At 43.2% G+C, this 72089-nt stretch overlaps 2 protein-coding genes across 2 annotated transcripts in view; both read left to right on the forward strand.

The window, feature by feature from the left end:
• Positions 1-930: 930 nt before the first annotated feature.
• LOC311235196 (DNA excision repair protein ERCC-6-like) lies at positions 931-45827 on the forward strand. The gene is made up of 3 exons (XM_084322568.1): positions 931-1012; positions 3408-3452; positions 41315-45827. Exons 1-3 carry the CDS (start codon positions 948-950, stop codon positions 45465-45467), a joined length of 4263 nt encoding a protein of 1420 aa, XP_084178694.1. The 5' UTR covers positions 931-947; the 3' UTR covers positions 45468-45827.
• Positions 45828-71903: 26076 nt separating this feature from the next.
• Positions 71904-72089, forward strand: part of LOC311236166 (disintegrin and metalloproteinase domain-containing protein 9-like) — a 350625-nt gene continuing 350439 nt past the window's right edge. The window contains exon 1 of the mRNA XM_084323795.1: positions 71904-72089. This exon is cut by the window's right edge and continues 256 nt beyond it. The gene's annotated coding sequence lies outside the window, so the exon portion shown is untranslated.

Here is a 72089-nt window from a genome sequence, read left to right on the forward strand (position 1 = left end):
CGGCCCGTCTGGCCCTGAACTGCTCAATGAGAAACAGTGTGGAGGGGATGCATACCAAGCTGTTGTGGTTGAAGGTGGAAGACAGACTGGATTGCAGCCTGATCTTGTTCATGAGGAATATATATATCTCAAGAGAACCTATCTGTTTGTATTCACAGCTAACATGTACACATGATCGACATAAGTATAATACTAGGCATGCCTGTAGGGAAACGTTCACACTGCTACTACCAAAAACCAATGCAGCAAAGAAAACTGTGTTATATAGAGCCATGTCATATTGGAATAAACTGCCAGTACATCTTACTCAGATAACCAGTAAGATAAGTTTTAAAAATAATTTGAAAAGAGCATTGAGAGAAAAAGAAATTAGTTTACATTAAAGAAAAACACAGATACTGTAGTTTACACTGTAAGGATATGACTGTCTGAGAGTTTAATCCCTTTTATTGTATTTTCTGTGATCTGATACTCTGTTTGTGTACTGTAATGCTATTTGGAAATATTTTTATATTTTTATATGTAGGAATATTGGAATATATTTTTAAATGTATGCTACTATAATGTTATGTATGTATGTACTGTTTTTGTTGTGTGTGGACCCCAGGAAGACTAGTTGTTGCTGCGGTGATGACTAATGGGGATCCGTAATAAAGATAAAGATAAAGATGGCTCTGACGTTCTGCAGCTGCATACTATTGGTTAATCCCGCCTTTTGCAAATATATATTCTTCCGATTGGACAACAGAAAATGACGTTTTACGCAGCGTGTTTCGTGATTGGGTGGAAGTATGTGGCGGGGGCAGACCGCTCAACCGAATAAAATGCACTTCGCTGAATGCGTCACGCTTCTAAATGGCAACACGAGTCTGTTGTTAAATTAATGGCGTTTAGTTATTAACGTAACGTTATATTATCCTACCAGGGACCCAGGTAAGAAACCGAAGATGGAGGTCTCACAGAATGATGTGCAGCATGGAATTATTACAGAGATCTCAGAGAAACTGGAAAAGTAAGTAACGGTAGCAGTAGAGGGTTAACACGACGCTCAGCTTGGCTGCGACCTTTAAGATACAGTATAACAAGTTAGTCACTACAGTGATGTTTTCATTCAGTCATACATTGCTTATTTTCGGAATATTAATGTCATGACTATAATCGTTTTCTCTTCAGATGTATCATTTGAATTGTTATAAGTGTTTTAAGTCACCCTCTGAGCACAGCCAGCTCTCAAGACGTCCTTCTTTGTTTTCTGTCGGGTTCACTATATACTTTTAGTTGGGTTTTCTTGGGTATTTGTAACACTATACATTTTTGGAAAGCATATTGTATAAGGAAGGATTCAGAAAATCCATGTTTCATGATGTTGTGTATGTCATGTTATGGGGGACCCTGATGTAAACAAGACTAAAGACAAGTCTTTCTCTGGTCTGCATCCCCTTAACAATTATTGAGCCGTACTGTACTGTACCCATTCTGCAATCTGTTAAATGAAGTTTTCATTAATTCATTTGCCCAGGTGAATTTTCAAAATGGCCGCCGTAAAATGTATAGGGTTTGTAATATCTCGGCTTCTAAATCAGCTAGATTAGAACATTGATTTGAACTGTTAAACCCACATTTTCAATTAATCCAATGGTGCCAACAAAAACGAGGTAGAACTCACCAAAGTGCATGTTAACATAACTTTTATTGAGGACTATTGAACAGATAAGGTACATACATTAACTGACATCAACTTCAGTATCATGACTACAGAAAAGAAGCAACCTTCTTCATTAGACATGTGAATGACACATCTATCATCATGTGTTAGCTATAATATAGGCTAATTTGATGACAATACACTACAAAACAATAGTCATGACAAACTATACAGTAATGTTATCTAGCTTATTTAGTTAACTTGCTAGTGTTGGCAAATGACTATTTTATTTTGATGATGCATGATGATAACATCATGACATGAATGACAATAGTAATGGTAGCTAGCTTACATTTAATGTTATAGACATAAAACCTGTTGAAATTGTCTGAGGTAAAAAATAAATGAACACAATACTTACTTTACATGTATCAAATGCTGTGTAGAATAATGTTGAGGGATGACACTTCACATATAGTAGGCAACAAATACTAGGAGAATATCACAAGTCTGAAGAACGAGGCCGTTGCTAGGGGACAAAGTGTGGCCTCGCACCTTTGAGGGCGGGCCTTGTAATTGTATTGGCCTTTTGCTGAATTTATTGATATTTTATATTTATCTATATACGATAATGATTTATTATAGACTATTTGATGAAGGATAATATATATTTTTTGTTTTTGTATACTTAAAAAGAAAATCACCCTTGTGTTTCTCCCAGATTAATTTTCGACCCACTCATGCATCGAAGGGTTAATGTAAAATGTAGGAGCTTTGTAACTACCACTATTGGATTCCTTGACCTGAAAATGTAGGTTTAGAAGTTCAAATCAATATTCTAGCTCATTTAGGAGCCGAGATATTACAAAACTTACATTTGACGGTGGCTATTTTGGAAACAAAATGGCCGCCGTAGAGACATCTGGCCAAATGGAAACATGGATTTTCTGATTCCTTATACAATGCCCTTTCCAAAAATGTATACCGTACTTTTCGCACTATAAGCCGCACCTGAATATAAGCCGCAGCAGCTAAATTGAATGATGTGTACATATATAAGCCGCACTGGACTATAAGCCGCAGGTGTTTTAATGTTTAATTACCATATGTAATTAGCATTGGGACACAATACTGTCGGACAAATAACAAGAATTAACTAATTTACAAGTTGTATTAAGTTTAGCAAATAAGGGAACAGATAAATAAAATGTCAATGCAGTCAAAAAAGCAATATTTCGATTTTAACATTTTCGGTTTGGTCACGTAGAGTCACATATAAGCCGCACCGTTATATAAGCCGCAGGGTCGAAAAATGGGGGAAAAAGGTGCGGCTTATAGTCCGAAAAGTACGGTAGTTGTGCAAATCCCCCAAAAAGTCAAATGAACGTTTAAATCACTTTATAATGAACCTGACTAATTGTACTAGGTCTTTATTGTGTATAGTATTGTACTAGGTCTTTATTGTGTATAGTATTGTACTAGGTCTTTATTGTGTATAGTATTGTACTACTAGGTCTTTATTGTGTATAGTATTGTACTAGGTCTTTATTGTGTATAGTATTGTACTAGGTCTTTATTGTGTATAGTATTGTACTACTAGGTCTTTATTGTGTATAGTATTGTACTAGGTCTTTATTGTGTATAGTATTGTACTACTAGGTCTTTATTGTGTATAGTATTGTACTAGGTCTTAGTTGTGATAGTGTATAGTATTGTACTAGGTCTTAGTTGTGATAATCTTACTGGTGCTTTGTTTTTGCAGGTCGTTGTCCCTTGATACTGATGTGAAGATGGACGCGTATCAAAGGTAAGTTGGCTCTAAGAAAAAACTTGCCTTGATGACTGAGAACCATAGGCGTGTTCGAGATTGGCTAGGCGGACGCAGATCTGCGCAGGTTTTACTACGGCCTCGCCAAGCGCGTTGCATGACGGTTAGAATGTTGTCCGACTTGCTCTGAAAATCTGACGAGACGAGGCGCGGAACTCTCGCGGGAGCGAGCCACGCACAGCCTTCAGAGCGAGGCTCCACAGTACCTCTCACCCGGCTGCTCCCGGCTGGGAAGCGACTTGCTATGGTCGCGCAAAGCGCCTATTGGCTCAGAAAAGTTGTCAGTCACCAGCCACGTGACAGCCAGGGAGTTATGAGATGTTTGATTGATTGAAAACTTTATTACAGTACGGGTCCCGCGTACCCGTCTATCAGATATTTTTATTATTATTGGATACAGGAGTTTGGGTACCAAGAGCTTCCTCAAATAACGTTATGCGTTATCATCATGATAAACTTAAAGCTGTCAGACACACACACATACACACATGCGTCGTCTGTTTTGCCTCAATACTGTATATATAATTCTGTTTTGCCTCAATATACACAGTACATAATATATTGATGCAAAACAGAATTATTCAGTTGTGTGTGCGTGCGGCCAGGAGCGCGCAACAAGATGGTATACATTATGGTATATGAATAGTATATTCCACTAATATAGCAGTATATGGTGTGCTGTACATTTGAATCTGATCTAAGTTTGCACACGGCCATCGCATTATAATGAGCTGGACAGGTGTGTAATGTGTGTGTGGTGACGTGAAAGCGTATCTGCCATGCGATACTAGGCGAGAGGCTCTCGTGAAATCGGAAATGTCCGACGTTCTGACTCCTCCCCCGGCTGCACTTGGCTACTCTCGTCTATTTTCGAGGCGAGCCAAAATCAATCTCGAACACGCCTCTTACTGAGCAGTAGCCTGGCTGTTCACACCCAACAGTAGAGCAGTACGCCTGGCCGTTCACACCAGAAGTAGAGCAGTAGCCTGGCTGTTCACACCAGCAATATAGCAGACGCAGTATGTCTGGTTGTTCACACCAGCAGTAGAGCAGTAGCCTGGCTGTTCACACCAGCAGTAAAGCAGTACGTCTTGAAGGTCAAGTTATATTTGCTGGTACTCTTGAAGAAATGGGTTTAAAATCATCAAATGAAAGGGGAATCAAACTTCTGCTTTCTAGCATGGATACTATAGAGTGGACGCAAGGGTTCCTTGTTGCCTCTTTCATGTGAGGTAAAGGAACAGATTCATGTCAAATCTTTTAATTTAATGTTTTCTCACAGCATTGATTTGGTTGCATTGCTAACCAGGCAAGGTGGTAAATAACATCAGCCATGAGCCACATCCTGCTCAGTTCTGGATGTGGCTAGAACGTTTGTTTACTCAAGTCACATTAGCAGGCAACTAAACATTATAGGCCGTAAGGTGAAGGCTGTATCGTTTCATCCCGTTCCCACCTCGGCGGACTACACAATTTTCACTCTGGGTGAAATAGGGCTGTCTTAAATACTTCGAAGCTTCGTTTGATGGGCATGGGATTCAAATATGAAAATGAAATTCGATTATGAGAAAAGAAAAAAAAATGGTGTGCAAAATCAACTCTGCCTCTCTTTGTTAACTACAACAAGCAATGCTGTTTGTTATTTAAGATGAGGTTGGACTAGGCACTGTCAAGTGTTTTGTTTGTCTAAGATTTAAACTTTACATCACTGACAAAGTTGAACAAAGTGCTGTACAAGTCCCACAACATAAAAAAATATAAATAAAATAGCTTTTCCGAAGCTTCGAATTCAAATAGAATCTCGGCCCCGAAGCTTCGAATTCCAAAAAAAGGTCAGCCCTAGGGTGAAAGATATATTGGTGTAGATTTAGGAACAAAAAGTTCTCCATTGACAAACCTGCCCGTTTTGCGCAATCATCATTTTAAAGTCGGACTAGATCTTTCCTCGCGAACTTGGTCACCACAGACTTTTATTTGACGTAATTGTTGCGAGTTTGGTCACGTATCTTGCGCTCGACCAATAGCAGCTCTCTTTTTTTGCCAAGTTACAGACCACAAGACATTGTGTAAACAGTAACGTGATGTTATTATGATGTGTATCCATGGAGTACATCTCGACGAAAATGGACAAATAACACAATCTAACATTCGCAAAATAGGCTTCTAAACAATGTTATATACATATATGCTACTTGCTATAGGCAAGAGATTGAATACAGCTGTGAAACGGGCCATAGCATACGTGTTAACCATACTGTACATTTAAATCATATCGCCTTCTATCTACACCCAAGATTCAAGATTGTTTATTGTCATATGCACAGTTAAAACGACAGTTTGCCATACAATGAAAATCTTACTTTGCTAGTCCACCCTTCAAAAACAAAAATCACACAGTACTTAACTTAAACATTTAAATACAAGCGAGTGCTAGTAAATAAGATAAAATAGATAAAAATATATATACAATACAACAAGGCACAGTGAGTTACATTGCACGTTCCATGGAGGTGACAGTGGGCAGTTAAAAGTGTCTTTAGTGATTCATAGTTCATAGTAGAAGGTGTGTGTGGGGTGCTCCAGTAGCACACGCTAGTAAATAAGATAAAATAGATAAAAATATATATACAATACAACAAGGCACAGTGAGTTACATTGCACGTTCCATGGAGGTGACAGTGGGCAGTTAAAAGTGTCTTTAGTGATTCATAGTTCATAGTAGAAGGTGTGTGTGGGGTGCTCCAGTAGCACACCATGTTACCGCGCTCGCGCGGGACTCCGTGCTGCGTCACGGATCTGGTTGACTCCGAGTTCGATTCCCGGACTCGCCGTCATTTGCCGAATGTCTCCCCCTGCTCTCTCTCCCGTTTCACCCTGCAACTGTCGGTCATGCTTGACCAGAAAAGCGATAAACGCTAAAAAATAAAGTTTAAAAAAAAGAAGGTGTGTGTGGAGCGGGGGGGGGGGGCTAGGCATTCAAGAGCCTGATGGCCTGTGGGTAGAAACTGTTTGTCAGTCTCGTAGTTCTGGCTTTCAGACTCCTATATCGCCTGCCTGATGGCAGGAGGTTGAAGAGTCTGTGTTGGGGGTGTGCACTGTCCTTAATGATGTTGTGTGCTCTCCTGGTGGCCCTGGTAGAGTAAATGTCCTGTAGTGAGGGGAAGGCTGCTCCAGAGATGTACTGAGCAGTTTTAATCACGCGCTGGAGTAGGGCTGGGCGATATGGCCAAAAACGTTATCGTGATAAAATTATAAAATTATTTTCATATAACTTGATATCGATAATTATCGTCGATATAATGTCTGTCAAGTTTAATTAACTTCTTATGCCCGGCGCCGATGGACGGGCTATTAATAGACTTGTTTTGCTGCTGCGAATGTCTCGAGAGTCGAGTTGATGTCGTCATCAGTCCGCGCACGTTAGCAGTTAGCCAGAGCAAGCGCAGTATCTCATGACAATGTACTAAATATGACCCTAAAATACTCTGTTCCGCCCCAATACATTGCAACGACGTCCACCGTATACCCCACACTACTATAACAGTTACCCTCAGAATTCAAAACACACACCAACTCGGCAGGTAAACTGTAAAATAGCGCCGTGCAAGCTAATTATCCTAGCCAGCCTCGTTTCCAAGCGGTGTATTCCATGACAATGTACTAAATATGACCATAAAATACTCTGTTCCGCCCCAATACATTGCAACGACGTCCACCGTATACCCCACACTACTATAACAGTTACCCTCAGAATTCAAAACACACACCAACTCGGCAGGTAAACTATAAAATAGCGCCGTGCAAGCTAATTATCCTAGCCAGCCTCACTTGAGTCATACCTCTCTACGTCTCCTTCCGCTGTCGGCCACCTCCTTCACTGATTGGTTGTTAGTGAGTGTGCTCATATCCAAGCTTGGAAAATCGATATATCGAAACTTTGCGACCACGTTTCATGTTTATTTCGAGGAAATAATTTATCGCGATAGTTATCGTTATCCTTTTATCGCCCAGCCCTACGCTGGAGTGCCTTCCTGTCCTTAGCAATGCAGTTTCCATACCAGACTGTGATTGAGCTGGTAATGACACTCTCAACCATACTTCTATAGAAGTTGCTGAGAATCTTAGGTGGCATGCCAAATTCTCAGCCTTCTTAGGAAGTACAGTCGTTGGTGGGTTTTCTTTATTATCTGTTGGGTGTTGTCGTGAGCCCAGGTGAGGTCCTCGCTGATGTGGATACCGAGGAATTTAAAGGTTTTAACCCTATCCACCTCCGTCTCACCTATGTACAGAGGTGTGTGCTGTACACTCCTCCTCCGTGGGTCAATAATCATCTCCTTGGTCTTGTCTGCGTTCAAGGAGAGATTATTGTCCTGACACCAGGCCACCAGTTCCGCCACCTCCCTTCCTCCCAACAACACAGCATTGCACACACCGATGCATGACGTCCTGTCTGGGAAATTATTCGATAAACCTCCATAAACCCACAAGAATCAAGAGGTTTATTTGTCACATACATACCAGGGCATACAGTGAAATGCGGGTGGTCATGCCCGCATTGATTGTGCAAAATACAATAATAAAATAGGCATAGCAAAAATATAATGGATAAGACACAAAGATATGCATGGTAAAAAAAAAAAGACATGCTAGGTTCCTGAGAACTGGTTCCTTCCTATACACTACTATTCAATATACACTTTACAATGTTAAGGCATAAAAGAAAATATTGTTTGTTTCCTGTTGGTTGTCAGTTAAGGCCATGGGTAGGTAGGGAATTTATTTAAAGGGGAACTATTTTACTATTTCTTTCACTATTTGGGCACTTTTACACAATTCCTGTGAGTTTATGGAACACCTCTGTAATTATATATTTTTTTTAATTCATTGTTTTGTATTTCTAATCAAGTCCTCAAAAACAGCATTTTTCTACCTAAAGATCTCGAGCCGTTTTGAGGCTGGGCTCCTAAACCACTGTGGCCTGGTGGCATCTGGGACATTATCATGCAGCGGTGTCTCTCTGACATCACAAATCATCACATTTTCAGATGACTCAGTTCAGTGAGGGTGAATATTGTGAGAGGAGAATTGGAAGAATGCGCCAATATGAGAATTAGAGACATAGATCATATTAATATAAGTCCACATAGCTAGGAAACAATGCTAAACACTGAAAGAGGCCATTTATAAGATAGTTCCCCTTTAATTAAAAAAAAAATTATTCTTTCCCACGGCGACTATGGATAGGGAATTTTAGAGCTGGGCATAGATTACATTTGTTAATCTAGATTAATCTACCTGCAATCCTGGAATTAATCTAGATTAACACTTTAATCGCCGAAGACGCTGTTCAGCGTCTTTCCCCGCCATGCTCATTCTGCCGAAGACGCTGGACAGCGTCTTTGATATCAATATTTCAAAAATCTGTGATCGAAATCATATTTCTCCCTCGGAGACATGAGATGTACTGTTGAGCCCCTCTCAACTCTACAACGGTTCAAGAGTGCCATCTGGTGGCCGATCGGCGGATCGCCCAGGGCAGAAACAGGAAGTGGAAGCTGGTGCTCATTTCATTCGGTCCGATCACTCGCTAATAGTCCCAGGACTCGAGCTGATCACAACGGATAGTGATCCGTTACCAATAACTTGATAAACAACATGATTTGGATGTATATACTATTATACAACCTGGAAATGAATCGGATATTTCGACATCCCATAATAGAAAAAATTCTGTTCCACGCTCATCTCCCAACGCTACGAGGAAGCTACGGTGAGTTTCAGCGTTATTTGTTAACGTCTTCGATACTAACTAGGGATGGGTACCTTTCACATTTGAACCGATACCGGTACCTGTGAATCGATACCGTTACCCAACGGTACCTTTTTTCGGTACTTTAGTCTCAAGAAATTTAATTTACCTACCTCAGTCGTAAAAAAAAAAATCCAAACTTCAAATAACTACACTTTCGACAGTTTTCGGCTTGTCATTGCTCCGACTGCTTTGTTGTTGAATCAAGTAAAATCCTAGGTAAGCATATATTGTGCGTGTGAACGTTGACATGAAAAGAAAAAAGTAAAAAAAAAAACGTAAAAAACGTAAAAAAAAAGAAATTACTAAATTTTTTTTTTCTTTTTTGGTTTCTCACTTGATTCCATACTCGGTATTACCGACGTGTTTCGGTTCGGTACCTCAAAAGTACCGAATTCGGTACCCATCCCTAATACTAACTGCTCTAATGATCATATCACCCACACTAGATGAATGATATAACGTTGCCCACGGAATTATAAACGACCCCCCCCCCCATCCGGTCAACATCAGATCATACGTAGTAACTCCTAGAAGCACGTACAGTTGACATTTTTTATCTCGCACAGATTCCTACCAAACTGTATTTGATCATCAATATAATGCATTTAGGGCTATAAATCAAGTTCTGGAGAAAGCTGCAGAAAACGATAAAAACATAGTTATACTTTAGACCGTATTTTAGTATGAATATGTGAATGAAAAAGTATAACGTTGCTACACCCTGAACAATAGATATAGGACGTTGAATGGGCCATAGTAATGTCAATTTAGCAATACAATTTTAAAAGTTATAGCCCTGCAAAGAAGGGGTACTTCTCCATGTTAAATAGGGCTGGCGAGGGATGGTAAATTATGAATTTAACCCCGGCGATCAAAGTGTTAAAATGGCAAAAAAAAATAAGAAATGTCTGCCGAAGGCATTCAAAATATGTGTGTTCTACCCAAATAATGACCAGAAGTAAGTCCTTACTTTACTTACTTTTTTTCTCAGGCCAGGTGGCCCATTACACCATGAGCCCATCTCCCGTTTCCAAAATGCATTACAGACTGTTTGAAAAAGCTGTTTTGCTATGATATTGGTAATGAAATATCAAAATAATGTTTAATAAGATGTACTTGTGTTTAATACATTTTTTATTCAGAAGTTAACACAAATAAACAATATTACCAGTACAGTACAGTATCTAGCACACTCTCAGGAGCAAAACAGAAAGAAGCATTTCAAACTTGAACTTGAACTATGTGACATGGCTAGCCCCTTCCATGACTGCGATGTGCAAGCCAGGGGCTGGCTTTTTAATACTAAAAAGCCAGCCCCTGGCTTGCACATCGCAGTCACGGAAGGGGCTATGACATGGCTTGACTCAATCAGTCCAATCTTTATTTCTCCTTCTTCCACCAGTCACTCAGGCAGACCAGCTTGTTCACATTGGCTGGTGACAAACTAGCTCTCCTCTTCTGCACAATATGGCCTGATAAAGAGAACAGTCTCTCGCAGACTGGCTACTCATACACACTGCTGCAGAAGCAGGTTTCTCAACAAATTAAATGTCCCGGGCCCCATTACAGTCAGAAATGTGGGAACTACTTTGTCCTCTTCAATCCCATTAGCTAATGAAGTAATCAAAACGCTCAGTGTAACAGTTCCATAACTCCACAATACATTGTCATCAAACGGTCCAATATTTCCAATAACTCAAGCCATTTCTGTTGTAAACACTCACCATAGTCCAGTCGATCCTTCCTTTAGTGTGTAAAGTGGATTTCCTCTTCTTGTAGATGTTTCGAAGCTGTCGGGCCACGACGTGAGCTAACATGCTAACTCGCTAAGCTAACATGGTAAACAAAGGTCCCGAGTCGACGGACTTCTCTTGCATTGCGCAGATTCAGACGTCCTCATCGCCGAATTGTGTTATATCCTGAGGACTTCTTAACCTCACCTGTATAACAATGATTACCGGACCACTACTTTAGTTATTATTATTCAGACTACAGCTCATGTACATATGTGCAATCACTTCCGGGTAACACGGCACTACGGCAAGTATTTAAGGACAATACATCACACTCCCAGACACAACTTTGAGAATTAGATTAACGGCGTCAATTATATTATCGTGCGATACTAGTCTCGCGTTAACGGCCCAGCTCTAATTAAAATGTTCACAACAACATGGATGCATGTACTTTTCCAGCATGTTTAATATCCATAATACTAAAGGTTTGACTAAGATTTTTATGAAACTTTATTGTAATAAAAAATAAACTCATAAACCTTCCCTTCAATATGCCATAAAGACACTTTTTCCCCCATCAATACGTTCCCGTTTTATAGCGTCATGAACATGAACGTTATATCGGAATGGTCTGGGGTAATTCCTTCAAAGCTAGTTATAGGGCGCTAAGTAGGGTTGGGCATCGTTTGGATTTGAACGATTCCGGTTCCGATTCTCCATATCGATTCCTGTTCTAAACAATTCTTGATTCCGATTCTTTGAGGTGCAGGTCAAAACAGGTCACAGCTTATTTCGCAGGAGAATTTTAATTTTTTTTATACTTCACATTTTCAGTTGACTTGATACAGTTTAATTTGGTTGCTGTACTGTAACTAGAGTATTAATTAACAAAGTAATTATTATATATATTTTTTTAAGAATCGAAATTAAGAATCTAAATGCAAATATGTTACGTCCGGTTCCAGAACCGGTTCCTATTAGAACCGGTTTTCGGTGCCCAACCCTAGCGCTAAGCTAATAACTTTAAATCGATTGGCGTTTCGGCCCTACACAAGCTAGTTAAAAATCAAAATGCATATGATCGGTATCATGTTCGGAGCCTCTAATAATAATTATTGCCCATAGACATGGTATCCATAATAACTTCAATCGGTTCGTATCCTTTGAATGAAATGAAAATGTAAACAAACACTGGCCTCACGTTAGAAAGTAGCACTGGTGACGTGAAATCACTGAGCCCAGAGAGGAGTGGTTCGGCAAAAAATTGTTCAGAGTATATTTGCTTAGAAAACGTAAATGTCGAATTAAATAATTTTTTATTTCTCCACGTCGTAAATACACAGGTCACAACATGTTTACAGGAACGTTTTGGAGTTATATTTGGAGTGTATTTCGTGACTAGGGGACTGTAGGGAACTTCAGGGTAAATGTCTGACCCACTTCCAGTGATGACGCTACGCTAACGGTGCAGGCGTTTCCTAAGCCTAATGCATGCAGAGAGACAAAAAAGGTATGTATCTTCTTGTCTAACTCCAGGGAAGATGTTAAATAAGCTAATTTCCCAAAATGTTGGAGTTTTCCTTTAACACTTTCAGTGCCACCAGGGGGCGCACGACTTAGTGCTTGAATGCCACCATCGGCGCCAGTGTGAACCTTAATATCGCCTAATCTATGTTTTAAATGATGGCTATGTGTCTAATCTGCCCGTCGCTTATCAAAGAATCATTTTCCGGTCAGTGCTGTCAAGGCAGATTGTTTTTTTATCGCTTCATTTCCGTTTGAGAGCATTTTGAAAAGCACCCGTTTTGAGGTAAAAAAACAGCCCATTCTGTGATAATCGTCTTTTACTGGAATATTCCAGAACGTTGATATTTGTCGGCCTATTTATGAATCGTTTTCAAATAAACGCTAGATGATCAATAGTATACGTGCCCGCACGCACATTCGAGGCGCGCGCTGATAATAGCCGTTTTCATTTCCTCATGGATTTTACAGTGAAACCGCTGGAGCACATATCAGAAAAAAGCTTATATCTTCATCAAAACGAGTTGATAACGAGTTGATATCTATCTGATAACATAGATTCCTTACCTGACATCAGATGGTATCCAACTGGTATATTCCAATTCCTGATCACCATTCAAAAAAAATCGATAAGTGTATAGATCTAACGTGTATACAGTAGAACTCATGCTTGCCGCGGCTCAGAGTCTCCAGAATGAACTCTGGTAAAGTTAGTTTAGGTTCGTGTTAACGTTAGATAATGTACAAAATAAACGTATTTACGGTGCTTTTAGACGTCGCTCTTTTATTTTGAAATCCCCCGACCGGAAGTATTTGTGATGTATTCTGCTTGTGTAACTTTAGGTTTGTTTTAACGTTAGCTAGCCACTGGGATGGACACCTTTGTGCAAATGCAGGCAGCTACAGGCACTCGAGGAAGAGCTGCTGAATTTAATCGGCAGGAGGAGAGAGAGCTCGTCAAAGCTGGATATATCCCTGTGGCTGTGGTTGTAGGCACGAAAATGCAGCTCGAACTACCTGTTATATTAAATTAATTGATTGCTGTTTAACAACTTGTCCGTGTCCAGTCCTTTCGAACTGCCCCACCGTTCATTGTAAACAATGATGCATGTAATTATATTAACACTTTGATCGCCAGGGTTAAATTCATAATTTACCATCCTTCGCCAGCCCTATTTAACATGGAGAAGTTCCCCTTCTTTGCAGGGCTATAACTTTTTAAATTGTATTGCTAAATTGACATTACTATGGCCCATTCAACGTCCTATATCTATTGTTCAGGGTGTAGCAACGTTATACTTTTTCATTCACATATTCATACTAAAATACTGTCTAAAGTATAAGTATGTTTTTATCGTTTTCTGCAGCTTTCTCCAGAACGTGATTTATAGCTCCAAATGCATTATATTGATGATGAAATACAGTTTGATAGGAATATGCGCGAGATAAAAAATTTCAAATGGACGTACTTCTAGAAGTTACTACGTATGATCTGATGATGACCGGATGGGGGGGGGGTCGTTTATAATTCCGTGGCCAACGTTAGATGATTCATCTAGTGTGGGTGATATGATCATTAGAGCAGTTAGTATCGAACACTTTGAAAAATAACATTGAATCTTACCGTAGCTTCCTCGCGCCGTTGGGCGATGAGCGTGGAACAGAAATATTCCTATTATGGGATGTAGAAATATTCGATCCATTTCCAGGTTGTATAATAGTATATACGTCCAAATCATGTTGTTTATCGAGTTATTGGTAACAGATTGCTATCCGTTGTGATCAGCTCGAGTCCTGAGACTATTACCGAGTGATCGGACCGAATTGAAATGAGCACCAGCTTTCATTTCCTGTTTCCGCCCTGGGCGATCCGCTGGAACCGTTGGAGAGTTGAGAGGGGCTCAACAGTAGATCTCAAGTCTCCGGGGGAGAAATATGATTTCGATCACAGATTTTTTAAATATTGATATCAAAGACTTGGTACGGCGTCTTTGGCAGAATGAGCATGGCGAGGAAAGATGTCGTACAGCGGTTTTGGCGACCATAGTGTTAACGTTACTGTGTGTTGTTGTAGCTATGTTAATAAATTCTGAATGGCATTGACGTTAGTTGGGTATGATAGAGCATTGAATAGCATCATCAACGCTAGCTGGCTGGCTACAACAATGGAGGATGGTATTCCTCGCTGCGGGACCAATATTATTCTATGACAGCCCCGCCCCCATTCACTACCAACCAGGGAGCGAAATTAACTTTTTGACTCACCGGCCAGTGGCGGGTAGATGGGAAGAATCTACCCGCCAAGCATATTTCTTACCTGCCAACTTTTTTTTGATAACATTTTTTTTATTATTATTTTATATAATTTTTTTTAATAAAATATATATATTATATAATCATACTTGTGATTGTGTTATCTGCGAGACATCGCCACCTCGCTGTCTGCAAACAGCTCCACTGTCTGTGTGTATACTCGAGTGGCCTCCAGCTCCAGCAAGGATTCTCCGGGGGTGCAGCTGGACCCTAAACGCTACATTCAGCATGCAAAAGAATTCTCCGGCGCTGCACCTGGACCCTAGTCAGCAGCCCTCACTCATGCGATGTAAACCAGGGACTCGAATACGCATGTTGTTGTTGTAGGACATTGATGCCAGGAGCTATCTGTAGCTACTGCTGGATGGCGTTGGGACAACGCCTCAGTGAACTATTTAGTTTACTGCGACATTTCGTAGTGACTAGTTACCTAGCCAACGGAGGTATTATGCACTGGACTATTGCTGGAGGATTTGTTGATGTCGGGAGCTATCCGTAGCTAGCCGGCTGGATAACGTTACACAATGCCTCATGTATTAAACTAAGTGAATAGTTGACTGGGTCATTTTGTAACGGTAGCTAACGTTATCTCACGAAGGTCCCACACTGACTAGACTAACGTCACGGTGAGGCAATAGCCTCTGTTTACATGCAGGCATACAGGGGTAGGAGCAGCAGCAGCAGTGCTAACTAACGTCACGGTGACTCGGAGGCAATAGCCTCTGTTTACATGCAGGCATACAGAAACAGGTGGGGAGGGGGTAGCAGCAGCAGTGCGCGGTGCACGCTTCATGTCTGTGCTGAGACAGCGAGTGAGAACTCCGCTAAAGAATTGGATCATGATTTTCGGTTTTCACATGACTATTTGATTGCCCGTCACACGGCGCTCAGACGTCTCAGTGGATGGCGCCAAACGTAAAAACTGAGCGCAAATGGCGGGTGGCGCTCTCTAGTTTCGGTCCCTGCTACCAACCAATCACTGCTACGCAATATCAACGCAACGGTTGTTTAGATTAGATTTTGGGGAGATGTACGCAACATCCTCGCAACACAGTCTACAAGACCCTCTGCAACAACCGTGTTGAAATCGTGCTGATGTTGTGTTGCAGTTGCTTTGAAGTTGCTGTAGCATGTAGAGGCCTTTAGTTTGAAAGTGGTCAGACAGTTCCCTTTGTGTGTAATACAGACGGTCTTCACACACTCATAAATAACACTTACAGAAAAGCTGATTTGTGCACTGTAATAAAAGAAGTTTTGTTCAATGGGATACATTTAAAAAAAATTAAAATAAAAATACCGTGATATACCGTGAACCGGGGTAATCATACCTTCAAAATGTCATACCGGCACATGCCTACTCCTAGGTACTTGAAACTGCTCACCCTGTCCACGATAGCCCCGTTTATTCACAGCGGCGTGCGTGTCCCCTGCTGTATTCTCCTAAAATCCACGATCAGCTCTTTGGTTTTACCAATGTTCAGGAGTAGGCTGTTATCCCGGCACCAGCGTGCCAGTACATCAACCTCCTCCCGGTAGGCCTTCTCGTCATTGTTAGAGATCAGCCCCACCACCACGTGTCGTCCGCAAACTTCACTATGGAGTTGGAGCTGAACCTGGCCACAGTCATGTGTGTACAGTGAATACAGCAGGGGGCTCAGAACGCAGCCCTGGGGGGACCCGATACTCTCCGCTCATGGCGGAGCTCAGACCCAGGTCGATCAGCTTGTCAACCAGTCTGAGTCTGGTGGGGACTATGGTGTAGTGTAGTCAATGAACAGCAATCTCACATAGCCCCCCTTCTGACTATCAAGGTGAGATAGTGTGTTATGTAGTACTTGGGAGACCGCATCGTCAGTGGACCTGTTTGTCCTGTATGCAAACTGCAATGGGTCCATGTTACTGGGGAGGGAGGCACAGATGTAATCCTTGACCAGCCTCTCAAAGCATTTCATGACCACAGAGGTGATGATGCATGCAGCACATTTGTATCAAAAACACTTTACCTTGTGATTCCCAACCTGCAATATTAAAGTGGAAATGAAGCAGTGAGCAATGTGATCCTAGTTTGTTTGTTGTGTACCTTGTGTAAGACAGGGTTCTATAATCAAATGTGAAATCTATCTTATTTGTCTGAAAAATCAAATATAATATCCCTGTTTTCAACATGGGCGCCGCCATTTTGTTGCTGACGTCATGCCACTGGTTGGGTGTATACACGGCTGGTAAGCTGCCTATAGTGAATGGGTCAGTCAGTAAATAAAATGTTGCCTACAAAACAACGGGACCGCGGTGGTTCTGTTTGTATTGCTCCTGGCTGTTCAAACTAATTTTACCATGTGAGAGAGAGGAAAGTTGGTTAATTTCCACAAACTACCAGTGAAAAAAACAGTGTTGTTGGCACGTTGGCTCAGGCTGGCTGCACTCAGGCGGCGCGACCAGCCTGTTGGACAGGGAAGGAGGATCTGCAGCGAACACTTCATTGCCTCGGATTATGTTGTTGGGGTGGGATGTTTGTCCAGAAGACCACTAATCAGCTGAAGCCGGACGCGGTTCCCTCAGTCTTCGACAGACAGACCGGCGTTAGCTCTCGGGAGCGATCGCTAGCTAGTTGGCACCAGCCGGGGACCGGAGTTAGCTCTCGGGAGCGATCGCTAGCTAGTTAGCACCCGGGAGCGTCGCGGAGCATTCAGCCTGCTGGCTACCTAGATCCACTTCAACCAGCCGAGCGTCGGGAGCTCCAGCAGCTTGTTGATGTGCTAATAGCCTGGAGCCAGCTACCGTTAGCTTGCCGAGGCTATTAGCACACCGACGAGCTGTGTAGCCAGCTACCGTTAGCTTGCAGAGGCTCCAGCACACCGACAAGCTGTGTAGCCAGCTACCGTTAGCTTGCCGAGGTTCCAGCACACCGACAAGCTATGTAGCCAGCTACCGTTAGCTTGCCGAGGTTCCAGCACACCGACAAGCTGTGTAGCCAGCAGGCTGAATGCTCCGCGACGCTGGTTGAAGTGGATCTAGGTAGCCAGCAGGCTGAATGCTCCGCGACGCTCCCGGGTGCTAACTAGCTAGCGATCGCTCCCGAGAGCTAACTCCGGTCCCCGGCTGGTGCCAACTAGCTAGCGATCGCTCCCGAGAGCTAACGCCGGTCTGTCTGTCGAAGACTGAGGGAACCGCGTCCGGCTTCAGCTGATTAGTGGTCTTCTGGACAAACATCCCACCCCCAACAACATAATCCGAGGCAATGAAGTGTTCGCTGCAGATCCTCCTTCCCTGTCCAACAGGCTGGTCGCGCCGCCTGAGTGCAGCCAGCCTGAGCCAACGTGACAACAACACTGTTTTTTTCACTGGTAGTTTGTGGAAATTAACCAACTTTCCTCTCTCTCACATGGTAAAATTAGTTTGAAAAGCCAGGAGCAATACAAACAGAACCACCGCGGTCCTGTTGTTTTGTAGGCAACATTTTATTTACTGACTGACCCATTCACTATAGGTAGTGTACCAGCCGTGTATACACCCAACCAGTGGCATGACGTCAGCAACAAAATGGCCGCGCCCATAATGCTAAATGCTTCAGAAATGCACACAACAAATCGTTTTTTCTTAGAAACTGCTTATTTTTATAACGTGATTTCTTCTGTGGCTTATCTAAATACTAATGTGATGCTATGAATATGTATTTATCGCACTGCTTCCTTTCCACTTTAAAGGTGCTGTTACAATTTTCTAAAGATTAAGGTCGTACACAAAACGGTTCAGTGGATAGTATGACAAAAATAATAGACCCACACACTTTTGATCAAGATAGTTAATCAATCAAAACACTACACCATCCCCTTAATTTGGAATAATGTCAAAACAATTTACAAATCAATAAGTTACTCATTAACCTTTTTATTTTCCATTTAATGACTAAATAGAATGCAGGTACAAAAATAGATTAAAGAGGTTTATTCATACATACATACACAAGTTTCAAGTTTGTTTATTATTTATCACAATAAAATACAGGTACTTTACGATGAAATGCTTGTTTCTGTATGAGCCCCTGAGAGTGTGCTTCATACAGTAAAAAAATATATAGTAAAGTAAAGAGGAATATACAATATACACTAAAGAGTAAAATGAGTAAACAGTGAGGTGTGTGGAGAGATTAGTGTCAAAGTGATCTCAACAAATACAAACAAATCACACTACTACTGTATAACCCTAATCCCCTCGCCCTATACATCCCAACCCCAGTCCACACACTCATCCACCACCACACTTCCCAGGCAACACTGATGTTAATCATCCTCACCACTATCATCTGAGTCATCCTCCCATGTAGCCCTATCCTCCGTTTCCTTAGAAACATTTGCACAGTTTTGGCATTGACAAAGATCTGTACATGGCAGTTTTGAAGACGCATGAACATCTTCCTGTCTCACATTTTCCTTGTTTGCAACCGCAGTGAACTACCTGCAACACACTATCAGGGGCCGGATTTGTAGTCATCCAGGTCACTGTTAACCAGTGTTGTGCTAGTTACTGAAAAATAGTAACTCAGTTACTTTACTAGTTACTTCATTTCAAAGTAACTTCGTTACTGTACTAGTTACTTACACCCAAAAGTAATGAGTTACTGTGAAAAGTAACTATTTAGTTATTTAAAAAAAAATAAAAAAAATAAATTGCTCAAGTCCCATGCCCCATATACTCAAAATCGGTTGATCAACTTGACAGTTTCCATTCACATCACCGAACTCTGCTAAGCAATGTGGTCTAGAGCGTTTCATTATATATTCCCTCCCCGCTGTATGTATATTTCTCTCCCACCCACCCACCCCCTCCTAATGTACAGTCCCCTCCCCATCATATGTATATACTCTGTCAGGATCTAGGGGTAACAGTACTGTATATTTGAATACCGCTTATGTCACAAATGTATCAGTACTAAATACCTATATGTCCCTATGCCATAAATGTCATGTATGTTGTGTATGTCATAAATGTCTATATGAATTGAAAATGGGGGACCCTGATGGAAACAAGACAAACGTCTTTCTCAGGTCTGCATCCCCTTAACAATTGTATGTATTGAGCCGTACTGTATTGTACCCATTCTGCAATCTGTTAAATAAAGTTTTCATTCATTCATTCATTCATCCATTCATTAATTCATTCATAACCATCTTGCAGCGTTGTTATCAAAGCATTGCAACGTTAGAATAGTTAGGATATCAATTGTGCATGAAAGGACTATATTTATATTGTTTGATTAGTATTATGAGATTCCCTGGCAGATTAAGTACAGTCAAAATCCGTTGATCTTGAGTTTCAGTGAACACATTGCACTCACCGTCACCAGTCTGCGGTGGTCGAGATGTAACGTTAGTCCAGTTGACTCCAGCAGCCCTTCAAACATGTTCTTTATCTCGTTTCCATGTTGTATATTAATTATCTCTCCAAGTAGTTGCTAAATGGTTTGTTAGTTCGTTATTATTACTGCGTTCTTATTATGTAGATTCATAGCGAGCGTCCTCTTGTTGTTTACTGTAGAGAGCGCCTATTTCTTTCAGAACGTCAGTGGCCAATCAGAAGTGCGAAACCAGAATGAGGCTACGGAAAGAAATAATAATAATAATAATACTTCGTTTTATATAGCGCCTTTCAGTCTACAGTAAACAAAACAAACGCAGGCGAAATAAGGACGCTCGCTATGAATCTACATAAAAAGAACGCAGTAACGAACTAACAAACCATTCAGTAACGTAAGTAGCGTTACTGAATTTCAAAAGTAATGCGTTAGAGTACTAGTTGCGGCAAAAAGTAACTTCGTTTCTGTAACGCGTTACTTTGTAACGCGTTAGTCCCAACACTGCTGTTAACTCTCCATCCTCCACGTTCCACCCATTGCCAACGGGTGATGGGGCACACTCACACATTACAGCTTTCAATGACTGTCTCATAGCTGCTTGGTCATTTACTCACTACTTCCATTTCTTCTAGCTGTTGCAGTTGATTGAGGCCATGTCCAGACGAAACCGATTTCGGTCGTATCAGTCAAAGTAGGGGTGGACGGTGTATACGGTATAAACGGTATGAATTTGCGCTACGGTATGGATTTTGATTATACCTTCATACCTTGTGACCGGTAGACTAGAGCAGCTAGTCACAGCAGTAGCAATGACAGGGCTGTACGCTAAGCTTTTTCACTAGGGGCACACTTGCCCCTAAATGAGAAATTTAGGGGCACAGAATGTTTTTTATGGGCACATTAAAAAAAAATACCATCATAGTGCAAAAAAATATGTTCCTCCTGCCTCATTACTGTGGTCCTTTTATTTAACATTTAAGTGCGTTTGTTTTCAGGTCTGTATCTTTTTTATAATGAACCAACTGAGAGAGTGTAAATCACTAATGGAACAAAAACAACAAACTGTGTGTGCGTGCGCGCGCTTGTGTAGTAGGGGCGGGCTGACCTTTGAAGCTTTTTTTGGCAATCGAAGCTTCGGGGCCGAGCTTCGATTTTAATTCGAAGCTTCGATAAAAAATAAATCTTTTTATCTTATGTTGTGGGACTTGTACAGCACTTTGGTAAACTTTGTTGTTTTTAAATGTGCTCTATAAATAAAGTGGATTGGATTAATTAATTAACACTTTGGTCGCCAGGCTTATTTTCTTAATAAACCATCCCACGCCAGCTCTATTTGTCTATGGAGAAGTTCCCCTTCTTTGCAGGGCTATAACTTTTTAAATTGTATTGCTAAATTGACATTACTATGGCCCATTCAACATCAAGTATCTATTGTTCAGGGTGTAGCAACGTTATACTTTTTCATTCACATATTCATACTAAAATACGGTCTAAAGTATAAGTGTTTTTATCGTTTTCTGCAGCTTTCTCCAGAACGTGATTTATAGCCCTAAATGCATTATATTGATGATTGTATACAGTTTGATAGCAATCGGAGCGAGATAAAAAATTTCAAATGGACGTGCTTCTAGAAGTTACTACTTATCATCTGATGTTGACCGGATGGGGGGGGGGGGGGGGTCGTTTATAATTCCGTGGCCAACGTTGGATGATTCATCTAGTGTGGGTGATATGATCATCAGAGCAGTTTATATCGAACACGTTAAAAAAAAACGCTGAATCTCACCGTAGCTTCCTCGGGCCGTTGGGCGATGAGCGTGGAGCAGAAATATTCCTATTATGGGATGTAGAAATATGCGATCCATCTCCAGGTTGTATAATAGTATATACGTCCAAATCATGTTGTTTATCGAGTTATTGGTAACGGATTGCTATCCATTGTGTCTAGCTTGAGTCCCGCGACTATTAGCGAGTGATCGGACCGAATTGGAATGAGCACCAGCTTCCATTTCCGGTGCTTTATAAATAAAATGAATTATTATTATTGTAAATAACCCCATGAAAGGTTTATTTTTATGGGTAATTACCTGCTTCATATTTGTGATGTTACTGGTTTCAGGGTGTGCCTTAAGGGTGTGCCTAAAGTGATCAATGTGTTGGGCCATTTATAGAGATCTATGCCAATTAATGTTTATGTATATCCGGGACTTTTTTTTATAAGAATTGAGAGGCCTACTACGGTATTTGTTATGTTACCTTTATTTTGAAAACCGTGTTGCGACGCAACCTTGTTTAAGGCTGCGCTTTTGACAGTGAAATGTTCAGTTCAACTTAGCTTGAAGGAAAGACTCTTAATCAAAAAGGTTTATTTGACCCGTATGAGGCTCCGCTCTTACGGTAGGACTTTGATTGTTGGATGAATGTAATACTATGCAAAACGAGAAATAAACTGATTCTACCACCAGTAAGTTGCAAGCCACTTTCATATGGGGAACCGTGACAATTATTAGTATTCTTATTTGCATATTGTCTCATTATTAGATGGATGGATAGGTTGATACTTTATTGATCCCTGGAGGGTAATTTAAGTAGACAGTATTTCACGTCCTAACACCAGTGGGCTACTCACGGCTGAACGTTAGAAGTGTCCGCGACGTCAATCATCACTTCCAGGTCCGACTTAATTTAATCGGCTATGGTCTCTTATCATCTCTCCACATCGGACGTGGTTGTCATAAGATGGACTGATATCCACTCCGTTGTTCTTGCAGAGCAAAATTAGCGGCTTAAACTTATTGAAAGGAAGTTCACGTTCAGTTTCGATTCGAATGTTCGCTAGGAACTATGGGATTTGGTGTTGGATGTATGTACTAGGGCTGGGCGATATGACGATATTGTAGAAATCGTCGGAAAGGAGAGACGCACAATTTCTATCTTGCAACCACACCAAGTAAGTAGTGTGTCATTTATTATCTTCTTAGCACAAGTGACAACTGTCAGATCTATGCCGTGCTAAACTCTGACAGCTCCTCGTCACCAAAAACATTTTATGAATGACATTCCACCAGCGCGTCTTCTCTAAGCCCAACCCCCAACCAACCTCATTAAAGTGACAGTGCCCCATCAATACATCAAAACAATCTAATGGTGAATTATGTCCATAGCACCCACTACATACGTCCCCCCAGAATTCATCATAACAAAAGAAGTCAATGAACAGGAGGGCGGAGAACCCTGCCATAACGGCTCCGCCTGACCCCTGTAGAGGCCGGCGCCGCTGTAGGGAAAACCTTAAGGGCCCTACGGCCACTCGGGCACAGGATAGGTGGCGAGGGGGTCTCGTGGGCCTTACTCGGAAGACAGGGCAAGGTAGGGGGTCGTCCCCGCCGTGGGGGCTGGGCCAGTCCAACAGGTTTGCCCAAGTCCACATGAGCCGGTTTAAGGCGGTCTATGGAAATGTGTTCCAGCTTCCCGCCCATGTCCACCACAAAGTACTTGTCTCCAGCCTCCTGGACACGGAACGGACCGTCGTATGGAGGTTTCAAGGGGTCCCGGTGGGCATCGTGACGGATGAAAACATATTCCGCTGACTGCAGACTTGTAGGGACGTGCGACCGGGGAAGGCCGTGCTGTGAGGTGGGGACCGGCATGAATACCTTAGCCTTCTCCAGAAGTGCTGTCCGCTGCTGGGCTGCACACCAGGGGGCAGTAATGTTAGGGATGAAATCCCCTGGCACCCGCAGAGGCTGACCGTAAACCAGCTCAGCCGAGGAGGTCTGAAGGTCTTCCTTGGGGGCCGTCCTGAGACCAAGCATGACCCACGGGAGCCGGTCGACCCAGCCGCTGTCAGTAAGGCTGGCCCGAAGTGCTGCTTTCATTGAGCGGTGAAAGCGCTCGCATAACCCATTGGCCTGCGGGTGGTATGACGTAGTCCGGTGTAGCTTCACGCCCAGGCTCTTGGCGACCGTGTTCCAGAGCTCGGACGTGAACTGTGGGCCCCGGTCTGAAGAGAGGTCGGCTGGAGTGCCAAACCGGGCGACCCAGGTTCCAATAAAGGCTCTGGCCACCTCGGCGGACGTCGTGCCTGACAGTGGAACTGCCTCTGGCCAACGGGTAGTCCTGTCTACCATAGTAAAGAGGTAATTGAAGCCGTGTGAGGGGGGCAGGGGGCCCACTAGGTCAACGTTCACGTGGTCGAACCTCCTTTCAGGTACAGGGAAGTGCTGCAGGGGGGCCTTGGTGTGACGGTACACTTTAGCGCGCTGGCACTCCAAACAGGAGTCAGCCCAGTCTCTTACATCTTTTCTAAGCCCAGGCCAGACAAACTTGGCGGACACTAGCCTCTGCATAGGTTTCTTTCCCGGGTGGGAGAGGCCGTGAACAGCGTCATAAACACGCCGCCTCCATCCTGTGGGAACGATGGGGCGGGCCTGTCCCATAGAGACATCACACAGGAGTGTGGTGCCAGCGCTGTCAAAAACCACATCCTCTAACCGCAGGCTTGAGGTGGCTGACCTGAAATCCTGCACTTCAGGGTCGGTAGCCTGGTCCGCCGCCATACCGGTGTAATCCAGCCCCAAGTGGATGGCGCCCACTACAGCCCGGGAGAGGCAGTCTGCGACAAGGTTTGCTTTACCTGCCACATGTTGAATGTCAGTAGTGAACTCTGAGACATATGAGAGCTGTTGACGGGCGGACCATGGCTCAGACACCTTGGCCATGGCGAACGTCAGCGGCTTGTGATCCACGAAGGCCGTGAACTGGCGGGCCTCCAGCAGGAAACGAAAATGGCGGATGGCAAGGTAGAGGCCGAGGAGCTCCCGATCGAAGGTGCTATACCTCCGCTCGCTGGGGCTTAACTGGCGGCTGAAAAAAGCGAGCGGCTGACAAGCCCCGCCTACCCACTGTTCAAACACTGCGCCCACGGCAAAATCTGAGGCGTCGGTGGTGATGGAGATTGGGGCCTTAAAGGAAGGATGTGCCAGCATGGTGGCGTTGGCTAGGGCAGCCTTGGCATCCAGAAAAGCTTTGTCTCTCTCTGCAGACCAGTCGACCGCATGTTTTGGCGCTTTACCCCTAAGGGCCTCATACAACGGCCGCATAATCCGAGCCGCCTGGGGAATAAAGCGGTGATAAAAGTTGATCATTCCGAGAAACTCCTGCAGTGACCTAACCGTGGGCGGCCGGGGAAAATTCATCACCGCTTCCACCTTCATGGGAAGAGGGACCGCTCCCTCTTTAGTGACTCTGTGCCCCAGGAAGTCAATGGTCGACCGCCCAAACTGGCATTTGGCCGGGTTGATTATCAGTCCATGCTCATTTAGCCGCTCAAAAAGCATCCTGAGGTGGGACATGTGCTCAGCCTTAGAGGCGCTGGCTATGAGGATATCATCCAAGTATACAAAAATAAAATCCAAGTCTCGTAGCACATAGTCCATAAGGCGCTGGAACGTCTGTGCAGCGTTTTTGAGGCCGAATGGCATGCGCAGAAACTCAAATAGTCCAAATGGAGTTATGACTGCTGTTTTGGGGACATCCAGCGGTTGGACGGGCACCTGATGATACCCACGCACAAGGTCCACCTTGGAAAACAATAATTTCCCTGAAAGGCGGGCAGAAAAGTCCTGAATGTGCGGGACTGGGTACCGGTCCGGCGTTGTAGCATCGTTGAGCCGGCGGTAATCCCCACACGGGCGCCACCCGCCTCCCGGCTTGGGGACAATGTGGAGGGGGGAGGCCCATGGGCTGTCGGAGCGACGGACAATGCCGAGGCGTTCCATGTTCTCGAACTCTGCCTTGGCAATGCTGAGCTTGACCGGGTCGAGGCGCCGAGCCCGGGCATAGACTGGAGGGCCGGTCGTGGCGATATGATGTTCCACTCCATGCTTGGCTGTAGATGATGAGAACGTGGGTCGCGTGAGGCCCGGGAACTCGGCGAGGAGGTGTTGAAACTCATCTGCGGCGGAGAGCATGCTAGAGAGTCTGATGGAGTCTGCACCCCCAAGCGCACCAGCATAAGAGCAGAATGTAATGGCATCAATTAAGCGGCAATTTTTAACATCCACTAACAGTCCATAATCACACAAAAAATCAGCGCCTAGAAGAGGGACGGCTACATTAGCTGTGATAAAGTCCCAGCCAAACCGTTGGCCACTAAAACACATTTCGACATACCTGGTGCCGTATGTGCGGATGGGGGTGCCGTTGGCGGCCTACATGGGGGGTCCGTGTCCGCCGGATAGGATGTCCACTCTAGAAGCCGGCAAGACGCTCCTCTGCGCGCCCGTGTCGCACATGAAACGCCGCCCGGAGATGGTGTCCTGGACAAACAGTAGCCTGCCAGCCTGACCGACGCTCATGGCCACTAACGAGCGCCGGCCCGGGCATTTCCCGGCCCACTGAAGCTGCACGGCGGGCGGCACTGCTTGGCTTTAGGTCCAAACCGTGCATGATAATAACACAGCCCCGCGTTCGCGTCACGCTGCTGGCGAGGGGCTGTCGCTGCGGCGGTGAAGTTCCAGTCTCCCGGCGGTGAAACAAAGGCTTGGGTTGGGAAAACTGCCGCTGCACAGTGCTGTTGACCAGCCAAAAAAAACGTATCAGCCTCCTCGGCCAGAGCGCGGCAATCGTCTATAGTGGTGTTGGCCAGAGCGGCCCGAACCGGAGAAGGCAGCTGACGCAGGAAAAGTTGCATGAAAAGGAAATCAGGCTTGTGCTCTCCCAATAAATCCAGCATCTTATCCATGAGCTCCGATGGCTTGCTATCACCGAGCCCTTGCAAAGAAAACAATCGGCTGGCCCGCTCGGTATCGGAAAGTTCGAATGTCTTTAACAGATGAGACTTGATCGTGAGATATTTATCTGGAGCCGGAGGGTTCTTTAGGAGGCTCACCACTCTGCTGGCTGTCGAACTTCCCAGGGCTGATACCACATAATAATATCTTGTTGTATCCGAGGTAATCTCAGGCAGCTCGAACTGTGCCTCCGTTTGCGCAAACCATGCCGAGGCTGACGACTCCCAGAACTCAGGTAATTTCAGTGAAACTGCGTTTGTAGACATGTTGCCGCGGAAGCGTCTTCAAAACGTATAACAGGGTCACCACTGTAGAAATCGTCGGAAAGGAGAGACGCACAATTTCTATCTTGCAACCACACCAAGTAAGTAGTGTGTCATTTATTATCTTCTTAGCACAAGTGACAACTGTCAGATCTATGCCGTGCTAAACTCTGACAGCTCCTCGTCACCAAAAACATTTTATGAATGACATTCCACCAGCGCGTCTTCTCTAAGCCCAACCCCCAACCAACCTCATTAAAGTGACAGTGCCCCATCAATACATCAAAACAATCTAATGGTGAATTATGTCCATAGCACCCACTACAATATTATATAAATATCGGGTACAGTTCATTAACGATACACTTTTTAAACTTATCGTGGATATCGTGATGTTTTGCCCAAGAGGATTGTGTCGCGTCAATCTGGTCCACACGTTCAAACTTTTGAACAACGCCGCCCCCACACACACACTACTGCATCAAAGTTACTACTTATGATTAACAAAGGCATTCGATTTGTGGCATTAACATTATATAGTTACACGTTCAATAACATCAGCGTATTTACCCGAACATAGCAACGTCCGATGTCGACCTAGATAGATAGCAAGCATTACTCGTTCATATCTCAGCCCGTGCTGAGTTGTGCCCATTCTGCGGTCTGTTAATAAAGTTTTCAATCAGACAGATGTATGGAAAGGCTTTTATTCTAACATTTGTTGCAGTAAAATCATTATGCCTCGTTTAGTCATCCTGCAGAGCTAAAAGCTAAACGTCGGTCGCGGGGAGCTACCGTTGTTGTTGTCGTTGAGCTCTCGTCAAAATCAATGGCGGATATAGCGGAAGTAAAATATGAATACGCGATTGCCGATTGGTGCTAAGAACAGCAGGGCGGGTGCAAGCGGTGTGACATAATTGGCAGACTCGACTGTCAATCAAAATTATTCTGTTTGCCGTCTGAATGAATGAAAACTTTACAGAATGGGTACAATACAGTACAGCTCAATACAACAACAGTGGACTGGAGGATGAAGACCAGAAAAAGACTTTCGGCTTTTTTACATAAGGGTCCTCCATTTTCAATTCATCAAAACATTTAGAGACATACAAATATACAGTAGTTTCATAAAAATGCTAAAATGCTATTGATTGATTGATTGATTTAAAACTTTATCAACATATTGCAGAATGGGTACAGTACAGCTCAATACATACAATTGTTAAGGGGATGCAGACCAGAGAAAGACTTTCGTCTTGTTTACATCAGGGTCCCCCATTTTCAATTCATCATATTTCATATCTAAATCATATAATATCTCATTGCTAAATATATGCAATATATAATCTAATAATCCAATAATCTAAATCTAATATATAATATAAAAATGCTAAATGTATGGGTATTTTATTTTGTCTTTAATGTTAGCTTGCAAACTCAAATACTGTCTTGGTAAGCCTCATAATGAATTGTTTGGGGGAAAAAAGAAAAACATCGTGATGTGTATCGTGTATCGCCGAAAGGTCAGAAAATATCGTGATATCATATTTAAGCCATATCGCCCAGCCCTAGTATGGACTCTACCAGACGGGGACATGGTATTTAATCGCACGATAGACCAAGTATATAGCGTGACCCAGATTCACTTCACAGTACACGCAAATCTTTTTTTTCCACACATGGGCTATTGCAGTAAATTCATTCATTGCCGACAGATTTTTTCATAGCACCGCAGCATTATGTCGCTCGCACTGTACAGCCCTGGTTGTAGGCTAATGTTTTTAAAAAAATTAAATAAATTTAGGAGTGAAATGCGAATATAATATTTGCCCCCAAATATTATTTACCACTCGCACGGGCCAAATTAAGGGGCAATTTGCGATCATCTCATCGCAGTGTACAGCCCTGAATGACGTTAATGTTACTTGGCGATTCACTCAACGTTTGCAGTGGTCGTTGCATAGTGTTAAAGGTCGCTTTCACATATAGTTTTGGTGGACTCGGTGCGGTTCTGGGGGTGAAGTTGCAACATTGTTGCATTCTTCATTTGGTTCGCCTGCGTTCACATAGAAATCTGTGAGGCGGACCGAGACCTTCTGAACAATGTCACGAGGTCGAAAACGGCGCTCGGCTATTGGACAGTGGAAATGTGTGTGTGGCGCGAGCCCGTGTGTGTGCGCGCGCGCGTGTGTGTTCGTCTGTGAGCCCTCCAGATCAGCGGAGCGAGTTTTGACATGGCATTGATCCATTGTTCTATTGAAGCACATTACCACCATCCTCTCGCTAAACAACTTGTAGACCACAGTGTTTTTATGAGAGCCCACAAGTAGCTGTTTTATTAATAATATAATAAGCCGCGTTTTTTCTTCCTTCTTCCCAAGATGCACAGATATATAGATATATAGATAGATAGATAGAGAGATAGATGCAGTGTGCTTGTTTTGCAGTGAATGAATGCTGCGAGCAGTGGTAATAATAATCACTTCCTATATTTGGTTCGCGTTTGGTCGAAACTGGTGTTGTGGACAGCGACGCCTACAGGTCAGGTCTGGGCGCTTGCTCAGCGGAGGCAGGACTTGAGGAAGGCAGCGTGACCTCCCACGCGTTACACTTCACCAATGAGAGCCCTCGCTGCCAGGTGAGAAGAGAGCCACTGGCTGTCGCCGCACATGTCGGAGGAAACGTGCGGATACTTCAGGGTTCCCTTGTACATGGGTGGGCGATATGGCGATATTATGTAAATATCAGGTACAGTTCATTAACGATGCACTTTTTTTACGTCATCTACACGCACATACACGCACGCAAGCGCACACACCTAGCCAGAGACAGAGAGGCGGTGGCTCGGTGCTAGGGATGCCCCTCGAAACCCAGGAGTATTGATATGCTCCGACATTAACGGTACTGCTATCGGTAGTCTATGAGCGGATTAGCTACGGAGCTAACTGAGTGTACCATCCATCTGCGACGCAACAGTGGCAGTAACGGTGGACACTGGACAGTACACGGAGTAACGTTATGTTGTCGAGTTCATACTACACTACACGTATGAACTCGACATAACGTTAACATTACTCCGTTTCCATGAAGTGTTTAATTAGCCGCAATCTGTTGTTGAAAATGTAACGTAAACCGGAAATGGTATGAGAGGACAGGAAGCCGTCATGAAATCGTTGTAGTCATATTTTAGTCTTAACTAAAAGATTTTAACAAAATAAAAAGTAGCAGCACTATTGGATAACTGAGTCATGTTTGCTATGCATTTATTTCTTTAGGGGAGTAGGACATTTGTTTCACAGTTTTAGCATGATGTTTTATAGATGGCTAGGTTAAACACAGGTTTTTGTTTTTAAGAGGGGGGGGTTTGATTTGATTGAAGTTTATTTCAAGTATGGAACACAACAAACAAACATCAAGTACAGATATAGCATTAAGCCGTTCAAATAATAAATGTATACATAAATAAATAAAGTTACAACATATAATCTAAATCTAATATAATATATAATCTAAAAAAGCAAAAGGCTAAAATGCTAAATATATAATCTAAGAATCTAATAATCTAAATCTAATATATAATATAAAAATGCTAAATGCATGAGTCTTTTGTCTTTAATGTTAGCGTGCAAAATTAAATACGGTCTTGGTAAGCCTCATTTTTTTTTATCCACTTTTTCTCCCATTTTCTATATTTTCTCCCATCCCAATTTCGTATCATCCAATTCAACCCTCCCCTGTCACGAACGCTGTTTCTTGCCTCCCACAAGCCGGCTGCAATGTGGACTAAGTCATACATGGCACAAGTCCCCTCCGGTACTTGAGGTAACAGCAGTCGCATCTTTTCACCTGCGCAGCTCGATCTCTGTGGCGAGGAGTAACGCGTGGGAGGCTCACGCTGCCCCCGACACTTTCTGATTCTACTGCGCAGGCGCACCAACCGACCTGTAGGAGTCGCTGTCCACAACGCCCGATCCCCACCCATCAGTTTCCCACCCCCTAATACGGCCAATGTGTATTAGTATGAACGACCAGCTAAACTGAAAGTAAATGTGGAGCGCTGGGCTCGAACAGGCAAGCCCAGCGTCTCCAGATTTCGTGGCGAGAGCCTTGCCCACTATGCCACGTAGCCGCCTCGGTCTTGGTAAGCCTCATAATGAATTGTTTGGGGAAAAAAAGAAAAACAACGTGATGTGTATCGCCGAAAGGTCAGAAAATATCGTGATATCATATTTAGGCCATATCGCCCAGCCCTACCTTGTACCAACCAGTAGGAGAACATGCGCACAACAACCAGGTAGGGGAGGGGGGGGAATTGGCACAACGACTAAATTGGGACGGGGAGAAAACCGATCGGAGAAAGAGATACAAAAAAAAAATATATATATATATAGTGATATAAATTTTAGACCATACCGTCCAGCCCTAAGTCAAAGTATTTTATCGTATGCACCTTTCATCCACACGGAACTGCGTTCTGGGAGCCTAAATACTAGGGATGCCCCGATCGATCGGCCAGCGGTCGGTATCGGCCGATAATCAGTATAAATGAGATTGGTGAATTCCGATAATGCTTTATTTTCGCCGATCGTGAAACCGATCGAAGACGCGCAAAGTTCTCACTCGCTGACTTCTCTCTCTCACAGCTGCTGCTGCAGCGCACTGCTCCTCCTCCTCCCCCTCCCAGACTCCTCATGTCAACAAGCTCCAGTCTGCATGAGCAGCTCCGTTAGCTAGGTAGCTAACGTTAGCTCACTGTTTAAACGAAATGACCCAGTAAACTAAATAGTTCACTTTAGTTTAATACATGATGCATTGTCTAACTGTATCTAGCTGGCTAGCTACTGATAGCTCCTGATATCAACAAGCTCCGCCAATAGTCTGCATGAGCACCTCCGTTAGCTAGGTAGCCAACGTTAGCTCACGTTAGCGCACTGTTTAAACGAAATTACCCAGTAACATAAATAGTTCACTTTAGTTTAATACATGATGCATTGTCTAACGGTATCTAGCCGGCTAGCAGTAGCTACAGATAGCTCCTGATATCAATGTCTTATAACATAATTGACATTATTCGTTTTTGCACCTGTTGGATGATTAGCTATCATGCTTCATAACAACACTATACATTTCAGACCCTGTTAGTCAGAGTATACACACAGACAGTGGAGCTGTTTGCAGATAGCGAGCATTTTGACTTGTTGCGTGGTTGCGATGTCTCGCAGATAATACAACTACAAGTATAATTATATAATATATAGATTTTTATTAAAAAAGAATATATTGATTTTTTAATTGATTTTTTTTATATAAAACCAAAAGTATCGGCCGATATGGCTCATAGACGATCGGTGATCGGTATCGGTGGCAAAAAACGTGATCGGGGCATCCCTACTAAATACGCTATTTTCTGAAACCGGCTCCCAGAGTGGGCAAATCTGAAGACGCCGTCTTTACAAGCCTATACGTGTCTTTTCCTGAACCGATGATGCGATAGCCCACCTCTCCCTTAACCCGCATGTGCAAACTCGGCCAACATCACAACAACACTGGCATCGTACAGAGTAGTTGCGTTCATGTTACAGAAGCTATTGAGCTTGATCAGGCTTTTACAGCTAAGGCCATGTCCAGACTAAAACGATTTTGGTCGTTTTAGGCAAAGTATTTGATCGTTTGCACCGTTCTGCACACGGAACTGCGTTCTGGCAGCCTGAAGACGGTACTTTCTGATACCAGCTCCCAGAGTGCGCAATTCTGAAGACTCCCCCCATTGCGTCACCATCTTTACAAGCGATACGAGTCTTCTCCTGAACTGATGACGCGTAGCCCACCTCTCCCTTACCCCGCGTGTGAAAACATCACAACAACAATGGCATGTACAGCTATTGAGCTTGATCAGGCTTTTACAGCTTTACATATGCTGTGCTCTCTCAATCTGTCTGAAGCGGAGCGGGGCTCTGCTGTGCTTACACACATTCCCGACCGAGGAACACACACATGCTCACACGCATCTCCCCTTAACACATTGTGTGCCGGCCGGATATGACTAATCATCGCTTGTATGCCAGCACGTTAATCAATTGGAGGACGAGCACATTTGCGAGCGATTAAACTATCTTAAATTATGGGTCTAATACACCCGTCGCTTATCAATGACTTGCTTGCAGTCAACATGTACGAAACTGATCGTTTTTTCATCAGTACATTTCCGTTTTATACCGTTTTGAATAAGAGTATAGTTTTGGAGATTTCTAGAAAGAAAAAAAGATTCCGCGATAATAGCCATTTACTGGAATACACTAAACACGTTGTCATTTTCCGGCTGATTTATGAATCGTGTTCAAATAAACGCTAGATTATCGGGAGTATTTGTGTTCTTATGCACGATACAAAAGCGGGCTGAAAAATATTCTATTCGTGCCGCGCTCAGCGCCTAACGCCACACACACACACACACAGACACACACGTTGTGAATGCTGTGAAAAAAAACGGATTAACCCAAAACTGGTAACGTCCTTACCTCAGATCCGATGTCCTGCAAAAAGATGAATCCAATTCCTGATCGCCATTCCAAATATCGATCGCGTTTATTGATCCAACGTTATACTCCGAAACACATAATCCATGCTGCTTCCAGTCCCCTCAATGAATGCACTAGTATCAGGTTGCATGCCCCAGAAGTAAAATGTGGACCGGAGTTCTTTGTACTGCCCCTGTACTCGGGGAACAAAATAAGTACCCGCCACCCGCCAATGGCGCGCAGATTTAAGGGTTGGCGACTAACAATGAGAGGTCTGCCCGCCACCTGGCGTGTAGTTCATATCGATACTCTTATTTTGAAAAAATCCTGTGCGGGTCTCATTTCCGCCCCAAGCGCAGCTCCAGTCATATCGATGGCTCCGTCAGCTAGCAACGTTCGGTTCATATGATACTCTTATTTTGAAAACTCTGTGGCAACTCGACGAGTCATATCCGCCCAGTCCGCGCTATTGTCTGCGGCGCAGGTCGGTCAAGCAGAGGAGCAGCGCTACACAGCAGTGCAGCAATTTTTCTCACAACGGGTCAAATGCATCTAACACGCTTTGATTCGTCGCCATTCCTTTATGCCCACATCGCCCGAAATTAACGTTACATTAGCGTAAGCTAACAAGCTAATCCTGATCAGAGGCAGAGCCATAGAACAGCAGTGTGGACTGAGGAAAGGGTGTGTGCGTTTGGAAAGACGACGAAGTCAGTCGGGTGTATATTATAGTAAACTGAGGATTACTGAGGATGGACAGATAATATTGATATTCAAATATAAAAAAGTTTCGAGAGGAGTGGAAGTTTGAAGACAGACTAGACTACAATATGATGCGGGGGTGGTGAGTTGAAACGGTGTGAATGAATGATAACTTTATTTAACAGATTGCAGAATGGGTACAATACAGTACGGCTCAATACACACAATTGTTAAGGGGATGCAGACCAGGGCCCTATTCCCCGTACCTGGTTCAACTAAGTCGATCAAAAGTCCCATTATCCAGATTCAATTAACCTGATGTTTGAATCCGCGCTTTCCCTGTTCCTCGAAGGTGGATTCAGTCTCGTTCATTTGAACCAGACTTGATGCTCAGGATAAGTGCGCGCGGCCGCCTCAGCTGAAAAGACAGCAGGTGTCGATCGCAGAAATCCTGATTTTCCAACGGCATTGATTGATTGATTGATTTAAAACTTTATTAACAGATTACAGAATGGGTACAATACAGTACGGCTCAATAGCCTCGCCGACAAGTTAAATGCATATCTATAGGTTCATTTTAAGTCCCTCATTACCCCAATAAATCAGATTATATTTCTTTAAATGTGCCTGCTGGCACTAGGCTTAATGGAATGAATAATCAAATGAGATCTTGCTAGCGAAAATAATTTGTTCAACTCTTTCAGAATAAGGATCAAAACAAGCCCAAATAGTATATCTAATTGATACGAATTATATTATGAGGATATCTGTAGGTATGTGCTTATGTATTATGTACTATATAAATATTATACATGGTTCCCAAAGAGAGGCTTGGAGGGAGGCTTGCAGTTACACTATTAATCAGGTTTTAATCTGTTTATCCATACATGCATTGAATTGATTAACCTTCAGTTTATACCAGTGACACCTCATGTTAATCATCAGATAACAGTGCTTGAAATGCATTTTCTCAAATTCATTCATCAAAACGTCAAAGGCTCATTCAATTGATCAAGTCACGTCACGTCATCAAATCCATCAAACAGCGCATCTCCTCATATATTTTAAACCCAGTTACAGTATCACAATAACGTGTGACACTGTCACAGTGACAGTGATACAATTAAACACTCCACAGATTCAGATTCCTCATAATTCATATCCACAATCCGCGCATAGACTCTTCAGCTTGAATGAAACACAATCCGGGCACTCCGTTAAGCAAATACACAGCAAAGAATATGAAACTAATCAGAGCCAAACGCCCGATAGGTTTCATTCATTAAAAATATCCCTGCGGGATTCACAGGGTTCCCACGGTACCTGGAAAACATTGAAAACATGGGATTCATTTTTTCATTTTCCAGGTATGGAAAGGCATGGAAACTGAGCAAAAGTGACCAATTACATGGAAATAGAAACGGTTGTCCTGGAAATTTTTATTGGATGATGTGTAATAAAATTTAACTATTGAGCACAGAATTAACATGAGTTTATAAAAACCCTTTATATGTGAACAGCTTTTACTGTAGATAGAAATGGATGATCCCATGTTGTAGAGCATGCTCTTGGCATCCTATATGGTATATTGGATGTTGGAATTTGATGCAGGCAACTTGGTGAGCCAAGGGAGCCTTGGCATCTACAGTGAACCTTCTTATGCAAGTTTATCCTCAAATGTAAGTAGCTGTGTTTTAACTGTGTTAAACCTGGTAAACTTTATCAACGTTAGTTAGTAAGCAGTGCAATCTTGCTAACTAGCTAGCCAACGTTAGCTCTCATAACGAGCCAGTTAGCCAGCGCCAGGTACAGTAGCTAGCCAATGTTAGCTCTCATAACGAGCCAGTTAGCCAGCGCCATGTACAGTAGCTAGCCAACGTCAGCTCTCATAACGAGCCAGTTAGCCAGCGCCAGGTACAGTAGCTAGCCAACGTTAGCTCTCATAACGAGCCAGTTAACCAGCGCCAGGTACAGTAGCTACCAACGTTGGCTCTCATAACGAGCCAGTTAGCCAGCGCCAGGTACAGTAGCTAGCCAATGTTAGCTCTCATAACGAGCCAGTGCGCCAGATACAGTAGCTAGCCAACGTTAGCTCTCAGCCAGTTAGCCAGCGCCGGGTACAGTAGCTAGCCAACGTTAGCTCTCATAACGAGCCAGTTAGCCAGCGCCAGGTACAGTAGCTACCAACGTTAGCTCTCATAACGATAGCCAGTTAGCCAGCGCCGGGTACAGTAGCTACCAACGTTAGCTCTCATAACGATAACCAGTTTGATTTACAAAAGCTTTTACAGAATAATGTAGTAGGGGTGAAACGATGCAACCTCACAACGATTAATTTAGATTACGATTACGAGAGGAGTTGAGAAGAGTAGGAAGAGAAGACAGGAGCGGACACGAGGGGAGGTGTGGAGAGAAGAGGACAGGATGAGATAGGAGAGGAGTGGAAGAGAGAACATATATCAATCCCAGTGCTCATGTGTTCCAGTTTAATAAATTGTTGTTCATCTACAGCTTGTTGCATTATTTCATGCATTGATATTATCAATAAGACATCATCTCTAAGCATTTACAATGTAGACTTGACTGGCACATCTTTTAAATCAAGTAAGTAGTCAGGTGTCCTAGGGGGTTGTGTGTGTGAGGGGAGGGGGGCGCGGATGGGTGCGGAAAACTTCAGGGGCCTATAGATCACTTAATATGGTACCTGGAAAATCAGGAGGTAGTATGGAAAAAATTGTCAAGGCAAGCGTGGGAACCCTGATTCACATTTGCAATGATCTGTTTAGTCCGTTATTAAAATAACTGTCGCGAGCACTGTATCCGTATAAATATGACGTGCATAATAGGACAACGTAAATTCATAGGCTGAATATGATTTATTATCAGCGTTACTGCAGACCTATTATTTTACATTTCAAACGAAGCACAAAAACATAATTCAGAATGGTATAATGGGATCTAGACTGTGAGAAATATTTCAGGAAGGGAGCTGGCATTTCTTTGCGAGGGTGTGGCCATGCAGGTTATCCAGCTAACTGAACTAAACCCTGCCCTCGACCAGGTTCAAACTTTCTGATCTGTTTCCATGGCGATTTAGAAAATCCAACGTCGGGGAACGGAAATGTCTGGCTTAAGTCAAGCTATGCTGAAAAGTATCCGGCTAACTCAGTTAACCAGGTACGGGGAATAGGGCCCAGAGAGACTTTCGTCTTGTTTACATCAGGGTCCCCCATTGTGTGTGTGTCCCAACCGACCCCACTTCTATGTTTCAATTAATTATTTGCATTTAAAACTATTAACGCTGACTCATTCCTTCAGTCCACTCAAAATTATACTAATATTCTTTATGTTGTTTATGATATTAATTGAAAATAGCATATTAGAGTATTATAGTAATAATAACACATGGCGATATACTAAAAAGCTATTTATAATTTTTGGCTGGTAAAAATCTGCCTGGCTGGTAGTTTTTTAAATCTACCAGCCAAATGGCTGGTAAGTCAAAAAGTTAAGTTTGTTCCCTGCCTGTACTACCACGTCAACAACAGATTGACATCTCCCTTAATCCGCATGCAAACCCAGCCAACAAAAAAGAAACATGATACTATGTCTTATATGTCCGTCTTATATGTCCTGGCTAGACGTTTTTATTAAACACCGGGAGGCTACTGTGATTAATAAATACTCGATGATACTAGCTAGAGATTAGCGTCGCATAGCAGGCCTTTTTCTCAAAACCCAAATAAGCTAAGTAGCCAAGCACATAGACTGTTCCATAGCATACGCCTTCAGTTGATCATGACAAATCCTCTCTTACCTTGACTATTAAAGGGGAACTATTTTACTATTTCTTTCACTATTTGGGCACTTTTACACAATTCCTGTGAGTCTATGGAACACCTCTGTAATATATATATATTTTTTATTCATTGTTTTGTATTTCTAATCAAGTCCTCAAAAACAGCATTTTTCTACCTCAAGATCTCGAGCCGTTTTGAGCCTGGGCAGCAGAACTGTGTGCAGCTCATTCTGCACGTCTCCATTATCATGCAGCGGTGTCTCTCTGACATCACATATCGCGCACATTTTCAAATGACTCAGTTCAGTGAGGGTGAATATTGTGAGAGGAGAATTGGAAGAATGCGCCAATATGAGAATTTTGAGACATAGATCATATTAATATAAGTTCACATAGCTAGGAAACAATGCTAAACACTCAAAGGCCATTTATAAGATAGTTCCCCTTTAAAAGGCCTCCATAATTTAGTAAATAGTATTCCCATGGGCCATGGCTGGTGTTGAGATTTTACGATGCCAGCTGGTGAGAATTCGTTGTAGCCAGCTAGCATTGATTCCATCAACATTAGCACTAGCATAAAACAGGAAAGACATTTATTTTGTAAATTTGTGGCATGCACTTATTTCTTGACATGATTTCGTTTTTACGGAACACTTTTTTTTAAATGGAAATGCTGGTTTTCACACTACTTGCTATAGGCGTTTTATCGACAAAACGCTTGGATACAGCTGCGAAACGGGCTATGTGTTCTGCAGCTCAAGATGTGACACACACACATATTTGGAGTACACCAGATCCTTGACTCAGGCCATGTCCAGACGAAAAAGATTTTGATCTTTTTCGTTTTCATTTAGTTTTCATTTAAAAAAAACGTTTTCTGTAAAAATGAAATCGTCTCAAGAAATAAGTGCATGCCACAAATTTACAAAATAAATGTCTTTCCTGTTTTATGCTAGTGCTAATGTTGATAGCATCAATGCTAGCTGGCTGGCTACAACGAATTCTCACAAGCTGTACATTTTCTTTCTGAACGGACGTGAGATGCATATAACATTGTTTAGAAACCTTTTTGCGAACTTTAGAATGTGTTTTTTGTCCATTTTCGTCCTGTTCTGATTTAAAGTTAACACTTTGATTGCCAGCAGGGGGTGCGCTATTTATCGCTTGAGTGCCAGCGCTTTAGTCAATGAGAGGGCGAGCACATTTGTGAAAGCATAAACTATATCTTAAATTATGGCTGTGTCTAATAGGCCTGTCGCTTATCAATGACTTGCTTGCAGTCAACATGTACGAAACTGATTGTTTTTTCATCAGTACATTTCCGTTTTATACCTTTTTTGAATAAGAGTATAGTTTTGGACATTTCTAGAAAAAAAAAGATTCTGCAGGAATCGCCCTTTACTGGAATACACACAACACGTTGTCATTTTCCGGCTGATTTATGAATCGTTTTCAAATAAACGCTAGATTATCGATAGTATATGTGTACTTATGCACGCTAGAGAAGCGGGCTGAAAAATCGATTATCCATGACCTGGTCAGCGCTAACGTCATACACGCACACACAGACACGTTGTGAAATACTGTACTTTTCACACTATAAGCCGCACCTGACTATAAGCCGTAGCAGCTAAATTGAATGATGTGTACATATATAAGCCGCACTGGACTATAAGCTGCATGTGTTTTAATGTTTAATTACCATATGTAAGGAGTGGAGCCTGCGGCTTAATTTGACTCAACATGGGGAAACCTCACCTGACACGGAAAGGATTGACAGATTGATTGCTCTTTCTCGATTCTGTTGGTGGTGGTGCATGGCCGTTCTTATATTGAGCTTTAAGTTCCCACCTCTACAGAGAATGACTCCCACCTCTACAGAGAATGACTCCCATTGGGACACACTACTGTCGGACAAATAACAAGAATTAACTCATTTACAAGTTGTATTAAGTTTAGCAAATAAGGGAACAGATAAATAACATTTCAATGCAGTAAAAAAAAAAGCAATATTTCGATTTTCGGGTTTTGTCCACATATAAGCCGCACCGTTATATAAGCCGCAGGGTCGAAAAATGGGGGAAAAAGCCGCAGCTTATAGTCCGAAAAGTACGGTATGTGAAAAAAACATCTGATTACCCCAAAATTGGTAAAATAGATTCCTTACCTCAGATCAGATGTTCTGCAAAAAGATTATTCCAATTCCTGATCGCCATTCCAAATATCGATCACGTTTATTGATCCAACATTAGACCTCGAAACGGATGATCCACGCTGCTTTCGGTTGCCCCAATGAATGCAATAGTCTCTGGTTACATGCCTGAGAAGTAAAATGCGGAATCCAGAGGTTTTTTCACATGCATTTTCATTGAGTCCATTCCAATGGGTGCAATACCATCCGGGAGACGATATGGGGCGGTATTTGCCCTTTTCGAGCTCAGACAGTCCCAATGATAACTTGAGGCTGGATTGATGAAAAATTAATGGATATCGCTAATAAAAGAAATAACGAGATTTGTCGTTGTTGGCACTCAACGCATGGCGGCCAACAACGAGATTTATCATCGTTGGCACTCGATGTGTTAATCTGTGGATGTCATTTGTTGTCGCCCGACGGCCGTATCCTCGCAACAAAGAGCTGCTATTGGTCGAGCGCAATATAATTGACCGAACTCGCACCAATTGCGTAAAATAAAACTCTGTGGTGACAAAGTATCCGTTCGCGAGGAAAGATCTAGTCCCGACATAAAAAAATTATGATTGGCTTGCGCAAAACGGGCATGTTTGTCAATGGAGAACTTTTTATTCCTAAATCTACACCAATAGATCTTTAGCCCAGAGTGAAAATTGTGTAGTCCGCCGAGGTGGGAACGAGAATCGTTTTCTAGCCACTTTTCAGCCTTCACCATATGGCCTATTAGTCATATATTCTATAATATTATTGGCTCTGAAAGAAATTAAGTTGAAAGTACTTTTAATAACCTTTTTGTGTTACATTATCTTACAATGTCCTTTTTTCTTTTACAGGTACATCAAGGATGGAAAAGATGCTTCCAGACAAGGAAACATCTCTAAAGCGCTGGAACTCTTCAAACTGGCTCACAAGAGTTTCCCAAATGAGAAATTGAAAAGTAGAATAAAGAAACTTGAAGAAATTCTAGCACAGCAAGACTCTGAGAGTGAGGATGATGAGTTTGTTGATGTCAACAAAAGTGGCCTCATGCTTTACAAGAAACTGTATGGCAACCTGTACGATCACCAGATAGAAGGAGTGGCCTTTTTGTACAGCCTGTACAGAGATGGCCGTAAAGGGGGCATCCTAGCTGATGACATGGGTCTTGGAAAAACGATCCAGGTGATATCATTCCTCTCTGCCATGTACGACGCTGACCTTGTTAAACATACTCTGCTTGTCATGCCAACCTCACTCATCCAAAACTGGATCAAAGAGTTCACCAAATGGACTCCCGGAATGAGGGTCAAAGAGTTTCACGGCAGCAGCAAGAAATTGCGAGATGGCAACTTGGAGAAGATTCAGCGGAGAGGTGGTGTGATCATCACTACATACCAAATGCTGATCCACAACTGGCAGCAGCTTGCATCTTACAATGGACAGGAATTCACATGGGATTATGTGATCCTGGATGAGGCGCACAAGATAAAGACTTCTTCGACGAAAACAGCCAAAAGTGCCGCCGCCATACCATCCAACAATCGTGTTCTTCTCACAGGCACCCCTGTACAGAATAACCTGAGAGAATTGTGGGCTCTCTTTGATTTTGCCTGCCAAGGAGCACTTCTTGGCACGTCGAAGACTTTCAAAACGGAGTACGATAACCCCATCACACGTGCAAGGGAGAAGGATGCAACTCCAGGAGAGAAAGCTCTGGGATTCAAGATGTCCGAGAACCTGACGGCGATAATAAACCCATACTTCCTCAGGAGGACAAAAGCAGATGTGCAGATGAAAAAAGAAGCCCCAAATCATTCAAAGGGTGCCTGTGCAGAAATGCCAGACCTCACAAGGAAGAATGACCTAATTGTCTGGACATACTTAAGCCCAGTTCAGGAAGACTTTTACCATCAGTTTATTTCATTGGACCACATCAAGGAGCTGCTGATGACCACCAGGTCACCTCTTGCAGAACTGAACGTCTTGAAGAAACTGTGTGACCACCCAAGGCTCTTGTCTCAGGCAGCCATCACCCACTTAGGCCTTGACAAAAAGGCATCCCCAGACCTCCAAGATGATGAGAATGAGCCTGCTAAAAACAGCATTGCCAACGTACCTGATGAAACCCTGATATCAGAGTCTGGGAAGCTTGTATTTCTCATTGCACTTCTTGAAAGACTCAGAGAAGAAGGTCACCGCGTACTTGTTTTTGCACATTTCAGGATGATCCTTGACATACTTGAGCGTGTCCTGAAGAACAGAGGTTTCAAGACTGTGAGGCTTGACGGCACAATAACTCAACTTGCCGAGAGGGAGAAGCGCATCTCACGCTTCCAGACGGACAAGCGGTATTCGGTCTTCCTCCTGACTACCCAAGTAGGTGGGGTCGGCATCACACTGACCGCAGCAGACAGAGTTGTGATCTTCGACCCTAGCTGGAATCCGGCCACAGACGCCCAGGCCGTCGACAGGGCTTATCGCATCGGACAGACGCAAAATGTTGTCATATACAGACTGATCACATGTGGGACTGTGGAGGAGAAAATATACAGGCGGCAGGTGTTCAAAGACTCCCTGATTAGGCAGACCACTGGAGACAAGAAGAATCCATTCAGGTATTTCAGCAAGCAAGAGCTAAAAGAGCTCTTCACAGTACAGGACACACGATCCTCGTCAACACAGCTACAGCTGCAGTCACTGCACTCAAGGCACAGACGGACTGATCCTGGATTAGATGAACACATCGCCTACCTTCACACCTTGGAAATGTTTGGGATCTCCGATCATGACCTGATGTTCTCCATGGAAGTAAACAACCATGAAGACGACCCAGAAGATCAGCAGTCGCACCAATACATTGAGCAAAGGGTTCAGAAAGCTCAAGAGCTGATGAAGATGGAGTCGGAGTTAAAAATGCAACTTGCCGATAACATGGCATCCAGCACAGAACCAGCCTGGCTGAGACAACCGGCTCAAGACAACACAAGGAGGTCGAATGAGAAGAGGCAGAAAAAGGAAAAGCCCAGCCCTTCCTTTCACAACCACTATGACAAGCTCAACACGTCACTTGAGCTGGTGGACCTGACCGAACATGGATCTGGTGATTTTAGTGGCTCTCCCGTGGCCAAGTCTTTTGAGGAAGCACCCAGTGACATTGAGGCAGCTGATGCCTCTGTTCAAGAGGTTATGGAAACATCGGCGATGAACGAACGCACTTTTGGTGCAGAGGGTGACACAAGTCTGGAACATGTTACCTCAGCTGTTGAGAAGAGGCAGAAAAAGGAAAAGCCCAGCCCTTCCTTTCACAACCACTATGACAAGCTCAACACGTCACTTGAGCTGGTGGACCTGACCGAACATGGATCTGGTGATTTTAGTGGCTCTCCCGTGGCCAAGTCTTTTGAGGAAGCACCCAGTGACATTGAGGCAGCTGATGCCTCTGTTCAAGAGGTTATGGAAACATCATCGGCGATGAACGAACGCACTTTTGGTGCAGAGGGTGACACAAGTCTGGAACATGTTACCTCAGCTGTTGAGAAGAGGCAGAAAAAGGAAAAGCCCAGCCCTTCCTTTCACAACCATGTTGACAAGCTCAACACGTCACTTGAGCTGGTGGACCTGACCGAACATGGATCTGGTGATTTTAGTGGCTCTCCCGTGGGCAAGTCTTTTGAGGAAGCACCCAGTGACATTGAGGCAGCTGATGCCTCTGTTCAAGAGGTTATGGAAACATCATCAGCGATGAACGAATGCACTTTTGGTGCAGAGGGTGACACAAGTCTGGAACATGTTACCTCAGCTGTTGAGAAGAGGCAGAAAAAGGAAAAGCCCAGCCCTTCCTTTCACAACCATGTTGACAAGCTCAACACGTCACTTGAGCTGGTGGACCTGACCGAACATGGATCTGGTGATTTTAGTGGCTCTCCCGTTGGCAAGTCTTTTGAGGAAGCACCCAGTGACATTGAGGCAGCTGATGAGTCTGTTCAAGAGGTGATTGAAGGACAACAGTCAGAGAATAATGGCTTCAACGGAAACTTCAATTTGCAGCTGGAGGACAGTGAGACTGACATGTTCCAAGATGACGAGATCATCACAGAACAGGAAACCCATGCCCAGGAGAGTCACTTATTATTGAAGCTACAGATGGAAGGCAGTTTCAATGTAGACAAAGTACTCTCTGTGAAAAGCGTTGGAGAATGTGTGCAAAGTGCCGATGTCACTGAACAGGACGTCTCTGACGACGACTCGTTTACCACGACTAAAAAGAAGAGACCAGCTCTGATATACGATAGTGAGGAGGAGGACGACGACGACAGGCCACAGTCGATGGCGAATGAACTTGATGACATTTTCAAAGGACCGGGAGCCGGCGCCGCTTCCACTCCAAAATCAGTTAGATCTGGACCCCTTCCATCCAAGGCCAGGAAAAGCTTTGGAGTGAACACCTCCGTGGCCTCAAGACGCTCCCTTGTGAGGTCCATGATTGAGGACCTCGACGAGGACGTCAGCGGTGGCGTTTCAGAGAGCATGGAAAATGAAAATTCTGAGGATATAAAAGCTGTTTCTTCTCGTGTTGAGTCTTCTCCTGAGGAAGAGGAGCCCAGTGGAGAAACGCTCAACACGGAGAGCGAGGAAGACGAGAGCGCACGCGACTCCAGTGACTCTGTGGCTTCTGCTTCTGAAATGGAATCTGGAGAGGGAGATGGAGCAGATAGTGAGCTGGAGGAATCTACAACTGACGCAGAACTAGCCTCCAGTGAAATAATTGATCTGTGCACAGTTAACACGGGTTCAGATCAAGTGACTGATGTCGATGGCAGCAAGCGCCTCTCTGCAGCGGAAGATGGGAGCTATGAATCCCTTGTCAAACGAGGAAAACAGTGCTATGGGGACGGGAAACTCCATGAGGCCCTGGACCTCTTTTTGAGAGCAATTGACATCTCCAGTGGTGATCCTGAGATCCAGCTCATGACGATACAACTCTACCGTCGGATAACAAAGAACTGAGGGATTCCTGTCGTTCTTTCAAAAGAAGCTTAGATGGTTCAAGGACCATACCAGTCTAATTTAGACTTTGCACCATTACCAAAGATTGTCCCGGTCATTAAAACATTTTGTGCATAGGTAAAGTTTCTTTCTGGTAGATCTCCACCTACCTTTCACAGTGCCGTTGCTGTTGAATAGGCTTGAAAATATGCTCCATGAACCTTGAAAGTCTCTAGGCACAGGGTAAATTACCCTTCTGAAAGTCACTGTACCGCTTATCTTCGCTAATCTTACTGTATTACTCTACTACAAGCTATTCAACCTGCTTCACCCGGGGGTTAATAACAAGCGCACCCAACTGAATACATATTTTATATGCATACATATTTTTTCTAATAAATGATTTTCAATAAGGTTTTTTGTCCCCTTTTTATCTCTGACCCAGCTACCAGTATGTCTATTCACCTTAGTATATGACTCGAGGGATAATTGCATCATATGCTGTGTATTGGAAGATTCATGATTTTAAAAATAGATGCATTAAAAAAATTTAAATTTAAAGAGTACAGTGATATGTGGTGTTTTGGCTGCTCTGTACTCCAGCATATTACATTTAAAATGGAACAATGACTTATCGGGTGAAAGTGCCGACTTAAATCTTTCATTTGAGTGTGCTTACATCCATATTGGTTTAGTCTCTCATAGCCATACCTCTCCACATTACGTTAGCGCCAGAGAGGTCCGGCTGAACCTATTATACTTCCACTATACGGGGGAAGAAACGCTCTGGCTTGTTTGTATTTCTTTAAATCAATCACAATCATCCTTGGGCGCGCCAGAGCCGTTGAAGATAGAGTTGCGACACGCTTTGATCGCGCCGCCAGGCGATCACGTGGTTCACGTAGCTCCCTTGGTTCCAATTTGTTTTTGCACTGAGCGCTGTCGACTTGATTTCAGCGGGACAGAACGGCAGAACTACTACTGTTACAGCAATTTTTGGTACTTATTAACACAATGTGCATTGATCACTGTTGCGTTATATCATTTACATGTCTGCAGTCTGCTACTTTAATATTTACATTATATTACTTTATATCACTAGGCGATGACGGCAATTTCGAACGTTACTATGCATGCTAGCTACTGATGACTATTCTTTTACATTGGCCATATCACGGCAGTTGTTAAACACTCAAGCATAATTTTATTAATCAGCCCACATTACAGTTATATGTTGACAACACTTTATATTCAATATATATAATAGCATTTCAGGGGAGTGGCAGAGAGACCATATTAGTCAGTTTTTCTGTGGACTGTCTCATAACTTAGGATAAGTTACAAAAATATTAATGCATAGGCCAACGTACATACTGTAACATTTACAGTATGTATGCATTCATATTTTTCTTGTGCTTCTATGGTCATAAATACACACATCTTAATGCTATCTATAAGACATTCATACATGCACAAAGTGAATATGGAAATGCAGTGAATATCATACCTCAAGCTGTTTACTCTGCATTTCTTAGCATTTACATTTCATACTGTAACCATTGATGTATTATAAAAGCTCTTATAATACATCCATGACTAACTTAAACGCTGTTCACACTGTATATATCTTAGCGTATTCATACTACTCTTTTCATACTGTTCATACTGTATATCTTAGCACATTCATATACCTACCTTTACCGTTTATTCTATTTATATATCATACATAATATGCAAGTAAAATTACACCACTTCTTTTGCACTTTTGGTTCAATGCTAAACTGGATTAAATGTCTTTTGTTGTTTCAGTACTTGTAGTCTGTGCAAATGACAATACAGTTGAATCTAATCTAATCTAAATATCAATCATGCCAGAAACTACTCAATTAAGCCAAGAAAGAAGTTTGGTCAACAGTAGAAAAAATACAAGGCAAGCAATTGCATTCCACAATTTTTTTTATTATTATAGGCCTATAATATGTCAAGGTAGAGGTCCAGTCTTCCACTCCTGTTGTTGGTAGTGCTAGATTTGGGCCTTGCTGTCACGACTGCTGCTCACAAACCTCAGACTGGACACACGCATGTCATTATAGTGGTAATTTATCCTAGAAAACAAAACAGGGAGATAGAGAGTTATGGAGTTGCTCATGCACTCTACAACAACACACATCTTGTATCTCTTATCTCTTTTTTTTTTTTATATTGATCTTTTCCCCCCTCCATTTTCCTCCGATTTTCTCCCATCCCAATGTTAGTCGTATGCCAATTCCCAGTCCCTTCCTGGTCGCTGCGCACTTACCCCCCACAGTCAGATCATCTGGGAGAGTGTGGCATTGATGTGGCATAATTGCGGAACGTGTTTATTCCCTTGTTTGAGCCGAATCTGGGTTTAACATGATTTGTGGAGCTCCCTCTGGTGTTGTGGTCATGGTATTCACTGACTTTTGGGAAGTATTTTTACATGTGCATGGGTACCTGTGTGGTGTAGTGTATCTTGTAGACCAGGCCCATTGCAAGTTGCTGTCGTCTACTCTAAGCCATCCTAGGTTGTCAAAGTGGGCATCTTGCCAGACAACAGCATGGCTCCTGGAATGAATGAATGAAAACTTTATTTAACAGATTGCAGAATGGGTACAATACAGTACGGCTCAATACACAATTGTTAAGGGGATGCAGACCAGAGAAAGACGTTTGTCTTGTTTACATCAGGGTCTCCCATTTTCAATTCATATTGACATTTATGACATACATGACATTTATGGCATAGGGACATACAGGTATTTAGTACTGATACATTTGTGACATAAACGGTATTCAAATATACAGTACTGTTACCCATCCTGACAGAGTATATGATGGGGAGGGGACTGTACATTAGGAGGGGGTGGGTGGGTGGGAGAGAAATATACATACGGTGGGGAGGAGACTGTACATTTCTACTAATAATATACAACCTTGATTGATTGATTGATTGAAAACTTTATTAACAGATTGCAGAATGGGTACAATACAGTACAGCTCAATACACACAATTGTTAAGGGGATGCAGACCAGAGAGACTTTCGTCTTGTTTACATCAGGGTCCCCCATTTTAAATTCATCAGGACATATATGACATACATGACATACAGATAGTCAGTACTGCTACATCTATACATTTATGACATACCAGATTTGCAAATACAGTACTGTTTGTGATACAGAAGGAGTCAAGAAAAGGGAGTATATACATTTGACGTAGAAACTGTACATTGGAGGAGGTTGGGTGGGGGGGGTTGGGTACATCGGGATATTGACAACCATACTGGGTAATTTACATTGGGGGGGGGGGCACACTGTATAAACAAGCAAAACTGTACATTGAGGGGGGGGGAGACACTGTACAAACAAACAAATTGTATATCTACTAATAATATACAACCTACATATCTACTAATAATATACAAACTACATTACTACTAATAATAATCAACCTCACAACTCCAAATTACTGGGACACGTCTCTCATTAGTCAAGACCACGAGAGGAGAGCCAGACAGGTCTGTATCCACTGTGTTTATTGTCTATATAATAAAAATCCAAAATCCCCTCCAAATTCCTCAGAGACTCAGCAGCCGCCATCACCCCAGTCATCACACACATAATAAACCTCTCCATAAAACAGGGACACGTCCCCAAGGACTTCAAAATTGCGAGAGTAACACCCCTGCACAAAAAAGGCAGTAAATTAGACTCGGGCAACCACCGCCCTGTTTCTATCCTTGCCTCCATCTCGAAAGTCATGGAAAAAATGGTATACGAACAGGTCGAAAAATACCTTGCGGAAAAAAATCTAATTACGAATTCCAATCTGGCTTCAGAACATCCCACTCCACTGACACATGCCTTCTCTATTTAAACGACCACATCAAACAAGAGGTGGACGCGGGCAAATACTGCGGCATGGTCATGCTGGACCTACAAAAGTCCTTCGACACTGTCAATCACACCATTCTGATTGACAAGCTAAAAGCAATTGGTTGCTTTTAGCTTGTCAATCAGTGAGCTGGATGCAACCCTACCTGGAGGGGAGAGAACAGATGGTGGAGGTAAACGGTACCCTATCCCCCCCCCCACAGTGAGCTGTGGTGTTCCACAAGGAAGCATACTAGGACCGCTACTGTTCCTAATTTATGCAAATGACATGTCGTCAGCTTGTGACTGCAACTTGTTCCTGTTTGCGGACGACTCAGCCCTGCTGGTCTCTGACAAGAACAAGTTACAGGTTGAAAAAACCCTCAGCTCAGAACTAGGCAAAATCTGCATATGGCTCGCTGATAACAAACTATCATTACACATGGGCAAAACAGAGTCCATTCTCTTCGGTTCAAATAACAAACTCAGCAAGACCGACGGCTTCTCAGTTACAGTGGGTGACAATATTGTCACAAGGAAAGAAGAAATTACCTACATGGGTTCCATCCTAGAGGCAAATCTTTCCTGTGACAAAATGGCATCCAATGTAATAAAAAAAAAAGTCAACCAACGAACTCGATTCTTGTACCGGATCTCCTCACTGGTAAACAAGAATACCCTGAAGACTCTGGCAGGAGCACTCATTCAAGGGTACTACGACTATGCTTGCACTTCATGGTACCAAAGCACCTCAAAGGCGCTAAAAACAGAATTACAAACATCTCAAAACAAACTGGTCAGACTACTGCTTGACCTTACTCCTAGAACCCACCTCACCCCTGCCCACTTTGACAACCTAGGATGGCTTAGAGTAGACTACAGAGTACAGCAACTTGCAATGGGCCTGGTCTACAAGATACACTACATGACCAAGGTACCCATGTACATGTCAAAATACTTCCCAAAGGTCAGTGAATACCACGATCACAACACCAGAGGGAGCTCCACAAATCATGTTAAACCCAGATTCGGCTCAAACAAGGGACTAAACACGTTTAGCAATTATGCCACATCAATGTGGAACGCCCTACCCAAAGCTGTAAAGGAATGTGAATCACTACCCACTTTCAAAACCACTCTCAAAGAACACCTATGGGAGACTGCAATTCGAAACTGGCCCCTGTAAATGTCCTAACACAACCCCCTCCAATGTACAGTAAATTACCAAGTATGGTTTTGTCAATATTCCAATGTACAGTTTTGCTTGTACAGTTGTACAGTGTCCCCCACCCACCCACCCCTCCTACCAAACCCCCCACCCAACCACCTCCAATGTACAGTCCCCCCCAAACCCACCCCACCTACCCAACCTCCTCCAATGTACAGTTTCTACGTCAAATGTATATACTCTCTTTTCTGGACTCTTTTCGTATCACAAACGGTACTGTATTTGCAAATCTGGTATGTCATAAATGTATAGATGTAGCAGTACTGTCTATCTGTATGTCTGTTATGATGAATTGAAAATGGGGGACCCTGATGTAAACAAGACGAAAGTCTTTCTCTGGTCTGCATCCCCTTAACAATTGTATGTATTGAGCTGTACTGTACTGTACCCATTCTGCAATCTGTTAATAAAGTTTTCAATCAATCAATATTATATATTATATTATGTAACCTTACTGTACCTTATATGAAGACCAGTCTATCTAGTGTCATGTGTTATTGTCTATATATTATAACCTTACTGTACCTTATATGAAGACCAGTCTATCTCGTGTTGCTCACTTTAACAATAAATCTAATAAACAAAGATAAACTAACAACACCAGTAACTGCAAATAATTTGGTAAATATAACGTTAGGCCAACGTCAGTCAGTATAGTTGGATCAAGAACCAACATTCTGTGACCATTCTCTGGCTAAGATGTTTTGATGATTGATTTGACTTCTATGGACCTTTTATAAAATATTTAGCCCCCGTGTCCCTCCGAAAAATCCCGGCATTTTGTCAGATGGCCAAATCCAAAATACCTGCTGATGCCATCTTGAAAAATTTACTTTTGATCCAGAGCACCTAGAATCATGTATGAATACACTTTTTTGTGTAAGTCAACCATGACGATTCCAATTGACATCAGTTTGCTATATGACATCAATTTGACCCAGAAATCCAAGATGGCCACCATATAGCAGAGCGAAAATGTAACTTTTAATGTCAAAACCAATTTTACCATGGTACTGCTGTACTTTAAACAAACTACCTTCATAAGGATCTCAGCAGTATGATAAGATAACTAATTATACTTCAAAATACGCTCTCTTAAATAGCTGTAACTTGAACAGATTAACAATGAAACCACTTTTTTTTTACTTAATTTTTTTTTAACTTTATAGCATTTTCAGCTTTTTCTGGCCACGCAGGACCGATAGAGGGAGAGAGGGAGAACGGGAGGAGAGGTAGGGAAGACATGCAGCAAATGGTCGCCGGGACTGGGAAACGAACCCGGGACGACCGGTTCGCGACTCAGCACGCTATGTGGTGTGCTACTGGAGCGCCCCAACAATGAAACCACTTTAAACATGTCATGATCAGTCTGAATCAGAGTATTCTGCCTCACTAGAATCTGAATCATCAGATTCCAATGAATCACCCCTCCTCCTCCATACATCATCATCTCCCTTCTCATCATCATCATCCTCCTCACTCTCCTCTTCCTCACTTTCTTCAGCTGGCCCTGGTGCAGGTAGATGTGTTGGGAGAGCAGGTTGTGTGTGGCGGACAGGGCGACAGCGACCACCCACCAGCTCCCAGCCATGTCCGAGTGGCGAAGGGTGTCGCTTCAGGGAGGGGTGGCGCACTAGATATGCCAAGTAGTTGGCACGGAGGCAGTGTTGGCGTAGGCTATCTCATGCATTAAAGCGTTCCGTCTCCAGACGGATTTCAGTCTTTTTTAATTTTTTTTCCGTCAATTTGATTTGGAGTCTGACGGAATTGGCTACCTGGTATAATATGATTTGTAGATGCGTAGGGCATTTTGACCATTCTAACCAATCAAACGTGAGCTTGATGCACACACGCTGCTCACAGTGCCCTCCCCCTCACAGACCTGTCTTGTCACAGACCCGTATCATTTGCACCGAAGATAGCAAGCGTGCAGGTCCTCTTTTAACACCACTGAAGCATTAAACAATGGCCCAGTAAACTATTCACTTTAGTTTACTACACGAGGCGTTTTCTAACGTTATCTAGCCGGCTAGCTGATAGCTCATAACATAATTGAAATTCGTTTTTGAAGCTGTGGCTAACGTTAGCTAGCTACCGATCTTCGGGTGGCTAACGTTACTGTAACTGTAGCTTGCTAATACGGGCTGTCCTGGCTGGCTAACTTTTACTTTGCAATGGAGTGGAGCTAACTAACTGTACAAATCAATGTGATTGGCTGAGACTGTATTTTGTACGGTTGGCTGCCTGGCTGTTGTGGATTTGGGTAGCCAGCTAGCAGCTAACATCAACTTAACATCAACACTCTGTTGACACTCTGAGCGAGTTTGCCGACAGCAATGTAACAAACAATATGGTCCGTGCGGAACCATTATCCCCAACACATAGTTATTAGCTAACGTCAGCATAATAACGTTAATGGAAGGAGTAAGCTGGCCACTAAAAAGAAAACACACAGTGTTCTCAGACGAAAAGGATGAGCGGCACCACCCAACAAAAGAAAGTGTCGAGAGGAATGGAAGTTTGAAGATAGCAGTATTTCAAGAGACTGGCTAGGCTACAGTATGATGCAGGGACTGTAGACGGTGGTGAGTTGTTAACTTGTTCCGTGTTCCGCAACTATGTCAAAAAGAAAAACAGAAACAACACATTTGTCATTGTCGTGTTACTTCACAGTACAAATATCAACATCACACAGGTGTATCTATAGACGGTCTCCTCCCCACTGTATATTCTCTCCATGTATGTATCTTTTTTCTCCCACCCACCCTAATGTACAGTCTCCTCCCCATCATAATGTATATAATCTCTGTTAGGATCTATGGGTAACAGTACTCTATATTTGCATATCGTATGTCACAAATGTAACATTACTATATACCTGCAATCTTATATTAACCTATATATCCTATATAACCTATATATCTGCAATCATTACTATATACCTGCAATCCTAAACCTATATATCCTATATAACCTATATATCTGCAATCTGTTAAATATTGATTGATTGTTATAACAGATTGCAGAATGGGTACACTACAGTACAGCTCAATACAATTGTTAAGGGGGTGCAGACCAGAGAAAGACTTTCCTCTTGTTTACATCAGGGTCCCCCATTTTCAATTCATCATAACATATATGACATACATGACATACAGATAGATAATACTGCTACATCTATACATTTATGATTATGACATACCAGATTTACAAATACAGTATTGTTTGTGAAATACAATAGAGTCTAAAAAAGAGAGTATATACATTTGATGAAGAAACTGTACATTGGAGGAGGTTGGGTAGGTTGGGTGGAGGGGGGGGACTGTACATTGGAGGTGGTTGGGGGGAGGGTTGGGTAGGCGGGGTGGGGGGGTAACTGTACATTGGATTATCGACTAAACCTAAACAAGTAGGCTCCCTTAAAACGCCAACGCTATTAAAAAGAAATACAGTGGAGGTTAAAATAAGAATATGACTTGGCCTGAAAAAAAGTTCAGTCAGGAGATTTTTTTTTGCTTTAATCCCTGCTATCTGCATCTGGAGGGAGATGGATGAATGATTTGTTCTTCATTCTCTTCCACTTTGTGGCACAGGCCTCAGCCATGGTGCTACTCTTCTTGTCGCCATAAATAACATGTTGTGTGAACTCGAACAGCTCCTCTAGCACCTCCTCCTCAAGGTCAAGGCTATCTCCACACCGCAAGAGCAGCCATCGTGCCATAGGGCTCTTTGCCACCTTGTCATACACCGACGACTTACCCTTGCCATGGAAGCCTGAATTGGCATCACAGCCTGTAATGCAGTGTAGCTGCACAATACAATCTGCCATCTCCTCAGTAACCAGGCCACGGCAGAAGACCGTGTCCTGCTTTCTCTTGATACAGAGCATACCGGGTAGCTGTTGAGAGATGACCGCTGCCGTGACATGGGCATCGGTGTTGGCTGCATCAATGACCACAGGGCCACTGTAGCCTGACTCACGTAGAACTGTGTAAGCAGAGAAGAGGATGGTGTCAGCCTCAGACTGGTCAAAGCTGTAGTTCTGCATTGGTTGCTGGGTTGACAAGTTGGTGCAGTGGGAGCCAACAGAGTAGACGATCTCTGTATCTACACCCTGTGCAACAAGGTCAGTCAGATAGCTGCATATTACTTTTTGTAGCCGCTCCTTGTTGCTGACGCTACACAGCAGTGTTTTGAACTCTCTGGCAGAGGGGAAGGGGTCGCCCAGCTTCATGTAGGTGTTGGGGACATGTACCTTACCTTGTACCCGTAGATCTCGCTCATCATCTTTAGTTGAGTATGCTGCGTCGTACGGGTCATTTACACAGAAAATACGGTCAGCATCACCATGGCGGGCAAGGATGATGGATGATACCTTGTGGACATAGTCCAACCACTTGTATGGGGTGCCATCTTGTGTCTGCCGATCTTCTGCTGATGGGGTTGCCATCCTCCAGATCTTGCCCATGTCGACAAGAGCGGTGTAGGGTTCTTGCAGATCTACAGATTGGAGAGAGAGCTTCTGAATGAGCTTGCTCTTCTGTGTCTTTCTATATGTGCCATTGGAGTTGAATAAGGCCACACATTCCTCGACAACACGATGTTCCAGCAACTCGGAGAGATTCACAAGTTGACTGACCTCAACCAGGTCAATCACTGCCTTGAGAGCACTCCGCTCCATCTCAGCAGCTCTTGCTTTGAGTTCCTCCCCGGGCTTCTCCATGCAGGGCTACTTGGCAAATGTCAAGCGTTTGCTCAGAGGGACAGGTGCATGGAGGCATGTTTTCTTACTGAACACTCGGTCTTGCAAGAAGCTGGTCAACTTCTCCTCTCCCACAGCATAGGCTGAGTTGAAGTCCGCGATGAGTTCATCAGCGGCAGGCATGGCTGACTGTAGGGTGCGGAGGGTGGGTGAGGCTGGATAAAATGGGAAGGAATCAAACTCATGCATGCATGCGACCAGGTCCTGCACGCGCTGCTCATCTTCTCTCATCCTTTTCGGACCACATTCTATGTGCTTCCTCTTGGCTTTTTTGTGTGTGGCCAGGGCATTGTGAGCCACCCGGATCTTGGCCAAATTGTTCACATTTCTGGAGTGCACCAGCAGCTGCTTCTCATTCTGGAGGATGGAGAGCCAGCCAGACTTCATTTTGCTCCCCTTGTTCATTGTACACTTGATCCACATGTCCCAGGCCATGTTGGAGTAGGGGTTGCCTGTGATGGACTGAGTGAAGTCAGTACGAAGGAAGGCGACCTGATCAGCAGGGAGAGCTGTCAGCATTGCCCAGAAGTCAGGCAGCCACCTTCCATACCTATTGTTGTCGTACACTACCATCCATGGCAGCATGGCACGCAGAGAGCTGACATACTCATCCCAGTTGCAGATATGTACTGCATGCACATTCTGCATGAGTGCATCCGTCATAGACAGGAAGTCCCTCCAGTAGTCCGCCATGTCACTGGCCTCCACCTGGGTGAATAAATTGGTGATGAGGCTCTCGAGGTCAGTATCATCCTCCAGTGCCGCATGTGCAGCTGCACGGGGTTTTTGGGAGAGACTCATATCTCTCAGAAGCTCAAGGTTCTCCCTTGTCTCATCAGCCAGGTTGGGCATGAGCCTCCCCTTTACCAGCTGACTCATGAGTGCCTCATAGATGAGCCTCAAGCAACGCAGCCCCCTCTTGTAATGCTTGCCTTTCAGTGCACGGTCGACGGAGCCCTCTGCAATAACTCCTCCTGCCACAAGTACATCTCCTAGCTCACTCCCCTTGTAGGGCTTGTAGATAGCGCTCATCATCACACACTGTGTATGGAAGGGACCAAGAAAGGGTACAATGTCATGGTACTTGTTTGGGTTCTCGGCCTTGAGCAGAGTGATGAGGACGTACACAGGATGATCTCCCACTAAGAAGGCGAAGGGCATGTGCTTAGTTGCGATGATGGTAGACAGCTTCTCCATGATGTCATTCACAACTGACTTGTTGGGCGGTTTATTGTAAGATGTATGAAAATAAGCCTTGCTCTTCCTCTGCTCCATATTCAAGCCAGCGTAAAACCCATTGTATGAAGGGATAGTCTGCTCAACTGCAGCAGGACGATCACCATTTGTATCTGCACGAGCAAGGGCATGAATAATACTCCGCTTGCGCTGAGGCTCTGTACTTAATGAGAACATAGTGGGCTTAGGGCGGATGGGAGGCTCACCGCGCTTGATGGTCCTATACGGCATAACTGCCTGCATCTCAGACGCCTTCTCAGTCAGTGCCTGCGACACAATCTTGGCATCTTTTATGCACGCATGCTCAACCTGGATGTTTGCCTCATAGTCCTGTACATGACATTCTAGGCGTTGCAGAAACATCCAGTTACAGCGGTGTGCAGTACCCCCTCCTACAGTACAGGGCTACAATGACTATATTAGCTAACTAGTTGTTGTTGCTAGCTAGCTAGCTATTGGGAAAGTTGTTAGTCTGAAGCCCTGCCCAAACACTTAATCTTACTTTCCCATTCAAAAGTTACATTTTCGCTCTGCTGTCTCCATCTACATTTTTGCTCTACTGGATGGTGGCCATCTTGGATTTCTGGGTTAAATTTATGTCATAGAGTCAAACTAATGTCAGAATTGGAATCGTCATGGTTGACTTACACAAAAAAAGTGTATTCATACATGATTCTAGGTGCTCTGGATCAAAAGTTAATTTTTCAAGATGGCGTCAGCAGATATTTTCGATTTGGCCATCTGACAAAAAATGAGGGACACGGGGGCTAAATATTTTATAAAAGGTCCATAGAAGTCAAATCAATCATCAAAACATCTTAGCCAGAGAATGGTCACAGAATGTTGGTTCTTGACCCAACTAGTATGGTAACGTTATCTAACTGCATTTAGAATCTAACAAGCTATTAACTTACGATAAACATTAACTAAAGCTTGCTACATAAAATACCAATATTGACTAAATCTATGAGTGGTCTGCTAATGCGTTAAATGTACAAAGTAAGTAAAGTAAAGTAAACTTACCAGCAAGAGTGCCTCGTAATGAAAAGTAATCGTGTTCAAAGCTGGAAACTTGTCCTGCTCGCAGAGCTTGGAACTACGACCGCCCGCCACATGAGGCGCTCCACTTCCGCATTCCACGATAACAATGAAACCCTATGGGAGTGTCCGAACTCTATCTTCAACGGCTCTGGGCGGCGCTAAGCCCGGGATGCGTCTATATTAATCCCAGCCGAAGAGTGCTTCGCGTTTCTCTGATTGGCCACGACGCCCATGTGACCGCGGCGCGCGGTAGAGCGGAAATAGGCTGCTGCCTCCGCGTCAAGAAAGACAGACAGGCATTCTATTGCCATGCTCTGCGACAAACTCTAACCTTAACCAACTCCGAAAGAATGCCTAAACTTAACCCTAACCTTAACCAACTCCGAAAGAATGCCTAAACTTAACCCTAACCTTAACCAACTCCGAAAGAATGCCTAAACTTAACCCTAACCTTAACCAACTCCGAAAGAATGCCTAAACTTAACCCTAACCTTAACCAACTCCGAAAGAATGCCTAAACTTAACCGGCGAAAGAATGCACGTTTATAGCGAGAGATGATAAATTAATTAAACGTAAAAAAAAAAAAAAAATTAAGTGATTCGAACTTGTCACCAACGCACCGCAGGCTCCACAGCAAGGCGGTGAACGAGTTGAGCTAACCGTCAATGTTAAAACAGGGGGGATTACGGCTGCATAATGCCGCTCCGCTCCGCGGCAGAGCTAACGAGTTGAGCCAACCGTCGATGTTAAAACAGGGGGGATTACGGCTGCATTGCCGCGGGGTGTGTCGCGGCCAATCAGGGGAAACGCGGAAGCACTCGGCAGCACTCTTCGGCTGGGATTAAAGAATAGGCGTCCGGCGTGTGGCGACGGTGGCCTTGCAAAATAGTGTCTCAGAGAGAGGGAGGGGAGGAGAATTCCCACTGAAATAGTCTGCCAATGGCATGCTTATACCCACAGTCTAGTCTACATCCTGTGAGTCAGACTAATAATGGGTGAACTATGTAGGTATTGTAGCCCTTGTACTTTTGGAACAATGGGAAGTCTGCCCTTTAAAGGAACACGCCAACATTTGGGGAAATTGAGCTTATCGTCTTCTCCAGAGAGAGAGAGACAAGAAGATAGATACCAGTTTCCTCTCTGTGCGTTCAGTAGAAAGCTATCTGGCTGCACGTTAGCCTAGCTTAGCACAATGAATGGAAGCGGACAGTGTCTGTTAGTGTAGGCATTGTCCAACTAACACCTCTCCCGAAGGCTAAGCAGCACTGTCCGCTTCTTCATAGTGCTGTGCTAGGCTAACGTGCAGCCAGATAGCTTTCTACTGAACGCACAGAGAGGAAACTGGTATCTATCTTCTTGTCTCTCTCTGGAGAAGACGATAAACTAATCTCCCCAAATGTTGGCGTGTTCTTTTAACCTTTGTAGTAGAGTGCACAGCAGCCAAATGTTTCCCATGCAAACAAGCCTATGGCTTTATTGTGTTTGTTTTTTAATCCTATTGGTAAATGGTGAGCCGATATGTATACCTGTTCACCCGTGTTCAAATGTATATGTGTTATCCATTCTAATCAATCAATCCCTGGCATTAGACTTTAATGCAGCACTGTAGCTCTTTGCACAGTGGCACAGTGGTTAGCACTACTGCCTCAGCAAGGCAAGAAGGTCCTGGGTTCGAAACCCAGCAGGGGGGCCTTTCTGTCTGGAGTTTGCATGTTCTTGCTGTGTTCGCGTGGGTTTCCTCTGGTTTCCTCCCACACCATAAAGATGTGCATGGTAGGCAGGGACTACAGATGGAACCTAGCTAATTAGCTCAAATCTGGCACATTTACATTGATGTGGAAACTGAAGATGTTTATTAATCTGGGTAAAAAATAAACGCAAACAAACACTTTGTAGTACAAATTTGTATATTTTGTACCCAGTTTAATCACCTGTACATTGTATATTGCTGTTGCACTTTACTGTTTGCATTTGCACTCTGATTGGATGCCAAACTTATTTTTGTTTTACTGTACTTGTGCTGTATAATGACGATACATTTTAATCTAGTCTAATATATGCTCTTTGGGAAACTTGTCTTGTGCATTTGCATGTGGAATTCTGTAAAAAATAAGTCATGCAGAACTTATTAGTCTTAAATAGTAATTTATGTTTTATACATTGTTTCATGTATGTATTAAATACTAGATGTTTAATGAGGATACACTCATTAGGACCAAAACTACATTTCGGTGTAATCGACAGCATCGACGGGGCACCGGTTGAGAGAGTGAACAGCTTTAAGTACCTCGGAGCCCACATATCCGAGGACTTGACATGGACCACACACATTGACAGTGTTGTGAAGAAGGCACGACAACGCCTCTACTTCCTCAGGCGCCTAAGGAAGTTCCATGCTCTGTAAATACTATGTACAGATACCGAGATGTCATACCATGTTACCTGTTTATTGCACTGTCGTTTTTATTGGATTCTATTATATGTTGTACCACTGTATTGCACATCGTCGCGGGCAAGACCAGCCGCATTTCATTGTATGCCGTGACAATTAAAACTCTTGACTTGACTTGACTTGACTAGTCAGTCAGAAGATCCTTAAGAACTTCTACTCATGTACAATAGAGAGCATCCTGACTGGCAACATCACCTCCTGGTTTGGGAATAGCACTGCACAAGACCGAAGCAGACTACAAAGAGTGACACGTTCAGCCGAACGCACAATTGGAGGGGGGCTCCCCACCCTCCAGAACATTTACAACAAGCGGTGCAGGGGTAAGGCTAAGAGAATCATCAAGGACTCCAGCCACCCGAACAACTGCCTCTTTGAACTGCTGCGGTCAGGCAAGCGATACCGGAGTCTCAAGGCGAGCACAGAAAGACTCAGAAGAAGCTTCTATCCCCAGGCCATCAGGCTGCTCAACGAACAAACACTATACAACAACCATCAAATGCACACAGCACACACGCACACACTCACTTTAAAAAAACAACACTGCAGCACCCACTCTCCACACTTTAGATCACCTAAACACACTTTATATTTATTGATAAAGGATTTGCACTACAACTCGTACACCTTACTGTAAATTGTACCTAAATTGTACCTCATCCCATTTCTGCTTTGCACTATATAGTATTGTATATTAGTACACTGCATAGTATATTGTATATTATATGGTAACTCAGTTATGTCTATTCTGCACCGAACATTGTACATATGTCTATACTGAACACTGTGACCTCATTTTTTACTTCTAATTTACATGCTATACTATGCTATTTCGTTCTTATCTTGTCTAGCACAGTCTCTGGAGCGTAACAGTAAGAAGCATTTTGTATAAAAGTATTCTGTACTTCTGTATGACAACTATTAAAGAAACTTGAAACTCCTTCCTGACCATGGGTACTATGACTCAACAAATGGTGGTCAGTGTTCTTCTCGGCCACATTGGTTTAAGAATCTAAACTAAAGCATCAAAGGTGCGTTCGATTCTCATCACCTGACGTGCCGACCCAGGGCCAGAGGGGGCGTGGCGGCGCGTGAATGAATGTTGATTAGAGAGCCTTTACGTAAGTGGTTGTAGCCACGCCCCCCACGAGCTCCATGTAAAACGCGGAGCTCGTGAGCTCTGCAACTGCAAGCCGTAGCTACATCAACCACTTACGTCACAAGGCTCTGAATGAATGAATGAAAACTTTATTTAACAGATTGCAGAATGGGTACAATACAGTGCGGCTCAATACACACAATTGTTAAGGGGATGCAGACCAGAGAAAGACGTTTGTCTTGTTTACATCAGGGTCCCCCATTTTCAATTCATAGTGACATTTATGACATACACAACATACATGACATTTATGGCATAGGGACAGTGGCGTAACTTTGTTCCTAGCGGTGGGGGGGACATATTAGGGGGCGTGGTCAGTGACGTCGCAGGGGGGGGGGGGGGGGTAGGGGGAAGCGCCCCCCCTTCCCCAATTTTTTTTTCTAATACCAGGTGTGCAATACGCATTTTCCCAGGCGGTGGCGCCTCTTGTAAGAGGTGGTCATCGTGGAGCCAGGGCTTGTCCAGCTGCACGTCCGCTAATTTAATATAATGATACTATAGTGAAATTTTTTTAACTCTGTCAAAATAAACGAGCTGCATAGGCATAATAAACTGTAAGCGACATATACATGTTTGCACTGTCTTTTTTTCTATTATAAAGTGCCTCTCGAGACTCGGGTGCATAACACATAACAGATCAGTCATTTGATTGTAATGCAGGTGCTCGCATTATAAATCGAATGTATTATTATTATTATTTATAACTAAGGCTGTCAAATATATCGCGTTAATATCGCGTTAACTCCCGATTCTATTAATGCCACAAATTTTTTTAACTCAAGATTAACTAAAAACATTTTTTTTTTTTTTTTTTTACTAGACTTCACTCAGGTGTATTATTGATGCTCTCATTGATACTATGTTTGTTTCTGAAGTGTGTGTGTGTGTGTGTGTGTGTGTGTGAGATATAGAGAGAGAGGGGGGTGAGAGAGATGAGGAAGGGGCAAGAGAGAAAGAGAGCTGGGAGAGTGTGTGTGAGGGAGAGGGGGGGGTGTGTGATTAATCAGCCCTTGTGTGTGTGAATGTAACAAGTTCCTAACGTTTTCTTTCCCCTATTATTTCATGCACACTTTATTCATTGTTTTAAATGATTATTTTCTTTTAAGTTATTTTGTGCATCACTCTGTTTTGAATTTGATGCAAATTTGCAATGCATGAGGGTCATCCTTTTGTGTTAAATGGCTGCACAAAGCAAGCATTTGTTGACTCGCATGTTGATAAGAGTATTAAAACTTGGAACTTGAAAAAGATCTGTTTAAGGTAATAAAAATGCGATTAATTTGCGATTAATCGCGAGTTAACTATGGACAATCATGCGATTAATCGAGTTAAATATTTTAATCGTTTGACAGCACTATTTATAACACATGAACAGATCAGTAGGGTGGGCATTTGATTTGCAATGAGTTTGTATCTTGTTTGCAAATCTTGCAAATGATTATGTCTTGCTGATGGACTCTGTAAACACGCATTTGTCATGCCTTATGAACCACGATTATTTTCAAGAGAAACAAACAGGAAACACACCTCGGCTCGGCTGACGACCCGAGCTATTATTATGCAAAGACGAGTACTGTAGCGAGTGGGTACTTGGCCCGTGCAGGGCAAGAATGCGACCCCCATCTACTGCTCTTTGCATAATAATAGGACAGGTAGTCAGAGACTAAGCTCAGAGACAATCAGCAATTTTCTGTGTGTGGTCCTAGTGCTGGTCGCCGTGGTCGTCCGTTTATTATCCATGTATTTGGACGGTAAAACGTGGGGGGTACAATAACTGCATTCTGAAAACATGCCGGGGACACTTTCCGATGTCCCCGGCCTAAGTTACGCCCCTGCATAGGGACATACAGGACAGGTATATAGTACTGTTACATTTGTGACATATATGATATGCAAATATACAGTACTGTTACCCAGAGATCCTGACAGAGTATATACATATGATGGGGAGGAGACTGTACATTAGGAGGGGGTGGGTGGGTGGGAGAGAAATATACATACGGTGGGGAGAGAATATATACATACGGTGGGGAGGAGACTGTACATTAGGAGGGGGTGGGTGGGAGGGAGAAAAATATACATACGGTGGGGAGAGAATATATACATACGGAGGGGAGGAGACTGTCTATTAGGAGGGGGGGGAATCGACATTCATTCACGCGCTCCCGTCGCTAGGGGAATACCGTTTAACGAATATCTTAAGGCAAGAGAGCACCTCCAAAATCGCCTTTTTGCTTTTTTTTCTCGACGATATTGAGATTTTGTTATATTTTGCTTCCTAAACATGTCTTATATGAAAACTAGTGACAATAAAACGTCAATAACACACATTTAGTTGTTTATTTGACTTAATTTTGCCTCATTGCATCCATAAATGTGCACATATTTAATGCGGAAGTGCCTCATTTTGCATAAACATAAAATTCAGAAAACTTGTAATATATTTTTCTTAGTTTATATGTACATAACAAACTGGGAAAGTTTCATAGTGATATCTATTCAATTTTTTTTTGCCTATTATTAGGGGGTGCTGTCTCGCCTTAATTATGTATTATTAATAATAATAATAAAGCATGCATTAAAATAAAAATTTAACAATCGATTCGATTTTGATTATTTTATTTTCTATTGATTTTCTCCTTCCGGCCCGCGGGTATGCTTTCTACAACGCAGTTGTGTTTCCGGGTTGCTCTGATTGGCCGCTGACCCCACGTGACCCTACGCTATTACGCCTCCCTTATCTGACGCTCTACAGCTCTCCGTAACTTCCTCGCAGAACAGCTCTTTCCGTTTCCGTATTTATAATATTGGAAACGCTGCGCTGTGATAACAACATTAACGAGACTCTCGTTGTGTCTATTCTGCTAACGCTAACGTTAACGCTAACGTTACCTCTCATTGTGTCTATTCTACAAGCTTTAACGTTACCTAGGCTCTCGTGTCTATCTGCTAACGTTCTCGTGTCTATCTGCTAACAATCAAACCAAAACATTGACATCTAACTTATCTTTAGATATTTACTCAACCTCTAATGTCTAACTATGAATGAACACTCTAACTTAACATCTTTAGATAACAAAGTACTCAACCTCTACTATGAATGAACACAACACTCTAACTCACCATCTTTAGATAATAAAGTACTCAACCTCTGCTGACTTTAACTATGAACAAACACAACACTCTAACTTACCATCTTTAGATAATAAAGTACTCAACCTCTACTGTCTTTAACTATGAACAAACACAACACTCTAACTTACCATCTTTAGATAATAAAGTACTCAACCTCTACTGTATTTAACTATGAACAAACACAACACTCTAACTTACCATCTTTAGATAATAAAGTACTCAACCTCTACTGTCTTTAACTATGAACAAACACAACACTCTAACTTACCATCTTTAGATAATAAAGTACTCAACCTCTACTGTATTTAACTATGAATGAACACAACACTCTAACTTACCATCTTTAGATAATAAAGTACTCAACCTCTACTGTCTTTAACTATGAACAAACACAACACTCTAACTTACCATCTTTAGATAATAAAGTACTCAACCTCTACTGTCTTTAACTATGAACAAACACAACACTCTAACTTACCATCTTTAGATAATAAAGTACTCAACCTCTACTGTCTTTAACTATGAACAAACACAACACTCTAACTTACCATCTTTAGATAATAAAGTACTCAACCTCTACTTGTACAGCAATTTCTGAAGGAAAGAATGATATTCTAAATGTCCACCATAAACATCACTCAGCTCTGCAGAACAGTCCCTGTGTCTCTCCCTGAACGTCAGCAAAACAAAGGAGATGATTGTGGACTTCAGGAGGTCGGGGGTCAAGGACTACAGCCCCCTCAGCATCGACGGGGCACCGGTTGAGAGAGTCAACAGCTTCAAGTACCTCGGAGCCTACATATCCGAGGACTTGACATGGACCACACACATTAACAGTGTGGTGAAGAAGGCACGACAACGCCTCTACTTCCTCAGGCGCCTAAGGAAGTTCCAAGTCAGCCAGAAGATCCTTAAGAACTTCTACTCATGTACAATAGAGAGCATCTTGACCGGCAACATCACCTCCTGGTTTGGGAATAGCACTGCACAAGACCGAAGCAGACTACAAAGAGTGACACGTTCAGCCGAACGCACAATTGGAGGGGGGCTCCCCACCCTCCAGAACATTTACTACAAGCGTTGCAAGGGCAAGGCTAAGAGAATCATTAAAGACTCCAGTCACCCGAACAACTGCCTCTTTGAACTGCTGCGGTCAGGCAAGCGATACCGGAGTCTCAAGGCGAGCACAGAAAGACTCAGAAGTAGCTTCTATCCCCAGGCCATCAGGCTGCTAAACGAACAATGAATGAACACTACACAACAACAACCACCAAACGCACATAGCACACACATCCACACGCACACACTCACTTTAAACAAACACACTGTAGCACCCACTCCACACACTTTATAGCACACACCCACTTTAAACAAACACACTGTAGCACCCACTCCCCACACTTTATATTTATGGATGAAGGATTGCACTACAACTCGTACACCTTACTGTAAATTGTACCTAAAATTGTACCTCATCCCATTTCTGCTTTGCACTAGATAGTACTGTACATTAGTACACTGCATAGTATTGTGTATTGTATATTATATGGTAACTCAGAACATTGTACATATGTCTATACCGAACACTGTGACCTCATTTTCTTCTTCTAAATTCATGCTATATTATGTTATTATGTTATTTGATACTATCTTGTCTAGCACAGTCTCTGGAGCGTAACAGTAAGAAGCATTTTGTATGAAAGTATTCTGTACTTCTGTATGACAACTATTAAAGAACTTGAACTTGAACTTGAACTTCTTACTGAGGCTGCAGCTCCTGCTGGCATTCTGCTGGGAGAACATTCTTTTAACCCTTTCACTACCAAAGGGTTAACCCTTTCACTGTGACAATCCAGGTTAACCCTTTCACTGCCACACAACAAAGGTGTTAACCCTTTCATAACCACTAGACGGTTAACCCTTTGCTTTCACTAAACCGTCTGTAGTGTGGTAGTGAAAGGTTAACCTTCTGTAGTGTGGTAGTGAAAGATAAGATATTCCTTTATTGTTCATAGTTAAAGACAGTAGAGGTTGAGTACTTTATTATCTAAAGATGGTAAGTTAGAGTGTTGTGTTTGTTCATAGTTAAAGACAGTAGAGGTTGAGTACTTTATTATCTAAAGATGGTGAGTTAGAGTGTTGTGTTCATTCATAGTTAAAGACAGTAGAGGTTGAGTACTTTATTAGCTAAAGATGGTGAGTTAGAGTGTTGTGTTCATTCATAGTTAAAGACAGTAGAGGTTGAGTACTTTATTAGCTAAAGATGTTAAGTTAGAGTGTTGTGTTCATTCGTTAGACATTAGAGGTTGAGTAAATATCTAAAGATAAGTTAGATGTCAATGTTTTGGTTTGATTGTTTGTACTAGTAACGTTAATGCTAGTAGAATAGACACAACGTGAGGTAATCACCATCCATTTTAAACTGGTTATTACCTAATGCTAACGTTAGCAGATAGACGCGAGACCGTTAGCAGATAGACACGAGAGCCTAGGTAACGTTAAAGCTTGTAGAATAGACACAATGAGAGGTAACGTTAGGGTTAACGTTAGCAGAATAGACACAACGAGAGTCTCGTTAATGTTGTTATCACAGCGCTCGTTAATGTTGTTATCACAGTGCAGCGTTTCCAATATTATAAATACGGAAACGGAAAGAGCTGTTCTGCAAGGAAGTTACGGAGAGCTGTAGAGCAGTGGTTCTCAACTGGTCTAGCCTCGGGACCCAACATTTTCCTTAAGTAATCATTAAGTCGCGACCCAAGTTTTATGATTTATTTCAATTATTTGCAGTAATACGCAATCGTTCATGCACTGTTAAAAACATGAAATAAACACAAAAAAGTGCAACAAAAGTGCAACTAGGGCTAAAAACCCAATGAAATAAAATAATAATAAATAATATATGCTTCTTTGACAGATTTCTTAGCTTAACATAACATACCTAAGTTTGGGGGAACTAATGGGATAACTGGGGTTGCAACAAAAGTGCAACTAGGGCTAAAAACCCAATGGAATAAAATAATAATAATAATAATAATAATAATAATAATAATAATAATAATAATAATAATAATAATAATAATAATAATAATAATAATAAATAATTATGCTTCTTATGAGACTTCTTAGCTTAACATACCTACAGTAAGTTTGGGGGAACTAATGGGATAACTGGGGTTGCAACAAAAGTGCAACTAGGGCTAAAAACATAATGAAATAAAATAATAATAATAATAATAATAATAATAATAATAATAATAATAATAATAATAATAATAATACATAATATATCCTTCTTAGCAGACTTCTTATAAGCTTAAAGGGGAGATGAAGCACAGCGATAAACACATATAGTCATAGCATCAAATTAGTATTTAGATAAACCACAGAAAAAATCACGTTATAAAAATAAGGCGTTTCTAAGAAAAAACTATTTGTAATGTCCATTTATGTAGCATTATGAACATGTGCGGCGCCATTTTGTTGCTGACGTCACGGTGTTGGTTTGGTGTATACACTGTGGGTTAGCTGCATAGTAAACATGGACTGTCGGGTCAGTCAAATGTTGCCTACCCAGGTGGGGTATCTCCCAGGCCTTTCTGTGTGGAGTTTGCATGTTCTCTCCGTGCTCGCAAGGGTTTCCCCCGATAAGATAAACCCAATGGAAAAACATGCACAACAACAGATCGCTAACGCTGTGGCGTCCTTGACGAAGACGGACAGGAGCACTTGGATTGGTCCCCTGGCGCGGCTCACGTTGACGCCTGTCTGCTCCCGGCTGCCCTTGGGGGGGAAGGACGACGGGATGGGTTAATCGCAGAGACGAATCGCATCAGCGATCCTACAGACAATGCATGCGTGTGTGTTCCGGTGTGTGTGTGTTGTGGATAATAGCCAATGCCAATTAAAGACCTCTGAGCAGGTCCTGCATTATTATATTATTATTATAACGGGACCGCGTGGTTCTTTTTGTATTGCTCCTGGCTGTTCAAACAAATTTTACCGTGTGAAAGAGAGAGGAAAGTTGGTTAATTTCCACAAACTACCAGTGAAAAAAACAGTGTTGTTGGCACGTTGGCTCAGGCTGGCTGCACTCAGGCGGCGCGATCAGCCTGTTGGACAGGGAATGAAGATCTCCAGCGAACACTTCATTGCCTCGGATTATGTTGTTGGGGGTGGAAGGTTTGTCCAGAAGACCACTAATCAGCTGAAGCCTGATGCGGTTCCCTCGGTCTTCGACAGACAGACTGGCGCAGGCTCCCGGGAGCGATGGCTAGCTAGTTAGCACCAGCCGGGGACCGGCGTTAGCTCCCGGGAGCGATGGCTAGCTAGTTAGCACCAGCCGGGGACCGGGAGCGATGGCTAGCTAGTTAGCACCAGTCGGGGACCGGCGTCAGCTCCCGGGAGCGATGGCTAGCTAGTTAGCACCAGCCGGGGACCGGGAGCGATGGCTAGCTAGTTAGCACCAGTCAGGGACCAGCGTTAGCTGCCGGGAGCGATGGCTAGCTAGTTAGCACCAGCCGGGGACCGGCGTCAGCTCCCGGGAGCGATGGCTAGCTAGTTAGCACCAGCCGGGGACCGGGAGCGATGGCTAGCTAGTTAGCACCAGCCGGGGACCGGCGTCAGCTCCCGGGAGTGATGGCTAGCTAGTTAGCACCAGCCGGGGACCGGGAGCGATGGCTAGCTAGTTAGCACCAGCCGGGGACCGGGAGCGATGGCTAGCTAGTTAGCACCAGTCGGGGACCGGCGTTAGCTGCCGGGAGCGATGGCTAGCTAGTTAGCACCAGTCGGGGACCGGCGTCAGCTCCCGGGAGCGATGGCTAGCTAGTTAGCACCAGCTGGGGACCGGGAGCGATGGCTAGCTAGTTAGCACTTTAACATCCCAGGGAACTAATGGGATAACTGGGGATGTTGTTTGTTCCTGACAAGAGTCTCAAAGTCTGGGGTGATGGTAGACAAAGCAACTCTGAGGTCATGCTCAATGTCCAATCTGTTCCTCTGCTTTGTCTTCAGCTGGACCAGAGCTGAGAAGCCACTTTCACAAAGATAGGTAGTAAAAAAAACAAAAAAATCCCAAAAGAATTATTATTATTTTTTTTAAATATATATATATTTTTTTACACACACATCCGCGACCCACTCAAAATGGCCCCGCGACCCACCAGTTGAGAAACACTGCTGTAGAGCGTCAGATAAGTGGGGCGTAATAGCGTAGGGGTCAGCGGCCAATCAGAGCAACCCGGAAACGCAATTGCGTTGTAGAAAGCATACACGCTTCCGGCCCAACTAGCAGTGGCGTCGCGTGGGTAAAATAACAGGGGAAGCCAAAAAAAAATTATTAAAAAAAAAATTATTCAATATTTTTATTAATAATTTTTTTTTTTTTTTTTTTTTTTTTTTTAAGTCAAGCTGTCACCATGTACACTACAGTATGGCTCGGCGGCCAGTCAAACGTTATTTTTATTTATTTAACAGATTGCAGAATGGGTACAATACAGTACGGCTCAATACACATTTACGATGAATTGAAAATGGGGGACCCTGATGTAAACAAGACGAAAGTCTTTCTCTGGTCTGCATCCCCTTAACAATTGTATGTATTGAGCTGTACTGTACTGTACCCATTCTGCAATCTGTTAATAAAGTTTTCATTCATTCATTCATTCACACACAATTGTATAAGGGGATGCAGACCAGAGAAAGACGTTTGTCTTGTTTACATCAGGGTCATTAATACTGCTGGAGCATTGGTTAATTTTTGGTCCGATTTTTCCTTGCGCGATTTTGCGCGCCGCGTGGGAGCAAATTCGAGACACATATTCGGTTGCAAAAAGGTGTCCCACGGTCTCCTCTATGGCCGTGAATATTTTCACGCGGATCGGAATCACGGCGCGCCCGTGGGACACTTTTCCGTTTCGGCGAGTTTATTCCACGCTTTCTGTTTTCCTTTTCTAAGCATTTTAGGGGCTACATGTGAATCAGTAAAAGTTGCGGGACGCCCAGATGTTTCCACGATAGAAAGCTCGCGTGGATCCCATAATAGGCTCACTTAATACAGCGTTTTTAAAATCACGCGACATTTTCAGGGTCGCGAGCCGACCTTTTCCCCTCGTTTTCGATGATGGAAGTGATTTAGGAAAAGCTTCGGCACGCCGAGAGGTCCCCGTGGATTTAATCTCGCGAGGATCGGGGCAATATTCGGCCCGTGGGAACAGTTACGGGTTAATACAATGTTCAGAGTGCAGAGGGGAAAATATGGCACCTGCCCCGCCTCCAGGTGGAATATTATGCTGAACGTCTTCCTCCCAGCTCCGTTTTAAACTTTTAGGGTGTGGCCCAGTGGCAGTCAGCTCGAATCTGATTGGCTAGGATCGGATTTGGAGTTTGGACTCACTCTATAATGCTGGAAGCCTGGAGAAAGAGACCTACCCACTGCTTCTCTCCTATACTAGCTGCAGTAGTGAGCACAGTCTGACAGTGTGTTAGAGGGAGTGAGAAGGAGAAGAGGGAGACATTAAAAAAAAAAAAAAAAAAACACAGATGCACAGATGAAAATGAATGTAAACTATATAAAAAAAATATATATTTTAATTTTTTTTTTTTTTTTTCATATTTCATATTTCATAATTTGATATGAAATTTATAGGGAGGCATGGCTTCCGTTGGCTTCCACAAGGATTCGCCACTGCCAACTAGTAGTAGGAAGGGGTGCGCGGCTGCGTGATTACGAAACCAAGCCGCATTTCTCGGAGACGCTCTCTGATTGGCCGATGCCTGTTTCTACACTGGTTAAGCTTAGGCACTCTTCGAAGTTGGTTAAGGTTAGAGTTTGTCTTAGAGCGTGACGATAGAACGCCAGGTAGTTTGCAGCATAGATATATATAGAACACTAGATAGCTTGCCCGCGCTGCCGGCCAATGGAGAGCGACGTCACTGAACCGCCGCCATCTTGCTCCAGTTAGCCTTGAGTGAGAGTGAGTGAGCTGCACAGACAAAAATACGCATAACTCGCTGAAATATTGACGGATTTACAAACGGTTTGGTTTATTACAAGCATTATTAACGTGACTATGATTCAAGCGGTTTGTAAAAAAAAAAACATCTTTAAAATTTTTTTTTTATAAGTATGCAGTATCATAACTACATCTTTGATGTTTATAGCAAACCAACCCGTTTGTAAATCCGTCAATATTTCAGCGAGTTATGAGTATTTTTGTCTGTGCAGCTCACTCACTCTCACTCAAGGCTAACTGGAGCAAGATGGCGGCGGTTCAGTGACGCTGGTGACTCCGCCTTAAGCTATCTAGTGTTCTATAGATATCTATGGTTTGCAGGCTGTTTGGCGTGGAAATGGGCAAAGACACAGCTCGTCACGGATTGGGCAAACGCGTCAGTGGCCAATCAGAGAGCGTCAGTCAGTGCCAATCAGAGAGCGTCTCCGAGAAATGCGGCTTTGTTTCGTAAGCGCGCGCGCTCGGTGCTTCCGGTTATGGGAACACCGACTGGTGCGCATGCGCAGGGCCCTGCTTCAGCCATTCCACAGAGAGCGAGAGAGAGAGAGAGAGAACTCCTGCGCAGAGGAGATAACTCCTTGTAAACAATAATACGATTAAGTGAATCAGTGTTGTTTTTGTTTATTCAAACCGACGCCGTCGTCACTTACAAAACAAAACGCATCCTCGAACGAACCGCCGTTTGAAAGGCGGAGGAGGCGGTGAGTGAGTGACTGTAATGACCA

Source organism: Notolepis coatsorum, assembly GCF_963971535.1.
Source record: "Notolepis coatsorum genome assembly, chromosome: 10".
Taxonomy (NCBI): domain Eukaryota; kingdom Metazoa; phylum Chordata; class Actinopteri; order Aulopiformes; family Paralepididae; genus Notolepis; species Notolepis coatsorum.

Bases quoted from the DNA above. Each gene is read 5' to 3' on its own strand.
- LOC311235196 (XM_084322568.1), top strand. From the start codon at position 948: ATGGAGGTCTCACAGAATGATGTGCAGCATGGAATTATTACAGAGATC. The intron at 1,013-3,407 runs GTAAGTAACGGT...TTGTTTTTGCAG, and splicing joins ATCTCAGAGAAACTGGAAAA to GTCGTTGTCCCTTGATACTG. The intron at 3,453-41,314 runs GTAAGTTGGCTC...TTTCTTTTACAG, and splicing joins AAGATGGACGCGTATCAAAG to GTACATCAAGGATGGAAAAG.